Here is a 72089-nt window from a genome sequence, read left to right as displayed (position 1 = left end):
GGAAGGCTCATGCCAACAGGACATAGAAATGTATTAGGGTCACTTACAACTAAAATCTGATTAGTCAAAATGCACTTGCATCTTTAGGATGTTTTTGCCTTAATGTACAGACACAACTTAAAGCAGGAACCCTCCCTGAAATAACCTCAACATTCAAGGGTAGTGGAAGCTCCAGGTTCCCCCCTGCGTCAACGGGGGAACTTGCCATTTGTGGAAAAAAAAACAGTATTAGGTTGCACAAATCTGAAGAATGCGGGTCACTGAATAAGGTCACAGGGAGAAAGGGGCAAACTCTTTGATAAATGAGCAAAATTAAGTCATCACAACTGGGTCCACTTTCTTATATTTCTATGTAGGTACAACTGCACCACAGATTTTGGGCAATAACAGGGGCACCACTCACTACTCAAGTGTTTGTTCTGAAGATCTGAACAGGAGGAGTCCAAAATGGTGTCTAATGGAGCTGTGCTGTGGGCAATGTTGGGCTGCTGTGATTCAGTGGTCAGCAGTTCAAAAGCTTTTTTAATATCAAAACAGAAAAGTAAAAAATACCCACACAGACTCACCCTCTTTGTTGCTCAGGGAAAAGAACCAAGAGAGAAGTGTGTTCTCTAATCCTTTGCAGAGCTCCAACACTTTTACACTGACCAGAAAAACGGCCATATATAAATAGGCCTTCATGATTTTCAAGGGTTTTGAAATGCTTTCATTTAAAAATTTGAGGTTTTTGGGCAACAATTTGAAAAAGTTGCATGATTTAAATTGTTGCATGATTATGTCAAGACTTTTCCAACATGTAAAATTTTCATTCGGATATTTTAGTAAATTAAGCCAAATAGTGATTATGAGTTAGGTTGGATTTTTATTTATTAAAAAAAGGCAAGCTTTAATAAACACCCCCCAAGGTTCGTTAATGTGCACCCCTTAGTGTTAATTTAATAAGGGGTCTGGCTGCACATTGCACTAAATTGAAAACAATTCTTATATAGTACCTGCAGGACAGGAGACAAACACAAAAAACCCTGGCACCTATCTTTTGCATTTTGCACCCAGCCCTGAAAGTAGTAATTGTTTCTGAAGAATCTTGCTGAAAGTTAGCCACATGCATTTGACTCTCATAGACTTTTGGCAAATTTTTGCCATTTCCAAAATTTTCCGGGAAGCGAAACGGGTCAGATTAGTCCATCACTATTATGAATATTGTTATTAATGTCATTGCCCCTCATTGTCAGTGAATCAATTGACTGGCAAAATGAAATGGCAGTTGGGACCCCTTGTCATGTATAGCCATATAGTGAGGCAGAAAATTTGCGTTTTCTAGAAATCTTATGTAACCCCTTTTTGGCCACCCCCCTGTGCCAAAGTTTATACATTACATTTTTCTTACCAATGCAGGTTCTGAGTCCCCTTTGCTAAGTGAAAGGGTACTGGGAATTACCTCTCAGGGCAGTGCCTCCACCTAATGGGATATGGGAATACACCTGCGGGTGGCCCCATCAGGAAAACATTCAAACACACAAAGTACTGTGTAACAAATAACTTGTGAGTAAGGTAAAGTAAAATACATTTACATATTAATTTACCCACTACCCTGGGAAGTCCAGTCCTGGCCCTCCGTACCAGGCAAAGTCCCGCAACTCCTTTAGCAGACAAAGATTCTTAGTCCTTTTCCCCCAAAAGAGTACAATTGTCCCCAGGTAGCACTACCTGCCCCAAATACCTTTCCCTCTGTACAAAATATTGGCTCCCACGTGGCAGGCACACAAAAAGCCTGTTTCACAAACAAGAGATACTCTGGATCCTCCATCAGGCAAAACTCACCCGGGGGTTCACTCAGATGGGTAGGCTCCTCCAGAGCTGACACAGGCATCCACAGTGATGAAGTCCTTAGCAGCTCCCAGCTCTTCTAGCCAAGCACACAACTTGACACATCTTGCTTTAAACCTTCAGGGTATTGCTCCCAGCACCGTCCATAGCGCGAGCACGATAAACCCCCTTTACTCCTCTCAACCAGCTCCTAGCACTCACCATAGCGTGAGCACAATAGAAATCCAGATTTGGAAATCAAGAGCTTAAGACTCTCCTGGTCTAGCTCCCAGGCTTGGGGCTGCCGCACCCCAGCCTCAGAGGCCTCTTGCCTCTACATCTTGGTGGCCAGATTCTTACTCCCACTCTGAAGTAAAATCAGCAAATCCACCATGAGCACATGGCATCTCCTATATATAGAAAAGTCGTGCAGCAGTGACACCTTGTGACACCCTCCGGTATCTGCTAGCATGCTGCACAGGGACAGGCTCAGCCCCTCCCAAGACTCTAGGAGACCCTGTAGCTGCACAAACAGGATTTCCCACCATGTGGTTCAGATTTTCGGGAACAGAGGGGAATTAACCCTCTGTATACCTTCACTTATAATGAGGGATACAAGTTCTCACTGGCAGAATGGTTAGACCTTAACTAACACACATATTTACAGAGGTTATTTGTTTCATGACCACAGTGAAAGTCATCTATAAAATTCCCTTGGTTTTAGGTCTTTCACAGCCTGGTGGCAGCTTCCAGTTTAATGACAACAAGAAATAAAGGCACTAGCCTAAGACAACATCATGAAAAAGGCAAATAAAAAGACAAAATGTTCAATACTTTGCGGGCCGACGAAGCAACATCTTCTTCCAGTGAGTCTCAGTGAGTTCAATGAGGCCGTTAGAACGACAAGTCACTAAAAGGAAGCAACCCATGACATAAATTGCTGCCTCTCCTAAACCTTTTATAAGATGATTGTAACATGTTGTAGTGACCATTGAATGTAATGGACTGGCTTCTGTATTATTCACAGAGTTCAGCGAGAGTCCAATGAGCAGCTGCTGCTTCTAATTAGCACTTAAAGAATAATTCCACTAACCTCTAAACCTTAACTAGAAATTTATTTTATTCAGTAACACTATTTCAAGATAAGGCTAATTTATAGAATTTGGTGACTAATTATTTAATAGCCATAGGCATAGGAAGAGGCCTCTTTTAGCCCCTTGTCTGACAGCCAGAATATATATATATATATACATACAGACAAATACAAGAGTCCTCTGCACTCAACCCATTATCAATATATTTAAGATGGCCAATTACGTCACAGTCATCCCATATCTGGCCAGTCCTACACTCAATTTTCATCTGATTCATTAAGAATTCTATTGCTTCATTATACATTTTAATAATATCTAATAAAAGGGCAGCCAAGTTTGGGAGTTTTACTTTGAAAGCAGCAAGTAAGTTGCAGGTAAAAGTTAGTCCCTTTGTAAAATGTATAATGAAGCAATTGAATTCTTAATGAATCAGATGAAATTGAGTGTAGGACTGGCCAGATATGGGATGACTTTGACGTAGTTGTTCAGCTTAAATATATTGCAATATATGGACAAACAATCCCTGTGTTGTTTAAAGGGTAAGGCATTTTTCAGTAGCAGTAGCACAAAATGTCTCTGTCTTAAATATATTGATAATGGGTTGAGTGCAGAGGAATCTTGTATTTGTCTGTATATATATATATATATATATATATATATATATATATATATATATATATATATATATATATATATATATATACATGTGTATATATATACACAAGAGTTTTAGAGCACCCCATTTTGTGGGTTTTTTACTAGAACCCTAATTTTTCTGGTAGGGTTTCAAAGGGGAGAACCCTCATTTTTTGTGGGAAAAAAACCTCAAGGTTTATTATACCTGATGCTGCTAAAAGTCAGAATCTGAAAATACTTCATCGCACACCTGGCGAGGTCAAGTAGAAGTCAATGGAAGGCAAATACAATTGGAAGGCATCACAATGGGTTTTAGATGATAATATGAATAATTTGTGGTTTTCTGACAATAATCTGAAAAATTTGTATGATTCGAATTGTTTCATGATTTTATCGAGTCTTGTATCGAATTCAAAAAATGCATCGAATTTTAAAAAATAAGTCAAAATTGTGGATGGGAGTTTGGTCAAATTTGTTTTGATAAACTAATGAGAACATTTTGAGTTTTAGTAAATAACCCCATTTATGTTTCGGTGTTCTGTTTTAGTCTCTAGGGATGAAAAAGCCCATCCTCAATATGCAATAGCTCTGGTTTTCCCATCCATATGAAATGCAGCCGCATATTTGAAGAGGGATCTCCAGTTCTCCAGATGTGTAGCCACAGCACTTCAGGGGAATGAAGGGCAGGCAATGGAAATTTAGGGGCTTATTTCGTAGTGTCCAGTTAAGCTTTATTTGCACCCATTAGCATGCAATATATATAAGCCTTACATCTGCCCCAAATGCAGTAAAACAATGCTCTGAATTGATAGTGTGTCTCTCGGATTTTCTAGCCAAAGGAAAAGAGCAAAGCATGGTAAGATGTCAGGAAGCTTTGTTCTTAACTATGGAACACTTGGGGCTCTGGATGCACCTTGAGCATCATGCATGAATCATGAGAATGGTGTTCAAGTCAGAGGCATGTAAGGGGGTGCCTGAATCCCACCAGCATTGTTCCCTATCACAGAGCAAACACTTTGTATTCACAATTGAGCCATTCAATAGAGGTTCAAATATTTGCATCTCTGGCATGAACTACACCTGTTTGTGCCTTAACATAGATGGTGCAGTACAAGGGCATACTCAAAATATATAGGATGATTTCTGAATGAAAAAGAAGTGTACAAATTAAACTTATAATTTGGCTTGGCATCTAGCCCTTTCCAGGTGGAATTGTGTCATTTTCAAAGTTTCCATCCAGTTTACTGGGCCCAAGTGTAGTGCAGTGTGCTAATTGACTCAACCTACTGTGGGAACCTTAGAGTCAGTGCCAGCCAAGCCGACCTGGTGCCATAGGCAACCCCCTGATCCCTTCCCCATGAGTGCCTGTGCAAATAAGCACACTCATTTATGAACAAGCACACCATGCTGGCACAAGTGAAAGTTGTCGGCAGGAGGGGGAGAGGTAAATAACAACGGGAACAAGGGCCCAGGCCAAGAGTAAGTAACAGAAGAGTTACTGGCTTAGCACCTTCTTTCCTTGGCACCTGTCTTCTGCCAACTCCTAGTCCCAGCCCTGCTTGGAGTTTCAAGGTTCTCCAGCAATAGTCACAGTTGTGTCCCATTTATCAGAAGTAACAGGACTGACATTTTTGAAACCTTGTGGAAGTGCATCAGCATGTTTGGACCCAAGTACCTTAATGAATTGCATCACTATACACTCTCAATTGTTCCTATTTTTATACTCTTCTACTCAGAGATGGGACAGGCTGCCCAGGTGCCCTAGGCAACATGGTTGGTTGCGGCACCTCTGAAGTGATGGGCACCCGTGAATAGGCGTGCCAGAACTGCCGGCGTGGGAGTTCAGAAAGGACACTGGACTAGGGGTAGGAGGCAGAGAAGGTAGATGCCTGGCACTCCCCAGCTTTACACCCTAGGCATGTGCTAACTCTGCCTACTCCTATTCTGGCCCTTCTTGTTCTTACAGGTGCAGTTAGAAATGGTCCCCAATGTGCATTATAGGCAAAATGTGGTAAAAACTATGAGCTATCTTCCATAACCCTGAATTCCCTCACTTGCTAAACACCATCCAACCCCTTCTTATACCTATCTAATGTATCAGCCTGTACCCCTGATTCACTTCCCAGCTCTCCCTGTAACACCCCTTTCCCTCCTCTAATCACATTGGCTCCCTCCTGTCTGCTGGGAGGAGCTACTGGTGAATAAAGCATCCGACCCTTCCTTATACCTATCTAATGTATCAGCCTGTACCACTGATTCAGGGAGACAATTCCACATCTTCACAGCTCTCACTGTAACAAACCCCTTCCCAATATTTAGCTGGAACCTCTTTTCTTCTAATCGGAATGGGTGACCTTGTGTCAGCTGGAAAGACCTACTGGTAAATAAAGCATTAGAGAGATTATTATATGATCCCCTTATATATTTATACATAGTTATCATATCTCCCCTTAAGCGCCTCTTCTCCAGCCTGAACATCCCCAATTTGGCCAGTCTTTCCTCATAGCTAAGATTTTGCCTTTACTAGGTTAGTTGCCCTTCTCTGTACCCTCCTTGATATTTGTCTCTTCCCTCACTATCTCACTCTCCTAGAGTGTCTATAACATTATATTCTTGCCACTCACTAGCCTCATTCATGGGGTCCCTGCTCCCCGACTTATCTCACTTGAGGTTCAGGTCCCTCTAGGGCAAACTGGCTTTACTAGGCCTTGCTGTACCCAGGCTCCCTGGAAACATCCAGCTGGATCAGCAAACAAAAGTCAAAGAGGAAGCTCCACCCCTTCACACTCCAAAGTGTGACAGGAAATGGTCACAACACCTCTTGGCCAATAACTGGAATATGTAAATTACAACCAGCTACATGGACAGCTGCCCAGCAACTAGGGAGATCAGAAAGTGTAGGGATTAAGGGCTAGTCCACACGGGGAGATAGCCCTGCGTTTGCGGTCGCGGCGACAAAGCGCCGCGCCAGTCGCCGCGACCGGCGCAGGCGACAGTTTTGTATGGGCGCCTATGTAAAAACGCCTGTGCTAACCACACGAGGCGATGCGCTTTTCAACAGTCGCCTGAAAAAGCCTGGCGAGGCATTTTCAGGCGACTGTTGAAAAGCGCATCGCCTCGTGTGGTTAGCACAGGCGTTTTTACATAGGCGCCCATACAAAACTGTCGCCTGCGCCGGTCGCGGCGACTGGCGCGGCGCTTTGTCGCCGCGACCGCAAACGCAAGGCTATCTCCCCGTGTGGAATAGCCCTTAAAGCCATAGGGGCACATTAACCATATGGGTCCCTACAAGTAAATATCCCCCTGAAAGTTTTCTTTTAGGTAATTAGTGGTGCTTGCGAAGCAAAGCATCACTACTGTTATCTTGCAAACTTATTTTTATTCTTCTTCCATATGAAAGTTTGGCGCGTAACTAGTCCCGCACCGTTTGTCCTAGACCCATGAATGAGGTGTCAAATCGTGCGGCTTAATCGGGAATGGGGTGGTATGACTTTTCTAAGGGGTGGGTGGTTAATTGCCCCTTGCGGGGGCAATTAACCACCCCGAAAAGTCCCATAGATTAACATTGAGGCCAACTTTTGACGGATTCTAGCGCAGAGAGGGAATCTTGTAGAAACGTTAAATTTACCACATTTGAAGAGGTTTGCGACCTGTGTCAGATGATACCCCACACAAGGGTATAAGTTTTACCCCCGGGGCAGGAGAGGTCCCCAAGTTTGCCCCATTGACTTATAATGGGGAATTTATCGAATAATTAGTTTGTCGCAGACCCATGAATGAGGTGTCAAACCGTTCAGCTTATTCGGGAATGGGGTGTTGTGACTTTTCTGTCCTATTTTGGGACCCAAAAAAGTGAGCGGAGCCGCAAACAACCAATCAGATTTTCCCTATTGACTTCAATGAGAAAATGTAAACAGCTGTAATTCTCACAGTAATAAAGCCAGAGCTCCCAAACTTGGCACCGTGGGTCACTGGGTGACTGCAGCCAAAATTTACAAAAAGTGGGCGGAGTCTACAACAGCCAATCAAATTTCAGCCATTCAATTAAATAGGAAAATTTTAAACTGCTGCCGCTCTTAGACGGTTAATGGCAGCCTCCTCAAAGTTGGCACAGTTGGTCACTGGGGGACTGGGATTAAAATTAAGAAAAGTGGGTGGAGCCAAAACCAACCAATCAGATTTCTTTGATTGGTTATAATGGGAAAAATTAAGAAGGCTGCCATTCTCTCAGTATTGATGTCAGGGACCTTGAATATCACAAATGTGGTCGCTGGGGGTTTCCACTTCAAGTTTAGAAAAAGTGGGCGGAGCCACCAACAACCAATCAAATTTCATTCATTGATTTTCAATAGAAAAAAATAGAAATGCTGCCATTTTTACACATTAAATGACAGCATTCCCAAACTTTGGTATGTTAGTCACTGAGTGACTGTGGTTCACAATTAGGAAAAAAAGGGGTGGGGCAACAACAGCCAATCAGATTTGGGTCTGAGTTTTGCCACGGCAAGCACCACTCACATTTTCTTCAGGAAATGTACCTCTCTAGTATTCACAATACAATACAGAACCTTAATAACATCTATGAACATTACTTATTAATCATAAAGTCCAAGCTGTGCAATAGATAATCCCCAAATTGATTCAACTTTCTTATTTAGACTTTTTTTTTCTCCAAATCAGCATTTCCTTGTAAGCCGTATAAAGCTTTGATGTGCTAATGTCAAGTCTGCGGCGAAAAAGCATTAGTGAATTTATTGCAGATTTCCCTGCACATCAAACTAATCTGCATCACCTTCAGAACATCACAGCCACCAATGAATCTTAATAAACAATCCGATTGAAGATTCAGTGACCTTGGCCAATTTCTATGGGAGCTATTGATTGTGGATTATATTTCTTTGCCTTTTATATTTGAAAGTTGTATTTATCAAGCATAATCCACATGAATCATGTTCTAAAAACCTCTAATGTTTGCACAACAGAAGGGGAAAGATGGTCACTCAGCAGGATTTTTCACAGAAATAGTTATGATTTATTTAGTGCAACTACTACATTTATAATTTCATGTTAACAGGTTCAACCCAATCACTCCTGTAACAAGAGACTATAAAGAAATAGTCTATCCAAGTTTTACTGTATTCCATAAATCCCCACCTCTCTGTATTCTGGTGGGCTTCTGAGGACAGGCAGGAATCTTGTCTCAGGAGATACATTACCAGGGGCCCCTAGTGACTTTAATAGCAGGATTTATCTATAATCATCACATCCACCAATTTATCCTTTTATATTTACTTGTACAAGGGTTTAGGAGGCTGTCCAAGTCCAGCAGAATGAGCTATTACTGTATATGGATTCCTTATATGCTGGATTGTTCACTCTGACTAGTGATGGGCGAATTTGCGCGATTCGCCGCCAGCGAATAAATTCGCAAAACGCCCGTGAAAATTAGCATCAAAAACGGGTGCCGGCGTCAAAAACAGACGCCGTTTCATAAATTTTTCGCAGTTTCGCAAATTTCGCGCAAAATTTGTGAATTTTTCGGCGAAGCGAAACGGCGCAAATTCGCCCATCACTAACCCTGACTACAAAGGGTTTTTTTGAGCTGGGTTCTTTATTTAAAAAACATTGAAGATTGATATAGAATCAACATATAATGGGGCAAATTCACTAACTTGTTAGCGCTAGCGCAGTCTTCGCCACCAGTGATGGCCAAATTTGCGCCGTTTCGCTTCGCTGAAAAATTCACGAAGTTGTGCTCAGGGAGGCGAACGGTAGCGAAGTTGCGCTAGCGTTAATTCGTCAAGCAAAGCGAAGTTACGCTAGCGATGCCTAATTTGCATACGGCCCAAGTTAAAGTACAATGGACGTATATGTTGCAACAAATTCATTACACTACACAAGCCTGGGAAACATTCATAAAATAAAATAGAGTTGTTATTTTGCTCTACACATGTGCCCACTGTATAGTTTAGGTGCCATATGTTAGGAAATGTAGGGGGGAAGGAGGGTACCCCAAAAAAATGTACTATCTTTTTCAGCCTATCACCCTTAAAAAAGGAAAAAACGCCTGCGTTTTTTGGGACTTAGAAAAAATTCCAACGATTTTTGAAGCAATCCCTATCTACTCGATTGCACTTCGCCTGGTCTTAGGTGGCGAAGGCAAGTCTGGCGCAAGAGGTAACGTTCAGTAAAATACGCAAGTTAGTGAATTAGCGTAGTTACGTCCCTTCACCATAGCGCAACTTCACCTGGCGTAAGGGTGTGATGTAGCGCTAGAGTAGGTCCACTTCGCTACCGAATTTACGCCAGCACCCATTAGTAAATCGGTGAAGTAACGAAATGACATCACGCTGGCGAATTTGCGCTAGCGTTAGGCGATTCGCACTTTAGTGAATTTGTCCCAATGAGTCAATACTAGTGATGGGCGAATGAATTCGGCATGCACAAATTTGCGACGAATTTCAATGTTTCTTCGCCAGCGAATACATTCGTGTAACTGTGATGAAAAATCTTCATCTGAAAAATTCTCCTCGCGCATAAAATTATTCAGACGCCCATTGACTTGCATTTGGGCAAAATAGTCGCGTGTATAATAATTGTCACTCGCGTCAAAATGTCTGCCCTCATGGCTACACAGCAGCTTGTTTATATAAACTATAGTAGTACTTATCTGTTATCTACTGTGTATCCTGTGCTTGAATGGCTGCCCCCATGGCTACACAGCAGCTTGTTTATATAAACTATAGTAGTACTTATATGTTATCTACTGTGTATCCTGTGCTTGAATGGCTGTCCCCATGGCTACACAGCAGCTTGTTTGTATAAACTATAGTAGTACTTATCTGTTATCTACTGTGTATCCTGTGCTTGAATGGCTGCCCCCATGGCTACACAGCAGCTTGTTTATATAAACTATAGTAGTACTTATCTGTTATCTACTGTGTATCCTGTGCTTGAATGGCTGCCCCCATGGCTACACAGCAGCTTGTTTATATAAACTATAGTAGTACTTATCTGTTATCTACTGTGTATCTTGTGCCTCAATGGCTGCCCCCATGGCTACACAGCAGCTTGTTTATATAAACTATAGTAGTACTTATCTGTTATCTACTGTGTATCTTGTGCCTCAATGGCTGCCCCCATGGCTACACAGCAGCTTGTTTATATAAACTATAGTAGTACTTATCTGTTATCTACTGTGTATCCTGTGCTTGAATGGCTGCCCCCATGGCTACACAGCAGCTTGTTTATATAAACTATAGTAGTACTTATCTGTTATCTACTGTGTATCTTGTGCCTCAATGGCTGCCCCCATGGCTACACAGCAGCTTGTTTATATAAACTATAGTAGTACTTATCTGTTATCTACTGTGTATCCTGTGCTTGAATGGCTGCCCTCATGGCTACACAGCAGCTTGTTTATATAAACTATAGCAGTACTAATCTGTTATCTACTGTGTATCCTGTGCTTGAATGGCTGTCCCCATGGCTACACAGCAGCTTGTTTGTATAAACTATAGTAGTACTTATCCGTTATCTACTGTGTATCCTGTGCTTGAATGGCTGCCCCCATGGCTACACAGCAGCTTGTTTATGTATGTAAACAATACTAGTGTTCTTGAAGCAAACACATCAGTTTTACAAGTGCAAGGCAACACTGCATTTTTACTACTTTAAAACACTTGTTTAATGTTACTGTTCCTTTAATATTAGCTCACAGCCTGTAAAACACTTGAAGAAACATTGTCATTGTTCCCTATCTCATACTGTAAAGAAAACCTCAGTCAATGCTTTCAAAATGCAGCTCTGTGGGTAAGGGGGGATGATGGGGTGATTCAATTAACCTTTGTCAATCTACTGCTCAACACTTCTATTTCTTGTTTAATGTAATAGCCTGGACTTGACTCTCCTATCATCATGCATGGTACAGTATGTGCTGAATAAAACCACTGATATGGATCTTGGGGGTCAGCAGCTATAACCTTTTGAAGTGTCCTGTGTTTTCTTGAAACGTTTTCTTTTTCTGCAGTGTTGGTCTAATAAAGACAAGAACACAACTAAGTTTTACCCTGCATTCATGTTGTGGTGCATTTAAAGGCATGACCTCTGTTAATGGCTCAGTACCCTACTCGGTACATTTTATGGTACTAAAGATATTACTTTCCTAAAGGACCATGGGAAAGTAATAATAATACTGATCTCTATATCTTCTTGTATAGTTGCCCCATGATGACTCGTGGGGAAAAGGCTGAATAATGGCATAATGAGGCATAGTATAACATTTGGCAATAATGTGAATGTTCAATTCAACCATTCCTGTAAATAACAAGTGCCAACCTATCATTTCTAATTGATTTGGTAGCCATTTGGCAGGGCCGGAACTAGGGGATGTGCACATTCACGCCAATTCGCGCATGCGTAGAAGCGCAAAAGAAGTAAAAACTACCACTTTTCTTGCGCATGCGCACTTGGGCTAAGCCGGCGCCGCGTCCGCCGGCTTGCCTTGGGCGCCTGTGCGGCGCGGCGCGGCGCTGCCATTTGGCCCAATGTTTATTTTTAAAACTTGAAAAATCCAGATCATACCCCCCAGATCATCAATCAAGTTAAACATGGTTAAACCAAAACCCTCTTTAATCTACTGCAACCCTCTTCTTTTTCAGACAAGTTCTCTACCTGCCTCAAGTCTTGCATTCTTACCTCTCCATCAAGAGGAGTGTTAGTGGAGTGCTATGATTATTCTATAAAGTGTTCCTTGTAGGTAAACATTAAAAGAATGAATGCTTGTTGGAACTCCAATATAGCCACTTCTAAAAACCAGTAAAATATCCAACTCTTGAAAATATCAACTGAACCTCTGAAATGGTGGGCACAAATTTGATAGTGTTGGTAGTAGGGGATTACTGATAGAGACTAGTGATGAGCGAATTTATTTGCGAGCCATGGATACGCAGCAAAATTCCAAATTTCACCATGTGCAAATTTTTTCGCGAAACTGCAGCGAAAATTAGCCACAGAAAAATTTACTAGAAAAAGACGCCCATAAGAAAAAACGCCCATTGACTTTACTGCATTTGGAGAAAAAAGTTACCATAAGAAAAAATAGCCATTGACTTTAATGCATTTGGAGCAAGAAAAACTTGCGAATTTTTCAGAGAAGCCAAATGGGACAGATTCGTTCATCACTAATAGAGACATAATAATAGTGCTGGTTCCACATACCATATGTTACTTATTGTATAGCCACCACTCAGATATTTATTTGTAGTTGACTGTTCCAATCTAACTCTTTGATTGGTTGCAATTGGCAACTGATCTTGTGAAATTTAGAATGCCAGTTATTAAATGAGCTATTTTAGCATGATTACAAAATATTTTCAGTTTGACTTACCCCCCCAAAAAAAACAATATTGAAACCTTATAGTAGATAATTAATTCTTTATAATAGAGCCCATGTTGTTATAGGTCTATACCTACTAGAGCAGTGATTCCCAACCAGTAGCTTGTGAGCAACATGTTGCTCTCCAACCCCTTGAATGTTGCTCCCAGTGGCCTCAAAGCAGGAGCTTATTTTTGAATTCCAGGCTAGGAGGCAAGTTTTGGCTGCATAAAAACCAGGTGTACTGCCAAACAGAGCCTCAATGTAGGTTGACAATCCACATAGGGTTTACTAAATGGCCAATCATAGCCCTTATTAGGCACCCAAGGAACATTATTCATGCTAGTGTTGCTCCCCAACTCCTTTTACTTCTGAATGTTGCTCATGGGTTCTAAAGGTTGGGGATCCCTGTACTAGAGGATGATGGACTGTCTCTGGTTAAATTCCAGGCTCTTATTTTTGAGAAAATTCCTAGAAGATTTATTTGAAAATCACAGATTAACTGAAATCTCCATAAAACAGGTGTTTTGGATAAAGTGTAGTCCTGATATATAATCAACTCACCTAAAGCTGCCATTGATGTCCAAACACCACCACAAACTATGTCCACCTGTCACACATCTGACCATAATGGTTTGTATAAACAAGAGAACTGTAGCTGTGTTCAGGTTTGTATGGAATGTCACAAGGGACGAAATACTTGCAATACACATGCACAGAAAATGTTATGACCAGTTATGTCTAGTATAGGTGAATCTCAAAACAACTGGACATGCAGAGTAATCAATGAAGACGTTTCACTACTCATCCGAGCAGCTTCTTCAGTTATGGATTTGCAGTGAAATTCTGCATTTCACCATCTGCAAATTTTTTATCTCAAAACCGTGGCAAAGATCCGCCGCAAAAAAATTCACTGCAACGAAAAATTCACCGAGACAAAATTGTCACTGAGACACAAAAGTCCCCACAAGAAAAATGCTCATTGAATTTTAATGCATTTGGATCGAGAAAAAATGGTGTGCATAAAAAAATGTTGACGCCCATTGACTTCAATGCTTTTTGTGAATTCTTTTGTAGTTTGGCAAAAATTTTTAGCCAAAGTGAAATCAATTTGCTCATCACTAATGCCTACTTATCAGTGTGCATGACTTGTGAGTCACGACTTTGACTTTGAGGGTGCTATTTCAGGAATTAACTTTGCTCAGACATAGTCTTGCCCAACTTCAACCACTCTTTCTACTGAACTGTGTTTTACTGTGTTGCTGACCCTGGACGTGCCTTTGACATTGTCTTTGGACTCTCTCTATTGATACTTCACCTAGAATTACTGCCCTACCAGTTTTAACCTGCATTGCAGCCTGTCCTGACCTTTGTTCTGTCTGACCCTGTGATTCTTTACTTCGGTGAGTCGTGGTTCTTCAGCTGCTGTCAACTGCTTTTCCCAGCTCTCAAACCTTCTGTTATGAGTTCTCCAAATGTGAGGATATACTGCGTGGGGTACTGTAAGAGTGTCCTTCCTTCAGCTGTTTGGTTCCAGACAAGGTAAACCTTACACACAGGTTTTTGGTAAGGCAACCAAGTCCAATGTGCTCATTGGTAGGTCCACTGATGCATGATTAAGTTTATTACTATATGTCATCAAATGTACCCACATATAAAAATTATAGTTGGAAGAAAGAAGCTTTCTATCGCTAAACACCTTGGCAATTGACAAAAGATAGTTTACCAGTGGATGTAATGATGGTAATGAAAGTAAACTAGACAATTCTTGAAGTTATTGAGGTTGCCTCCTGCCTTGGAAACTCCTATAGAGACATTCATTGTAATTGTCATTGGCTGTTCTAGGTAAAGATACCCTCTTATGGTCACCTAGAAGGTGCAAGTCTTCATAGAACATGAACTGTGATTTAATACATTTAGAGCTGGTAAAGCCCTCTTCATTTATGTGTAGATGTATGGCCTCTATTATCCAAAAACTTCTACAAAAACTTCTAGGGGTGGTGTGGCAACCTTAGCTTTAATTGTCATGCATGAATCCTGCTTGAGGTGTATAGTTTTATTCATTGGCAATTCTTCTACCTGCAGGGTAGGGTGAAAAGTACAAAATCATATAGCCATATTTTTGCACCTGCCCTATGTGCTGTAGGTACATTATAATTAGTGATGGGCGAATTTATTCGGCAGGCGCGAATTCGCTGTGAATTTGCGTGATTCCCCACCAGCAAATAAATTCACAAAATGCCGTCGAAAATTTTTTCGCCGGCATTGGAAAAAAAGGCTGCCGGCGTCAAAAACGAGCCGCTTCGCAAATTTTTTGCCGTTTCGCGAATTTCATGGGAAATTCGCAAATTTTCCTGCAAATCGAAACGGCGCAAATTCGCCCATCACTAATTATAATATAATAATAATATAATGTAGGTTTCTTCTGTATCAATTTCATGAGTTAAAGGGTTATTACCATACCAAAATGTGTCTTTTTAAAAATATTTCTCTTACAGATATGCACACATCATTTCAATGCTTGGTGAGAGTCCATATGGAACACTGACCAATCCCATGCCAAGCGCTGCACCCATTGTTTTTTATCTATATTTACTTACTAAAGAGAGAATTTATTTTACCCTTTTTACACTTTTGCCAGTCGAAATCTTTGCAAGATTTTAATAAAAAGAATATATGTGATTTATTTTTTATTGCAAAGGCTAAGGTAACCCGTACATTTTCCAACATGGAGAAGATACAAATGACCTCTGTCTCCTCATTTATGAATTCTAAAGTGCCGTGGCCTGGAAGGACATTAAAAGTATAGTTGAGATTCTGACAAATGCTTCCATTAAAATCCAAGCAACACTCTGGATTGGGGAATACACATTCACTTCAGGAGTATTTCAGAAGTAGATTACAGTCTGACATTTCTTCTCAAGGGGTGGCCATGTCTCCAGCTATGAAACGCAATTTGCCTCCCAGTGTTTGAGCTGCCTGATTTATCACAAAAATTATACATCTAATAATTTTCCTTATTATGTTGTAGCACTCTCTGGAAACAAAATAACATCACATGAATTTCTTTTCTTTACTATTAGTGTTTTTTTTACGTTTTCAAAGAAAAAATATGAATACCGTGTGTGTGAATGGGATTTTCTTTATATATTCAATAATCCATATTGGCAGCTGTTATAAAGCTTATCTGCTTCATTATATTAATTAATAAGTGTCTGAGCTGACAAAAGGCTTTCATGCACTGTGGCCCCAGTGCTCAACGAGTCATGAAAAATGTTCTTTCTTGTGAATGGCAAAAGTAATAGTGACAAGATGCAATAACCAACCTAGTATTGCCATATAGAGCTGCTCCTCTTTAGGAGTTCTTGAATACCAAGTGCCCTTTTAAGGAGGAGGAGCTGGCCTACAGGATAAGTGTTCAGCCTTTGATGTTGGATATCATGTTAGAGATCCTGGTTTGGTTCCCTGTGGCAACTCTTTTTGACTGTGGACAAGTCACTTAATCTCCTGGTGTCCCGGCTACTTAGTGTGCCTACAATGGCTGCCTTGCTTGCTGTAAAAGTGCTTTGAATCCAATGGAAGAAAAGAGCTATATAAAAATGATTCCCTTTACCTCTTTAGGATTGCCTGGATGTCTCCTCTGTGAACCCATAGTATTTGGCTGGTGGACCCTTGTGACCCTTAAAGGGATTCTGTCATGATTTTTATGATGTAGTTTTTATTTCTAAATTACACTGCAAATAATTCACTCTACAATATAACATTTCATTACTAATTCTGTATTTTTTTTGTTGTTGTAATATTTGTATGCATCTCGGGTCATTTTGCCTGGTCATGTGCTTTTAGAAAGAGTCAGCACTTTAGGATGAAACTGCTTTCTGGCAGGCTGTTGTTTCTCCTACTCAATGTAACTGAATTTGTCTCAGTGGGACCTGGATTTTGCTATTGAGTGTTGTTCTTATATCTACCAGGCAGCTGTTATCTTGTCTTAAGGAGCTGCTATCTGGTTACCTTCCCATTGTTCTGTTGTTAGTTTATCAGAGCACATGTCACATAACTGGGGGTACCTGGGAAACTGACAATATGTCTAGTCCCATGCCAGATTTCAAAATTAATTATTAAAAAATCTGTTTCTTTTGAGAAACAGATTTCAGTGCAGAATTCTGTTGGAGCAGCACTATTAACTGATGCGTTTTTGGAAAAAAAAATTCCCAAGACAGTATCCCTTTAGGACTCATCTTGTACAAAGTGTTCTGCAGGGTACAAAGGAGCTTTCAACTGTGATAATGAGCTAATTTAGCTGTGATTATGAGCAAATTAGATTCTGACCACTGAGGACTTCCTCAAAGTCTTCTTTAGTTAAGTTAGTAACCACAGCACAGAAAGCAGTAGTCACAAACCTAGTTAGTGAAATCCATGCATCCCCATTAATGGGCCTCACTTAAAGGTAAAAGGGTACAAACAGCAGGACTACAGTCTAGGAACCAACCCCACCATTGACCTTTACTCATAACCAAGATACAAGTAAAAAAACTAAAGAATCAGGCATATATGTAAAGGTTTGTATGGGTAAGAGGCAAGAACATTTTTACAAAATGATACAACTGTGGAGGAAACACTACCAAGAGGATTGAGCTCTGGGGGTGGGATAGTACAGATAAGTAATTTATTATGGCAGCTCAGTGGGGAGTAGTGATGGGCGAATTTGCGAAACGGCGCCGGCGTCTCGTTTTTGACGCAGGTGTCCGTTTTTTTGACGCTGACGACCATTTTTAACGGCGCAAATTCGCGCCTGGCGAATAAATTCGCCCATCACTAGTGGGGAATACTTCTACCTTGCAGGGGTTCAGAGTTCAAGTCTGGCTCGGGCAAAGAGCTAGTATGTTCTCCCCATGTCTGCCTTGAGATGTGTAAATAGAAATAGTAAAATAGTAAAATATTAGAACTCCTCTATGAATGAGAAGGCAAATGCAAACACCTGGGTAATCTGAGATTTCTATACAACCTACCATCCTGTCTAAATGGAATGCCATGGGTCTCTGCATTCTTTTTCATAGCACAGACCCCTGGGTCTACCCCATAAATACAACATAGCCTGCATTCAGCATTGCTGTAATTATGGATACTGGGTAGGAGGAGGAACGCAGGTGCCCCCTACTCAATCCTTAGCTTGTGTGTCATTGACATTCAAAAATAAGAAGTGTCAGCAGGTGTGGGCCAGAATGGACCCTGTACTTAATGCCTGTCCTATTACTTATAGATCTGTTATTCAAAAAGTTCTGAAATACTGCAGTCCCACCCCTACTGTTAGCTACCCTTTGTGTTAGTCTTTAGTTGTGGCCGGGTAAGTGGGATACAGGTTAAGTTGATCTGGAAGGGTGAGTAGGATCATGGTTAGGTACAGGCTTAAAAGAGTATAGCTCGTTGTCACAGTGGGGTTGCACGGCCCTGGCAATGGAAATTGTTTGTTGGCAGTGCCAATTTAGCAAGTCCCAATTTTGTCAGTGGGACACGGTTGGAGCATTAGGTCTCTGGGAGGTGTTATATTACATTGAGATACCTTGGTTGAAGCAATCCTGCATACCCATCATGCAATCCTGCATACCCATCATGCTGAAGGGCACAAATGGCTGTGGCCTGGTATTATTGTCATGCACCTAGTTATGGTCCATTGGCAGGGACTCTAGAGCAAAACGCATTGACGTCAATAGGCGTCAAAATGATTTTGACGTACACCAATTTTCATGTGAGTGCCAATTTTAAAGTGCAACAATCTTTTTTGACGTTGCAAAGTTTTAGCCGGAAAATTGTCATCTCAGTTTTGTGAATTCATTCGCTTATGGCGAAACGCAGAAATCCGCTGCAAATTCATGTCTGGCACATTTATTCACCCATTACTATTATTAACAATTTTATTAGATACCTGTTATTTATATTGGTAATGTATTGTTATTGCTTATGTCGTGAGCTGTGGCCAATATAAATTCCAGTGTAAGCTGTAATTATTTCTAGGCCGGTAGTTTGGAAGTGGGGCAGGTATTTGGCTCTGCCCATGTCATGCCATGAAATAAGATAAACAGTGCAGTGAAGAATATTTTTTTGTTACTGGGAAAAAAATGGAATGGTTGGTATTTTTGTAGGATATAAATCAGCCCCACATCATAAGAACAAATTCTTAACTGAATGGGACAAATGTATTAAAATAAAAGTTCAGGAAATCACACCAAAAAAAAAAAAAACATGGCCAAACTAAAGTGTTCGAAAGTTTTTGAAAAAGTTTTCGAAAAAAGTATTTTTTGTGATTTTGATTTTGATTTCATGACAATGCAACCAAGTTTTTCTGATTCAAGATTTTGGAAATATGTTAGAAATTGAGACAAAAAAAACTAAAAAAACAAAAAGTGATCAGATTCAGTTGTAATTTTTATTTTCACTGTCTTGTTAAGAAAAAAACATAAGAATAGAAAATTAATCTTATATCTAAAATCAGAAATTTAACCCTCTCCTGCCCCTGCTTTCCCCCTCTTATATGCCTATTCATCCACTGCTAATGCTGTTTATGTGGATAATTGTAATTACAGGCATGGCATCCATTAACCAGAACCCCGTTATTCAGAAAGATCAGGATTACAGAAAGGCTGTCTCTCATAGAGTTAATTTTATCCAAATAATCCATCAAAAATAATTATTTTTTCTCTGTAATAATAAAACAGTCGCTTGTTCTTGATCCCAACTAAGATATAATTAATCCTTATTGGAAGCAAAACCAGCCTATTGGGTTTTTTTCATGTTTATGTGATTTTCTAGTAGACTTAAGGTATGAAGATCTAAATTACAAATATACCTATTATCCAGAAAACCACAGGTCCCAAGCATTTGGGATAATATTCCCTATTCCTATATTATACATGTACTGTATTTTAAAGCCAAAATAAACTTGATGAAAAAAGAAAATCTGATTAAATTCCTACATGAATTCTTATGAATACTTTTCATTTATGTTCTCGTCATTTTCACTCAATTCCATTGAAACAGAAGAATTGTGTACAGTGGAATAAAGTTGTGATTATAAATTTGGCTTTCCAGTGTTGCCAGATTCCTGCAGTTTGTTTATATCGGATTTTAACAACTGTTATAAAATGTTATTAATGCTGGTTATGGTGCAATATTTATCGCCTACCCTTAATCAAAGTAGTTTGTTAAAAGGGAATACAAGAATAGCACTAGATTGTCTCATTGGTGTCTTTAGAGCTTTGAGCTTTGTATTTCTGTTTTCTCAATTTATTTTTTTATCTTAGACAATTCAAATCTGTGTTCTTCTGACTGCTATTCCCTAACAATGAGATGTTGGGATTTGTAGTTTAGCAGTGTCTCCAAAGATGTCCAACTATTCATTATTACTTGAAAATGCACATTAAAGAGGAGTGACCCACTTGTTGAATAGAGAGGTTAAAGGGATCCTGTCATCGGAAAACATGTTTTTTTTCAAAACGCATCAGTTAATAGTGTTACTCCAGCAGAATTCTGCACTGAAATCTATTTCTCAAAAGAGCAAACAGATTTTTTTATATTAAATTTTGAAATCTGACATGGGGCTAGACATTTTGTCAATTTCCCAGCTGGCCCCAGTCATGTGACTTGTGCCTGCACTTTAGGAGAGAAATGCTTTCTGGCAGGCTACTGTTTTTCCTTCTCAATGTAACTGAATGTGTCTCAGTGGGACATGGGTTTTTACTATTGAGTGTTGTTCTTAGATCTACCAGGCAGCTGTTATCTTGTGTTAGGGAGTTGCTATCTGGTTACCTTCCCATTGTTCTTTTGTTTGGCTGCTGGGGGGAAAAAGAGAGGCGGGTGATATCACTCCAACTTGCAGTACAGCAGTAAAGAGTGATTGAAGTTTATCAGAGCACAAGTCACATGACTGGGGGCAGCTGAGAAACTGACAATATGTCTAGCCCCATGTCAGATTTCAAAATTGAACATAAGAAAATCTGTTTCCTCTTTTGAGAAATGGATTTCAGTGCAGAATTCTGCTGGAGCAGTACTATTAACTGATTAATTTTGAAACAATTTTTTTTCTCATGACAGTATCCCTTTAAATAGTCCCTTAATGTATATAAGAGAATAAGTGTACTAGATGAACAAATATACAATTAGACAGTTAACTAGAGTTTATTATGTATAGATAAACCATAAAAGAAACAGTGACCAATAAAGAGTAGGACTCCTCCATAATTGTTGTAAATTTTCTGTTTTTTCTTTCTGTTAACCATCTGAAACTAAGAGGATCCCTTTGCTGCTATAACTGCCCCTACTCTTCTGAGAAGGTTCCCACTAAATGTTGGGAGTTGCTTCCATTCAGCCACAAGAGCATTAGTGAGGTTGGGCCCTGATGTTGGGGATCAGGCTCACAGTTGGGTTTTCAAGTCATCTCACAGGGGTTCCATTGATTTAAGGTCAGGGTTCTGTATAGTCAGGTTCTTCCCATCTCAGGAAATCCATTCTTTGTGGACACACAAAAGAGAGAAAAAGGCTCAAATTCAGCCCAAGGGAATCCCTTTAAATGCATTTTACAAAAATGTGAGGTGTCTGTCTGTAACTCTGTACATTTGGCTCCAAGTCAGGCACTCCTCTTCTCATAGGGTTGCACTGGGGCAAACAGCCAATTGGATGGCTCTCCAGCTTGTAACCAGGCTGGATGATGTCACAGACAGAAAAACAGGGGAAGGATTTGTCTGATCCCCTACACAAGCAATGACAACAGCCCAAGACCATTATTCCTCCTCCACCACCAAACTTTACTGTTGGCATTATGCATTGAGGAAGACAGTGTTCTGCTGGAATTGCAAACCTATACTTTTCCATCAGACTACCAGAGGGTGAAATACCATTTATCCCTTCAGGGGATGCACCTCCACTTCTCCAGAACCCAATGGTGGTTCCCTTAACAACTCACCAGTCATTGCTTGCCATTGTGCTGGGTGATTTTAGGTTTGTTTGAAGCTGCTCACCCCTACAAATCCTACCCAAATCAATAGTTCCTCTGACATTGGTTCCAGAGACAGTTTGGAATTCACCATTGAGTGTTCAAACTAAGGGGCAGATTTAGAGTTCATTGGAGTTTTTTTTAAACTCCCATAAACTGCCATGACCAAAATTGATCAACTGCAATTTATTAAAAAATTAACATTTTTCAAACTTGGGTGAATGTGATTGACCCACACACTTGAATCAAATCAAATTTAATTTGAATCAAATTCGTTTTGAACTTTTTTCTCCGAAAAAAACTTGATTTTCAGGAAGGCTGCAAACAACTCCAAATTGATCCCAGGACGTCCCCTATAGGCTAAAACAGCAATTTGGCAGGTTTAAGGTGGTGATTGGTTAAATTCAAATTCTTAAAGGGCCAGTACATGATGCATTTCGAAAATCAAATTCGATTTTTTTTAAAAACTAGTTTTCAAATCAAAATTGAACTATTCCCTAGTCGAATTTCACAAAAAAAACTTGAAATTTCAAATTCGAAATTCTAATTCTCACTACAACCCTTGGAAAAACTTCCCCCAAGTGCAGTGTCGGACTGGCCCACCGGGATACCTGGAAAAGTCCCGGTGGGCCAAGGTGTCAGTGGGCCCTCATGCTGCTAAACATTTGGCCTCCTCACGGTCAGCTGGGACTGACCTCTCCAAATTATGAGCTATATTATCTTGCCTCCCAGGCCTCACATGCGGCCGGTTGGAAAGTGTTTGACGCTGACAACCTGGCATCCATAATAGAGGCACTCTATCTTACTTCTGTGGAAAGCCTACACAACGCTTTATATAGGACTCGAAAGGACCTTGGCCCTTTGTTACCTGTAATGGATGCCACTAAGAGAGCCTGGGATGCAATTGTGCAAATCACTAAAGCAGATACCAGTCTTTCTCCAGATTCACCTTTATGGGGTAATAGTAATTATCCACACTTAGCCACATTCTCAGAGGTGGGAACATGGACTAAATTTGGTCTAAAGCGGCTATTACAAGTATACGCTGATGGAACTCTTCGCACACTGCCTGACTTTCGCCAGATCCTCTCTCTGCCTGATCTGTCCGAATTCCGTTATAACCAGATTAGCCACCTCTGCTCTGCGCAATTCCCAACCCTCCTCAGCACCTGCAATACACAGGGATGGAAACTTTGATTTCTCAACCCGCCAAGATCAAGCTCCTATCCAATACATATAGGCACTTAATTTCCAATAGATATGATCCTCGACCCAGGGTGAAGTATAAGTGGGAGAGTAGTGGGGTTCATGTCGACCCAGATGATTGGGAAGAAATTATAGATAACCTATATATCCCATTAGTAAGTGTAAGAGACAAGCTCATACAGTTTAAGATAGTACATCAAACGTACCTCACCCCCTCAGAAACTATTTACTATGGGAAAAGTAGCCTCACCCAGCTGTCTGAGATGTGGTGCTCCTGTAGCTACTTTCATACATTTAATGTGGGATTGCCAAGTGATACTCAGATTTTGGAGGGCAATTTTGAACTTCATGGCTACCGAACTGGAACTTCCCCAGATACTTAACCCTGCTACTTGTCTTCTGGGTCTCCTTGACTCTGTGATATCTAGAGTAAACACTAGATGCCTGATGAGGTTGCTCCTCTTTTACGCAAAGAAGGTCGTTGCCCTGCACTGGATGGGCCCATCGCCACCATCTCTGAGTAGATGGATTGGACTGGTTAATTCACAACTGGAACTGTACAAGCTCACGTACTTAGCACGTGGATGCCCACAGAAGTTTGAGAATATTTGGAACCCTTGGCTCGAGTCGCCAGCCACCTCGACCAACTATTGATAGATACTTTTTCAGCCGTATGCCCTTCTCCCCACTTTCCCCTTCTTTTCTTTCCTTTCTAACTTGCTTTTCTTCCTTCTAATTTTCTGTTGTTAAAATTCAATAAAAATTAACCTTTAAAAAAAAAAAACATTTGGCCTATTTCATGGCCATTCCTTATTTCTATGAGAACAAAGAGGCTAAATAGATGGAATAAAGAGGATAGTAAAGAGTATGTAAAGAAAAGAGACTAGGAGAATAGAGGTTGAGTGAGGAGAGGAAGAATAAAAGTACTGAGAGTGGGTCTCTGGTCTAAGATTAATTGGTGGGCCCCTGGTCACAGGTTTTTGGGTGGGCCCCTGGTGTCCCAGTCCAACACTGCCCAAGTGTCCTGATATTTCTGACTAATAAATGTTAGGACACTTATTTATGTATTTGGGGAGTTCTCCTTGACTGGGGCCTCCTTCCTCAGGCACCCTCCACTTTCCTCCTGAAGGCCAAAAAAGAAAGAATTATGTAGTAGAAAATAACTAGAACATCCATTAGGCTATAAGGACACCAAGAAGTGATTGCTGAACCTCCAGCCTGGCCCTAGCTTTCAGAATGTATCCTGATGGTGGGCGATCACTGGCATGAAGCCTCAGACAGTATATGAAGTGACCAAACCAGCAGGGAATAGAAAGTGTTATTAACTGCTTTCAGTAGTAAATACAATTACAAATAACTATAAATCCACTGAACAATTGTTATGAATATATATTGGAAAGGTAATTAGAATTATGCAAAAAAAAAGTGTGTTTGGGAAGAGTTCCCCTTTAACAGGGCTGTTTCATTTTTATGCTATACGGATTTCTCATCATTTTTTTTTAAACAAGAAAACATAAGAAGGAAACTGTAAATATGTATTTTTCATACACAAATACATTCCTATTGATATTTTATGCAAAGGACCGACCTGACAGTAGATAAATACAAAGCATTTAATTTCCCTACTTTTATCCTCTTCTTCCTGCCCGAGATCTCGCTCTGTATTCATTTACTGGCCTATTGGGACACTGGCCCTTTTTATACACTGTGGGTTCCGCCTGTGTGCAACGTGGGCTTATATCTACTGCTTGGAGTCTGCTTATCAAGCCAAGTCTCACAGGAGTTTTCTTTACGCAGGTTACAGCTGCCACTAGTAAGGATCCTGATTCTAGATTGCATTAAATTTTCACAATGTACAGTAATAAGGCACCTGGGAAAATGTGGGAAATAGGCGGAAAATGCATAATATTTAATGAGAAATTGTGCACTAACTATAAGCACTGTTTATTCTACGTGGCATTATTGTGTGTGCAGAGTGCAAGGGATGTAATTCATTATGTCCCCCCGGAATATTTATTTTCTTTTTATCTGTGTATAGACTCCATGTTGTTTCACATTAGAACAAGTGTATAGAGTATTGTGTTTCCAGAACTATCCCACTCATTATGTATCTATAAACACAAGAGTGAATTACTCTACTGCTTCCCTTATACAGTACAGTTTGACAATATATATTCTCATTTCTTTTCATGTGTTTGCATAAGTGTCATATAACTTCCAGGTCTCAGAGCTGTGATTACAGTGTATAAAAAGGGATCATGTACCCCCTACTGTAAATAATAAGGATATTAGAAGTCACTGAGGGGTTGTTCTGTGACCATATAAAGGCACAAGGCTGCAGGCTGAGTTATACAGGGAACTCTGAGTATCACTCATGTATTATAAGGGATAATGTACCCCCTACTGTAAATGATAAGGATATTAGAAGTCACTGAGGGGGTCTCTGACCATATAAAGACACAAGGCTGCAGGCTGAGTTATACAGGGAACTCTGAGTATCACTCATGTATTATAAGGGATAATGTACCCCCTACTGTAAATGATAAGGATATTAGAAGTCACTGAGGGGTTGTTCTGTGACCATATAAAGGCACAAGGCTGCAGGCTGAGTTATAAAGGGAACTCTGAGTATCACTCATGTATTATAAGTGATAATGTACCCCCTACTGTAAATGATAAGGATATTAGAAGTCACTGAGGGTTTCTGTGACCATATAAAGACACAAGGCTGCAGGCTGAGTTATAAAGGGAACTCTGAGTATCACTCATGTATTATAAGGAATGTTAACATCTGAAAAGATCTCTGCCACCATTAAATAGATGATCCACTCTGTTATGCAACTGTGAATATACAATTCTTTCAGTGGAGACAGATCTGCAACCTGACGCATTTTGAGGTGAGTCAGACTGTAAATATCTCCCAAAGAGAAACAATATAAGTTTTGTTTTGATCTTTTCAGCTGCACCCAAATTGTTGATTTTCCCCCAGGAATGTTCTACTATTATAAGGATATTACTCCTTTTTCTGGCACTGCTTTTACCCAGTACTACGCATTTCAAGTAATATTCAGGGTTAGCTTGTTAGCAGAAATGCGCTCTATTAACCATCATAAATATTGTGGGTGCAGCTGCATCGCTACAACAGGACAAGAATTAAAGGAGATCAGGTTTGGCGGGGTCAGAAGATTTCTAAAATACATATATCAAAACTAGTTGGAAGATCCTAATATAAATCAGGCTGAATTGCATATTGGAAACACCAGGGAACATAAATAGAAAGTGTCACTTTTGTCTTTAATTAGTAAACGTTAATGATAAGTATATGTCATTGTTATATAATAAAAACCTGGAGCACTTTGAGAATCTGGGTCACATTCAATCCTTGGAGATTTTTATTACAGGTAAAGCACAAGAGAAAAATGAGTGAACAATGGGGGAGAAGAGATCCAACAAGAAGTTTCTTTCATCTTTCTCACTCGACTCTTCATTCATTATGTACTTGTTCTCTAGGAAAAATATCGACTTTCAGGGTATGCATTCATTTGCATTTTATTCCAACGATTTAAAAAAAATATATGTATGTCGACATTAAAAAAAAAAAGGAACAGTCGTGGGGCAGTCGGTAATGAGATTACAGGAAAATATTGAAGTCTAGTTTCGGCAAGTGTGACAACTCAAAAATACATTACTGTCAGTTTCAGTTTAATGATATTGTGTGAATACAATTTATCCATGGAAAATATCCCAAGAAAATATTAAATACTGGTGCTAATTTTTCACTTTATTGTGGAAATTGCAGGTTTTGGATTTGGGTTGGGACAAGGGTTGCCACCTGGCCCAATACCTAATCTCAATGTTTCTCCACTCAAGTATGGAGAGCTCAACCTGTGGGTAAAACTTTTGTAGGTAGGGTGCCACAACATCAGAGTTAGTGCTTCAAAAATGCTTTACTGCCTCCATTTTTAGAAACTGTGACATTTAGGTGAGCTGAGACCATAGCCACGGCACAGATCAACTGATTCAGCATACTTGCTTCACATTGGATAAGCTGTCCTAGTTCAACACCCACATTGGTGTACACACAGTAACACAAATTTTCTGCACTTACAGCCTTGTCCCAGAATCCTCTGTTAGACTCACACAGTCTCTTGGGAGGGTTTTTTTCTGTTCCTCTCACTACTTCTTTTTGAGCTCTGTCCAACACTTTCTCTTAGTAGGAAAACCCAGTCTCCTTCCCAGCTATTCTCAAACACACACACCTCCTTCCTGCACATGGAGGTGTCCACAGGTCATTCACCCTGCTCTAGCACAATGAGGTGTCCAGGATGAGCATTGAGGTGTAGTCCCACACCTCTTTTTATCCTCTAACTGGGCAACTGAAAACACTCAATGGAGCATGGAATGGAACGCCCACCTGCTCTCCTATGTTCACTCCAGGAACCCATTCATCTGGCTTTTACTCAAACACCTCCACACTTGCTGCATAAACATACACATTTTCCCCTGGGGTTCTAATAACTCTAATAAATTCAGATGTAATCACTACTCAAATGGGAGGATATTTATGAAAAAACTTGAACGTATAATATTCGATCGAATAGGAATGACCCGAAAATTTTATTCAAATATAAATCAAATTCAAAGTAAGTTTTCCTCCAAAAACAAACTTGAATGTCAGGAAGACAATTAACATCTTCAAATGGTTCATCAGACCTCTGCCATTGACTTTTGCATCAACTCGGCAGGTTTTGTGTGACAAATAGTCAAATTAAAACTGTTTCCAGGGTCGAGGGTGATTCATTTCCCATTCAAATTCGTGTTGGCGGTTTTAAATTTGAATTTGTGAGTTTTGACCAAAAAAAATTAAAAAATTCAAATTTACTATTCGTTCCTTAGTGTAACCCTCTGTTTCTGTCACACCGACCCACGTGGCCCTCTATTCCACACACTCCACCAGTGTAGGGGTTGTTACTGCAACAGGCATAAGGACTCGAACACAGGCAGAGATATCATAACTTTACAATGCTTTATTGATTGGCACTGTCTGCTGGGGACCTGTAAAACAGTAAGGAGAACGCTGCCAATTTCAGGTACATCACAGGCCACCAGCCCACCTCTTCTGTGGAACTAAAGCACTCAGGAACAGAACAGTGATCGTATAGTGGATTTTACATAACAGAGGAAGTTTAACATAAAGTATAAACATACCTGTAAAACAGTAAGGAGAACACTGCCAATTTCAGGTACATCACAGGCCACAGCCCACCTACATTACAACAGGCAGTTAATTCAATACACCCCCACTGACATATTACAGGAAAATGTAAAGAAAAGCAACATAGCTAATATACATAGCACATTAGTATATAACAACCTCAGCATAGTACAATAAGCAGTTTATAACTGTGAGGATTACAGCATACAGGTTTTCTCATGGCAGACATTTTAGATCCCATGTGCTCTGCCTGTCTCCATTAATCACTTTGGGAATATGCTACAAACTACTAACCTGATAAAAGCATAATGCTGCTATAGCTCGAGGTAAGACAAGTTGATTCAGCAAAAGAATAACTCTTAAAATCAACTATAAAACTTTTGAGGTGATTAGAGCAGTAACAGACATCTTACCTCTTCTGTGGAACTAAAGCACTGAGGAGGGACCAGACCAAATGGTAGGATATAGACAGGGGGTAAGGGAAAGTCCATTAAGGATTGTGGTCTGGTAAAGATTCTGTTTAGAGTGTGGCTATGATCTTTCCCACAGAAGTTAGCTGCTCTGTTAGAACTATTTATTTCTTAACTAGAACATAATTAACAGTAAAACATTCAAAGGTATATTCTGCACTTTTGGTCAGTATTTTGGTATAGTCCAAGTGATTCTTCCTGTCAGGAATTTAACCTCTTGCAGATCTGAGATATTTGGCGAACATTTATATATTTAAGTTAACTGTGTTAACCGTGTTACATTCACCCCTCCTTAATTTCGCCAAATATTTGTTACACTACCTGAATCAAAACTTTACATAGTATGTTGTGAGACTTACCAAAATTCACATCTACTCATTAAATTGGAATAATATAACATAGCGTTCTTATATTACAATAAGCTATATAGGTATCTGTGCTTACAATATAAGGTAATAGTGCCTTTTTCTCAGCCCTTTAGCAAAGGTTCATTTAAGAACTACTTAGAGGGTGTGCACTACCCTCGTACAGTAGGTAACACAAAGTGCCATTTACACAATGCTTAAATGAGGAGATACTATTTACATATGGTACTAAACCCCTTATCAATTTCTGGTTTTTATACCACTAAACTATGCATACACACACCATTTGTCTTGCCTTATTTTTGTAAAATAAGCTCTTACATATTCCTATCAAAGCGCTAGTAGAGTGATAGTTTGTTCTATCCTTTATTTGTTAAGGGCATTGCTTAGCAACTTAAGTACTTCTAGCAACTGACTTTCAGTTTGGCAGCTAGATATTATGGCATTCATTGAGCAAATAAGTCTGTCCACTGGCTTTACAATCCTACCAGACCTTGTTTGAGTTAAACCTTCTACTGGACTTTGTGGAACTCTGGGTAAATGGGAAGATTCTTTGTCACTTGAAGCGTGAGTAACATCACTTTGCCTATCTGACTGGAAAACAAAGTCACCTTGTTGGTTACTAAGCTGTGAACCCGACAAATCATTGGGTACTTGTAGGTCAAATAAAACTTCATTTCCAATGCCTTCTGTTTGTGCTGTATTTATATCATTACATGACTGTAGTGAATCTCCTCTCTCTGTATTGTTTATTGGGCTACTACTCTCTTTATTTTGCAAAAACCCAATTCAGGGTACTTTCAGTATCTCCATCCTCACCAAAAGAGTCATGATGATCTTCTGCTTCCAAACTGGACACAGTAGAAGAATTGTCTGATGAATCTTCATCAGGGATCTCTAGAGGCAGAAAATTAACTGGTAGTATTAAGTTGCGATGCACTACTTGGATCTTTCCAGTTTTTGGATCACGTATCTGAAAAATGTGTATTTTTGGATTGGCCTTGACAACTTCATACACTGTAGACTCCCAAATGTCAGCTAGTTTACGTTTTCCTCGTTCTTTTCTGTTTACAAGTAGAACATGATCACCAGTATGAATTTGAAAGCCTTTTACTTTTTGGTTGTATTTCCTGGCCTGTCTCTTTTTTTCTTGACTTGAATGTTTCTGTGCTATACTTATTGCTTCCTGCAAACATTTCTCCATAGATGCAACAAATTCATCATGGCTTGTAACTGTCTCATCCTTTAATACACTTCTGAACAAGATGTCTACAGGCAACCGTGGGGTACGTCCAAACATAAGAAAAAATGGTGGATACCCTGTGGTTTCATGCACAGTGCAATTGTATGCAAAGGTCAGTGTTTGGATCATCTGTGGCCATTTACTTTTTGCTCTCGGAGTTAAGGACCTTAACATATTTCCTAGAGTACGGTTAAAACGTTCTGCTTGACCATTTCCCATAGGATGATAGGGTGTTGTGTGAGATTTTTCTACTCCAGCAATTTGTAGAAGCTCATTGATCAGTTCACTTTCAAAATTTGATCCTCTATCTGAATGTAATCTTTCAGGAAATCCATATATACAGAAGAAATTATCCCAAAGTTTACGGGCTACTTGCTTGGCTGTCTGGTTTAAACATGGGAATGCATGAGCTATTTTTGTAAAATGGTCTGTAACAACTAGAACATCAACACTTTCATTATTTCTGTCCTCAGCGGACCAAAAATCAATACATACAAGTTCCATTGGGTGGGTAGTAAGAATGGATTCAAGAGGCGCTCTTCCTTCTGGTTCTAGAGTTTTACTGACAACACATCTCTTACATTGTCTTACATATGTTTTAATATCGTCTTCCATCTGAGTCCAGAAAAATCTTTCACGCGCTAGAAAGTTTGTTCTGTCTTGACCTTGGTGTCCAGCATCATCATGGATTCCTTTCAGAACTTCCCTTTTTAGAGAAGAAGGGACCACAAACTGGTATCTCTTAATTCCAGACCTGTTCCTTGAAACTCTGTAAAGAATTCCATTGTCCAACTTGAGCTTATCCCAGTGCTTTAGCAATCTCAAAGTCTTTTGGGATTCATAAGAACGTTCCCTACGGGATGGTCTTCTCCCTCTTTGGACAAAGTATATGGCCCTGGAAAGGTCATCATCTTCACTCTGCTTAGTTTGAAGATCCTTTAAGGAGAACTTTGGAAGTGGAATTGATACTTGCTGTATCAGAGTATTCACTTTTGGTTGTATCAGTACTGTGTGGCGTATTTGACCATATGCAGGTTGCAAGTGGTTTTGCATTACTGCTTTAACTTCTTCACTTGTCATCAAACAGGAATTAGGGACTGTATGAAGTGGCGTATGCTCCACTCCTTGGACACTCACTGAAAGTCTAAATGATTCCTGAACTGCATCCTTATCAAAAGTTTGGCAAGTTTCCAACAGATCTTGGTAGGGTTCTGCTACGATTCTGTTGTTGATTCTTGTCTTTACAAATGGTTGACGACTTAGGAGATCAGCTGGTATATTCTGTGTTCCTGGCACATATTTCAAGTCAAAATCATACGGTGAAAGTTTGGCAACCCACCTCTGCTCACAAGCATCCAACTTTGGTTTGCTCATTATGTATGTGAGGGGGTTGTTGTCAGTCCATGCAGTGAAGCGGTGTCCTTTTAACCAGTGGCTAAACTTGTCACACACTACCCACTTTAGAGCTAGGAATTCAAGGCGATGTGCTGGGTACTTTGACTGGGACTTAGTTAGAGCCTTGCTAGCAAATGAAATAGGCTGGGCCCTCTTCCCGCATTCCGACATCTGACTAAGTACTGCGCCAAGTCCATCCATAGATGCATCTGTTGACAGGATAAAAGGCTTGCTAAAGTCTGGGTGTGCTAGCATCACCGTGTTTTGGAAATCTGCTTTCAAATCATCAAAAGCCTTCTGACACTCTATAGTCCAGTCTTCAGGGCAAATTTTCCTTATAATGGTTTTTCTTTGTCCATTTCTCTTTGACATATGCCTGCCTTGTTTTGGCTCAGCTGTTAACTGGTAAAGTGGCTTAGCTGTTTTCGAAAGTCCTGGAATGAAATGAGAATAATAATTTGCTAGTCCTAAAAATGACCGTATTTTCTTTACTGATGGTGTTCTCCTATCCATCTCCATCAGGTCACTCACAGCAACATTGGTTATTGCTGAGATTTTCTCTGGGTCAGCTTTTATTCCTTCCCTTGTGATGAAATGTCCCAAAAACTTGACAGATTGCCTTAATAGTTTACATTTCTTGGGAGCTAGTTTCAGGTTATGTTCACTAAGCCGACTAAAGACCATCTCGATTCTGTCAATGGCTTCCTGTTCAGTCTTTCCAAACACCAAGAGGTCATCCAAATAACATAACAAACTTAGGTAATTTTGGTCACCGAAGATTGATGTCATCATACGGGCAAAAGTTGCAGGGCTATTGCATAATCCCTGTGCCATTCTGTTATACTCAAACAGTCCAACAGGTGTAATGCAAGCGGTGTACTTCTTGTCATCTTCGTGTATTGGAATGTTATAAAAACCTGATGTTAAGTCCATAGTGCTAAACCAGCAATTCCCACTAAGAGAAGCTAGAGCATCTGTTTGATTTGGTAAGGGATATGCATCCTTTATTGTACGAGCATTCAGCCACCTGAAATCTGTACAAATCCTGGGTTCCCCAGATGGTTTCCATGCTAAGACAAGTGGTGAGGCCCACTCGCTATTGGATTTCCGAATAATTCCCTTCTCCTCCATTTCATTCAAGACTTCTCGCATTTTTTGAAAATGTGCAGGAGGGACTCTTCGGTATGGAAGGCGAAAAGGTCGGTCATCTGTTAGTCTTATACGATGTATAAAGTCTTTGGCCTCACCACAGTCCAACTTCCCCCTGGAAAAGATCTGTTCATAATGAGTAATTAGTTCTCCCAGTTTTTGTTTCCAGAACTCTGAGACCTCACATAAATCTATATTCAACTCTTCCAAGCCAAGATTTTTCAGTACGATCCTCATATCTTCATGAGGTTTATACTCCTCAGGTATGGAACATTCTCTTTTCATAGAATTACCAGTGCAAGTATTTTCATGTACTGTGTGATATTGTAACAGCTTTGCTTTTTCCTGACAGTCCAGTTCAAAGTCTTCTAAAGCAATACAAGGGTGGACATCAGCAATTTTTGCCTTTCTCCGAATGGTTATTTGCTTATCAGATGTATTAATCACCTTCATGGGAATCCATCTGTCACCCCATAATGATGTAACTGAGCGCCCTACCAATACATTACGTGGGCAAGACTTGGAAGTAGTAGGCTCTATAATAACTGTGCTCCCAACTGATAAGCTACACTTCTCTGGGAGTTTACCCCATACTAAATGTTCCTGATGGGGTTGTAAGACAATACAAGTATTAAGCTTTACGGTGCCTACTTTCTCTGGGATCATGTCACCTTTCCATCGGCTTACATTAGCTAAAAGGTGTAAAAAGGAATTTGAATCTTCATCGCTATGCTTTTCAGGAGCCGCTAGCACTTTCCAAAAATTGTCATCTTTTTTTAGCTGATGGATAATATGTTTGATAACATTTGTACCAATAATTATATCATCAGTTTGCCCTGGCACCACTAGTATTGGCACAATCATTTTACAGTTAAACATTTCTAACAGTATTTCGTACTGAGCTCTTGGGTTTACTCTGTTGCCACCACAACCTACAAGTACAATACCACTTGGTGAACCAGAACATTGTTTTAGTAAATTAGCTTGCACTAATTTCTCCTCTACTTGTTCACTGATTGTACAGGCCATTGAGCCACTATCAATCATAGCATTTAGTTCACATTTTTCTTGAACAACAACAGTAGTATAGAACAAGTTGTCATATGGTGCGACCCTTTGTGTTCGTTGAAATACTACCAATGTCTTGTCAGTTATGGATTGAGCATGTTCCCTATAGCAATTCTCTAGGTCATGGACATCATGGGAAATTGGGGTTTGTGAATTTGTGCCCACACTACACCCCTCTACATGCAGGCTTTCTAGTTTAACTGATGTGTCAGTTTCCTTTTTGGACATTCCTGCCTCTTATGACCTGATTGCCAGCACAGGAAACATAAATTGTTCATCATACAGTGTGCTTTTGTAGAGTGTTTGCCATCTTTGCATATATCACAAGTATTGTGCCTCCTTGAATGGGTTAACCCAGCTGTTACAGGCAGCACCGGGTGCTGATAGGCCCCTTGAACTGGGATTACCTTCTCTAGCAATGTAATTAATCTCTCAACATTTGTATTATCTTCCTCTTTAATATAAGATGGAAGGTTCTCTTTTACTGGAGGTTCAGAAAAGTGGGAATCAGTTGATACATTTAAGATCTCCCCCTTCTTGCTAGCTATGGTTTTGACTGGCTTACATTCGGGCCTCAGTCTCTTGTCTCTATGATAACTATCCATCATTTCTTGAACCTCACCCACAGTCCACTTTTCAGCGGGTTTACACCTGAATACACACTGCAAATCTGGCTCTGGGCAGTGTCTAATAAACATCATTGCCACCTCGTGACCTGGGTCTTCCACACATTTCCCTTGCCTTTTTAAACACTCATTGGCAAGATCAATGACTTGATTTAAATGAATCCAGTAGTCTAGACTACTCTCACCAAGCTTTGGGAGTGTGGAATAAAAGTCTGCTAATGGGGTTGCGGAGGATATGGCTTCCCCAAAATGTTGCTTCAAGATACTGTAAATCGCTCTTGGGTCACGTTTAATATCTATAGATGGGTTATTTCTGACCCCAATTTTCACTAGTTCTTTTGCACGACCCATAAGTCTATCCATAATCTCTTTACCATGCTCAGCAAGTTGGTAACCCTTTTTAGTAAGGTAAGACTGCATAATTTCCTCCCATTCATATACAGTACATTTATCATTTTCATCTTCCCTAAATACAGGGGGTTCCTTTACTTTTGCATTGAGTATCCAATTTAATTTAGCCCACTCCTCAGTTTGCTTGTCACTCACTGGCGCAGTGTCACCAAGTCTGGTGTTTTGGGCTGCTAACCCTGTTATAATTGAGTGGCTAATCTGTTGTCCAACTTCTTTTATAAGATCGGACAAAAACTGAGGGTTTTCAGATGTACCCTGCATGTAGCTAGCTGCACCTCTGCAATAAGGGTCACTATTTTGTATTGTTCCTCCTACCTGTGCAGCGTGCTGATGTTGCAGTTCAGCTACACCATGACCAGTTAGTGCAGGTGAACCAGACCTGGTCAGTGAACTTTCAGGCTGAATTGCTGACATGCCAAAACTTAAATTTACATTACTTATTTTGTCACGTGATTGAATACCTCTTCCCCGTGGTGCAGGGGTTGATTGTAAGTGCCCTGGAGGTGTTGTGCGATGCTCAGACATATTGTCTTTCTATACCACTTACAGAGTCCTTGTAAAATAGTCTCTCAAACCTTTGAACAAAGTCCACTTATTTGTTTATCAGCTGCAGTTACCGCTGGCGAATATGAGAATCCTCACTGGTCACCGGTGCAAATCGATGAAATCCGGGTCACGGCACCAAATGTAACCCTCTGTTTCTGTCACACCGACCCACGTGGCCCTCTATTCCACACACTCCACCAGTGTAGGGGTTGTTACTGCAACAGGCATAAGGACTCGAACACAGGCAGAGATATCATAACTTTACAATGCTTTATTGATTGGCACTGTCTGCTGGGGACCTGTAAAACAGTAAGGAGAACGCTGCCAATTTCAGGTACATCACAGGCCACCAGCCCACCTCTTCTGTGGAACTAAAGCACTCAGGAACAGAACAGTGATCGTATAGTGGATTTTACATAACAGAGGAAGTTTAACATAAAGTATAAACATACCTGTAAAACAGTAAGGAGAACGCTGCCAATTTCAGGTACATCACAGGCCACAGCCCACCTACATTACAACAGGCAGTTAATTCAATACACCCCCACTGACATATTACAGGAAAATGTAAAGAAAAGCAACATAGCTAATATACATAGCACATTAGTATATAACAACCTCAGCATAGTACAATAAGCAGTTTATAACTGTGAGGATTACAGCATACAGGTTTTCTCATGGCAGACATTTTAGATCCCATGTGCTCTGCCTGTCTCCATTAATCACTTTGGGAATATGCTACAAACTACTAACCTGATAAAAGCATAATGCTGCTATAGCTGGAGGTAAGACAAGTTGATTCAGCAAAAGAATAACTCTTAAAATCAACCATAAAACTTTTGAGGTGATTAGAGCAGTAACAGACATCTTACCTCTTCTGTGGAACTAAAGCACTGAGGAGGGACCAGACCAAATGGTAGGATATAGACAGGGGGTAAGGGAAAGTCCATTAAGGATTGTGGTCTGGTAAAGATTCTGTTTAGAGTGTGGCTATGATCTTTCCCACAGAAGTTAGCTGCTCTGTTAGAACTATTTATTTCTTAACTAGAACATAATTAACAGTAAAACATTCAAAGGTATATTCTGCACTTTTGGTCAGTATTTTGGTACAGTCCAAGTGATTCTTCCTGTCAGGAATTTAACCTCTTGCAGATCTGAGATATTTGGCGAACATTTATATATTTAAGTTAACTGTGTTAACCGTGTTACATTAGAAAATCTGCCCCTTGTCTCTAAAAACTGTGCAAAATCCTCCATCAGACTAAAATGACATTTAGGGGCACATTTACTTAGCTCGAGTGAAGGATTAGAATGAAAAATACTTTGAATTTCGAAGGTTTTTTTTGGCTACTTCAACCATCGAATTGGCTACTTCGGCCTTCGACTACGACTTTGACTTCGAATCGAACGATTCAAACTAAAAATAGTTCGACTATTCGACCATTCGATAGTCGAAGAACTGTCTCTTTAAAAAAAACTTCGACTACCTATTTCGCCACATAAAACCTACCGAGCACCAATGTTAGCCTATGGGGACCTTCCCCATAGGCTTTCTAAGTAATTTCTGATCGAAGGAAAATCATTCGATCAATGGCTTAAAATCCTTCGAATCGTTCGATTCAAAGGATTTAATCATTCGATCGAACGATTTCTCCTTCGATCGTTCGATCAAACGAAATGCTGCAAATCCTTCGACTTCGATATTCGAAGTCGAAGGATTTTACTTCGATGATCGATTATCGAGGGTTAATTAACCCACCGATATTCGACCCATAGTAAATGTGCCCCTTATTTTTTTTGTTTTAATCTTTCATTTTTTTTATAAGAAAAATCTGAAAAAATTGTATTTGGAAATCTTAAATATGAAAATAATAGCAATATCAAATTTGGTTAAATCCACCCTTTATCTGCTCTGCCATTTTTACAGGGTGGAAATTTATAAAATGAATCTTTAAAACTAATTTTGTATAAAACAAAAAATAGAAAGCAGAGAAGAAAAACATTATGGGGCCGATTCACAAAGGGTCGAATATCGAGGGTTTATTAACCCTCGATATTCGACTGGGAATTAAAATCCTTCGACTTCGAATATCGAAGTCAAAGGATTTAGCGCAAATAGTGCGATCGAACGATTCGAAGGATTTAAATCCAACGATCGAAGGAATATCCTTCAATCAAAAAAACTTAGGAAAGCCTATGGGGACCTTCCCCATAGGCTAACATTGAGTTCGGTAGGTTTTAGATGGAGAACTTGTCGGTCGAAGTTCTTTTTAAAGAGACAGTACTTCGATTATCGAATGGTCGAATAGTCGAACGATTTTTAGTTTGAATCCTTCGATTCGAAGTCGTAGTCGAAGGTCGTAGTAGCCTATTCGATGGTCGAAGTAACCCAAAAAACACTTCGAAATTCGAAGTTTTGTTACTTCGAATTCTTCACTCGAAGTTAGCCCCTAACTATGTTTTACTAATTGAAAATCGTACATTTTCTGAAAGTAAACTGTCCCTGATAAAGGGAGGTGTTTACCCTTAAAACATTGTTATTTTTGGTATGGAACAATAAAGGAAATCACATTTTAAATCTTTGATGTTTCCTGAGCCCTCTTATTTTATGAAATAATGTGGTAACAATACATATATTTTTTTAATTTAATGTACTAATTAAATTCTGCTCCCACACATCAGGCAGTCAGATCTTGCATTTGAATTTGTATTGTACTGTCGTGCCTGGAATATGTCCTTAGGAAAATATTCTGAACAGTCTTTTAAAAGTCCCCCTTCCGCTATTTGCTTGGCAGAAATTTGTGCACTATTGCTAAAAGTAATATTTTGCACAGTAAACTTTTAGAGAGAAAACAAATTTGTGATATAGAACAAAATAATTAAAAATGTAGGCATCGCCAACTTTTTCTGTGTCAAGATCGTGTTCTTCTTCAGAACTAGTCTCCTGTTCTGTTTGTGACTAATGTACCTGAGCCATATAAATCGCAAGGAGAGCATATCTTGCCAAAGCCACAAAAAGTACTGTAACATTTTCCAAGTCATTAAGATGTAAATTGTGTTATGGTCTGAAAAGGAACGTCAGTTGACCTCTCGCTTAATGTTTCCTAATATGGAGCTCATATGCAAGCGTGCCAAGTAATACTTAGGGGCCGATTCACTACCTTCGAGTGAAGGATTCGAAGGCAAAAAGCTTTGAATTTCGAAGGTTTTTTTTGGGCTACTTCGACCTTCGACTACTACTACGACTTCGAATCGAAGGATTCGAAGTAAAAATCGTTCGACTATTCGACCGTCGAAGTACTATCTCTTTAAAAAAAACTTTGACCCCCTAGTTCGGCAGCTAAAAGCTACCGAAGTCAATGTTAGCCTATGGGGAAGGTCCCCATAGGCTTTCCTAAGTTTTTTTGATCGAAGGATATTCCTTCGATCGTTGGATTTAAATCCTTCTAATCATTCGATTCGAAGGATTTAATCGTTCGATCGAAGGAATAATCCTTCGATCGTACGATCGTACTATCTGCGCTAAATCCTTCGACTTCGATATTCGAAGTCTAAGGATTTTAGTTCCTAGTCGAATATCGAGGGTTAATTAACCCTCGATTTTCGACCCTTTTTTATGTTGCTATTGAGTTTTTTTCTCTAAGCTTTAACAAGATTGAGTTTATTCAAATGTGTGTCTTCTTATTAATTTGTTAGCAATCTGGAAGAAAAAAACATTTTTAATCAGAATTTAAAAATCCAATTTTAATAAAATCAAACTCAAAAATTATTAAATTGGCCTACCCATGTTTCCGAATAATAGAAAAGGTTATCTCAAGGTTTATCACAAGCAAACTCATGGATGTGATTCACTTAGAAGACACAATACTTTTCTCCTAATTCACTTCCATTTTTTTCCCATAGAGTTTCGGGCCAGATTCAATTCAGTGAGAAAAAGTTTTATCATGTGAAAAGTCATGGAAGAGATTCAATTTGAGATGCAAAAAAAATATCTAATTTTTTATCAAGTGAAAACTCTATTGAAGTCTATGGGGAAAAAATTGGAACTGTATTTGGAGAAATTTTTTTTCTTCTCAAATTGAATTTTATCCATGACTTTTCATGTGATAAACCATGAGAAACTGAATCTGGTCCATTTTTCTAAATTAAATTGTGGCTCGTCCGGGAGTTTTGACAGGATAAAGATTTTTCTCACGGAATTGAATCTGGCTCAAAGGGCCAGATTTAATTAAAAGAAAAAGGGTTTTATCACATGAAAAGTCATGGACAAGATTCAGTTTTATTCAGAAAATCTTATCTCAAAGTTTATCATATGAAAACGCTATTGAAGTCTATGGTCTATGGGAATAAAACTGGAACTAAATTTGGAGAAGTTTTTTTCTCTTCAAAATGAATCTCATCAATGACTTTCCACATTATAAACCATTAGATAACTTTTTATCATTGAATTGAATGTAGCCCAAAAGTCATTCAGTGAGATTCATCCCATCAGGATGCGTGAAGTAACATTTGGAAGAAAAAGAAGAACTGCCAAAATCTCTAACACAACTTCCCTTTTAGAAAATATTGGGTGAAGGCCAATTAGACCACTTGATGGCTTTATATATTTGCATTGTAGGGATGAATATGTTCTGTATTTATGAAAGCACCAACAAGATAATTTCACGACAATATAAATAGAATTAATTAAACATGAATTAGAATTAATTAAACAAGGAGTCATCTGCTTTTGCTCCTTGGATCACGATTTCACTGTTAGGGGCAAATGTATCAAGGGTCGAATATCGAGGGTTAATTAACCCTCGATATTAGACTGGGGAATTAAAATCCTTCGACTTCGAATATCGAAGGATTTTGCGCAAATAGTTCGATTGAACGATCGAAGGAATAATCGTTCGATCGAACGATTAAATCCTTCGAATCGAACGATTCGAAGGATTTTAATCCATCGATCGAACGATTATCCTTCGACCAAAAAAAGTTAGCCAAGCCCATGGGGACCTTCCCCATAGGCTAACATTGACTTCGGTAGCTTTTAGGTGGCGAACTAGGGGATCAAAGTTTTTTCTTAAAGAGACAGTACTTCGACTTTTGAATTTAGTTAGAATCGTTCGATTCGAAGTCGAAGTCGTAGTCAAAGGTCGAAGTAGCCCATTCGAAATTCGAAGTATTTTTTCTTCTATTCCTTCACTCGAACTTAATGTATGGGCCCCTAAATGTAACAGTTATGAATGAGAAGAGATTGATACACAAAGATCTGTAATTCCTGGATCCCAATCACTCACTACCTGACCTCATATTTCCAGCTTTCACCAATCTGTCGTTCCTGCATCTTTTTACACCCAGTTGACCTTATATTAGGATAAACTAACAAGAGGGGGCACTGTTCTGTTGCTGAGAGTCATTGCCCCCTTTGTTTAATTTTCATGGCTGATTTAATATATCTGATCCATTCGGATCTGGTTTCAAGGTTGTCTTTATCTTGCTTGCCTCTCCTGTGGAGCTCAGTACTATAAATACATATTTAGCTTGTCACATGGTTTAAATCGCACCCCAGGCTTAGACATAATGTACATAGTTGATCACATTTTCTAAGGCACCTCTAGCAGGACAAGAAAACAAGTCAGTCACATGCACAGACTAAAATTGTATATACCAAACCCCAACTCTTCCCATGGGAGGCTACATGAAAGGCAAAATCACACATACAAAAATGATTTGCAAGAAGCAACATAACAAGACGAACCTGGAGCAGACATTTGAAAGTAATATTTTATTTAGAAAGTGGGTCAAAGAATAGTTGGTGGCTAGTTAGTTGTTTATGCCGCAGTGGTAATGTAAAAAAAAAAAAGCAACAACGTTTTTGATGCTAAAGATGAAACCTAATTTCTGGGAAGATCTATGACATATTGCTGCTGTAAGTCGTTATCTTAGATATTGGTGTGTCAAACAGCAATAGGATTTCATGATGAGTAGTGATGGGCGAATTTATTCGCCAGGCGAGAATTTGCGGGATTCGCAGCCGGCGAGTAAATTTGCAAAACAGCCGCAAAAATTCGCCGGCGTCCAAAAAAATGGACGGCGTTGTTTTGTGAATTTTTCACTGTTTCGCGAATTTCACAGGAAATTCACAAATTTTCCGGCAAAGCGAAGCGGCGCAAATTAGCCCATCACCAATGATGAAGTCTAATCTTATAGGTGTGTGATGTGGGTGGTGCCAATAACTTCTTTAATTGCCTCTCATGGTGCTTTTGTCAATGTCCCTGCAGCTGTCCTCTGTGCCATTCCCCCCTCCCAATCAAACTCTAAGGTCACTTTTGAAGCTCCTTACTTGATCTCCCTATAGTTCCTACCCTTTCTAGCTTCCCTCACAATAACTGTAGAGAACAGTCAAGACAAGGCAGAGGAAGGTGGTGTGCAACAAACTGTCCTTGAATTACTGAATTTGTTTAGATTGAGTGGCAACATCACTGGTCATCCAGCCTTCCCTGCTGTACAGTAATCTTCAGCAACCATCCACACTTCAGATTCATTTTTTGGGTGACTTATATGTATTAAAGTAGGGATGCACCAAATTCCTAATTTAAAGTGTTGTGAAGTGGCCAAAAATGTGGGAGCAGTGGTGTGGCCAAATCTATGTGATCATCACCAACAGTCCGATTGGGACTGAGCAGGAGGTCTAAAGTGGTATAGCTAAGGCAGAAAATGTATGCAGTAGACTGTATTCATAGCCAAACACAATTGCAAGTAAATGCTATTGGCTGATCGTTTAGTATGGTTTCCTAGAAATGGAGCCATATTTTCTCCCAATATTCTATATCCCCAAAAGGTTTTAAAAATGATAGAAATTATTTATACAAAGGTAAATGTGTATGGAACCTTGTTCATTTGATGCAAGCAACCTCTCTTTGACCATCCAAATATACATGTAACCAATTGAGTATGAGTAAGTAAGTATCTGTCCCACTCCAGCCTTAATCTCTGCATGAGAGGCTGTGCACTTGTGTTCATGGTTCCCCCTTACTGCTATGGGTTTGTATAGCTTTAAACCCTATATCAATATAAGACTGAGCCCTTGGTACAACAAATTTGTGTCCAATTAAAACATACTGTAGCATTCTAGATACCTATAGCAATATGTTTTGATATGAATATCTGGACACACTTGCATTAATACACTTGTAAGTGTATGATAAATATGTTTCCAGTTTACATATATTCGGCTGAAAATATGTCTCACATTACCTAAAACAAATCCCACTGCTGCTTTGTGCCCTTTCTTTGCCAGCAGATTCATTCTCTGCCACTGTTCCTTGGCAGCATTGATATGGAAAACCCTACAAAGTTGAGCTTTTGCATTCCACCGGATAAAATTTGCATTTCTGACTGAGGCCAATGAATATTCTGGCTGTTTTGGCAAGGAGTCGTATGTCCCTGCAGTTCTGCTTGATTTGGGATTTTGAAAATGTTTTGTTTCTGCTTGAGATTAAACCCAATTTGTCTCAGCCTGACGTCTCCAGTTGACTCCTACAAAAATGTCTAACTTACAAAATGTCCCTTTATGTTTGACCTAGCATTAGTTGTCTTTTTGGTGCTAGGGAGGCTATTTATAAAGGCATGGAAAAAAATAAACTGAAAATTTGGGAATTTAAACTAATTTAGAAGAATTAATCTATTTAATTTGTTTTTCTACAAAAAAATTGAAAAAAATGTTTTACTCAAATAATATTATATCTTGACTGCTTCTGCTCCCCAAAAACCTCTAGCTGTAGAGAAAGAAAAGATGGCTTTCCAAAACTCATAATTTTGGTCCTTCAGTGCCTACAAACATTCTCCTCCTCGTCCCTTTAAACTCTAAGCCCAGCTGATACCACTTTTAGCTTAACTAAACTCCATAGGTTTTCTTTTCTAGCTCCCTTCCAGTTAAAGATATACTAAATCCTAGATTCAGCCAAATCCAAGTAATTTTCAGCAGGACTCAGCTCAATCCAAGAACTGGCTGTGTAGGTTATGTGATTAACTGTATACTGATTGTTACACAAAATGAGCACATATAGTAAAAATATGGAAAAAAATCTGTGCTGGAAAAGTCTCACAAAATCATGCAACAATTAGAATCGTGTGACTTTTTTTGAATTGTCACCTGAAGAAGTCTATTTGGATTATTGAATGAAAACCAGTGTCAAACAGCCTGAAACCTACAAACATCATGAAGGCAAAAGGGACCATATTCCATTTACTTTTTCATGACTTCGACAGGTTTTAGTATATTTGGATTCAGATTTTTAGCAGTTTTGGAGTATAATAAATCGTGAAAAATGTGGTTTTTTTTTTGCGATCTAAAAAGTCTAGTTTTGGACATAAAAAACTCAACTAAATTGGCCCCATAATGTTATGAGTCAGTTAACTAATAATGCCTGAAAACCTCAGGAAATAAAAATAAAATGTAATAATGACTCACCAAGATTATCTCACGTAATTTAATGGTATAAGTGATTTATTTTCTGAATTTGAGCCTTTTTTGGCAGAATCTAAGAGCTGGTTCTTTAGGTCATGTGATTAGGGGAAGCCCCCTTTCAAAGAATTTGATCTAAGGAGTAACTCTACAATATCAGAATGACTGTATACTGATGCATGATGCGATGAGTAGCTTAACTACTAATGACAAAAGACCCCAGATGCTAAAACCCTTAATATGAACTCTTGCAAACTGCGGTTGATCAGCAAAATGCACAGAAATCTAATTTGTGTTTGTGTGTTTTCCAAACAAAATAAGACATGACAATGACTCACCAAGTAGATTATCTCACCGAATTTAATTGAGCTCTAAGAGATTCATTATTTGAAGCAAAACAAATGGGGTTTCTATAATAACAGACAATAAAAGAAAAGCAGAAGATGAAAAAGAAAGAACCGGAATGCTACAAATAAAAGGCAGGGGGTTCTATAAATAAGAAAAATGGTCTGAAATCTCAAAGTGAATAAGTTATGTTTAGAAGCCAATGGCAAATATAGAATAATAATAATACAGTAACAGTAAAAATCTACTAATGAGAAATACAATGATATAAGGAATCCAATCAGGAGAGAACTGTCAGAAAATGGCCTGGGAGAGCCCTCTACACACATACTCTCACTCTCTTGCCTCAACAGAACAAAACTGAAAAACCAATAGAAAATATTTTTTCACCAGCTATCGAGGGCAATACCATTCACAGGCTAGGCTATATTCTATATACAGTATGCCTTCTGCTTGCTGTGCATTCAAAGAGCAGCCTGTGGTCACCATGTAACAGTAATGCAAAAATGCAAAAATCACAAAAAAATAGTGTTTTTTTCTTTTACAAAATCTGCCTTTTAAAAAAAAATTTCAGAATTTATTAAACCCCGAGGATGGAAAAGTCAGAATCTGAAAATCCAGCATCTCAGACCTGTCGAGGTTGCATATAAGTCAATGGGAGACGTCCGAATGATTTTTTGATGTGCGATGGGTTCCGTGCAATACCCCGAAGTTTTCGAGTGAAAATTCCAGAAAAATTGTGAAAATCAGATGAAAAATCCTAAAAAAACACGAAAATCTGATATTTTTTTTTCTGAAAGCAAATTTTTGGGAAAATTTAATGATAAACATAAAAATCCTGAGTGGATTTGATCTGAGTTTGTAGCAGAAAATATCGAGATACATTCGGACTTTGATAAATATCCTCTAAGTGTAGTTGAATACAGATTGAGGGAAGCTTAACTGGTACACACAGATACTCATACTGCCCAATACTACCAAGAATACTATCTAAAGCAAGCATAGCATTTTTAATAGATAAACATTATAAATTACAAGTTTTGATGAGAGCCCTTCCAGTCACACTCTGTTCCACCCCATATTCTGATTTTGAAGGACTTTTTTTTTTTACCCAAACTACTCAGAAGTTCAACAAAGCTTTGGGCAGGTTATAGCACTTGCCAGATCTTTTTAATATTTTCTAGTTTAACACCAGCAGGCAAAAATATGCAGTTCTAGACTGAGGTCAACCATACATGAACATCTCAGAGTACATCTGCAGAATATCAATTGTCCACATGAACGTGACATCCCTCTGTTTGTCACTTAGTGGGGTCAGAGAATGATATGATGGAGAAAGGACATGTTTTTTTTTTCTCCCTTGACATAGACAAACCAAGGTTAGGGTGAGGAGTGTCAAAAACCTTTCACTATGCATAACACTCAGAATGGCTGGTTTACTGATTCAGATGCAGTCTAAAGGATTCAATTCCTGATCATTAAGACTTGGAGAGCAACCAGTGGAAGAACTAAAGAGGTTGGTGACATAAGGAGAAGGAAGGTGGAGATAAGTAGTGTCATCCTTACTGAGGACACCTAGATTAACTTCAGTTTTATGGACAAGACAATCACTAGCATATACAGTATGATGTGTATAAAGACGTCACATACCACTGATTGGCTGCAGAGTGGAAGGTAGATACACAGGTGGTGGACCCAAACTTCTGGATTTTATAACACAATTGATACTAACTCCTTTATGACTTCTGATATACTTATATTGCACATCAAAATGTGCATTATCAATTACACATGTATAAAAATGACAGTTGAATGAAATACATTTTGAAGAAAAGAAATCCCTACTGCTTGACACAAGTGTTTGATTGGAATGGCCCTTTATCGGATGAAGTAGGTCCTAAACTGGTTATTAATTGATTCTGATATAAAATCCATCCCATGCCATGTTATTTTCACCACTGGAAATGAATGCAATTAAGATGTTTTCTTTTTATTAACTTTCCACTGATTTGAAGAACACAGTAATTAAGCCGTTTTCATGGGGAAGAAATCCTGGTTATGTAAGTGAAGCAGAATAGCCAAAAACAGGATTATTTGACATTTCATGTTTTTACGTAGCGAATTCAGAAGCCCTGGCAATCACTGTCTTCTACTTTCAAATTAACAGCCTACCATCTGTCAAGTGTTCGGATAATCACTGGGTTTAATGCCTACTATGGTTATTAGTGTGACCTGATAAAAAAAAAAGAAGAAAAGAAAGAAAACAGCCTGATATGAACTGTTGCATTTATTATCTTACTTGGAAAATGGAAGTTGGAGGGGCTATTATATGGCACTTTGGCACCTGTGCTATAGTACACTGAGTCTCTGAAGTCCTAGATTTAAAAATTGGTCCATTAATTTGATAATTGGTTACATGGTTGTCAGTTGTTAGAAAGGTAAAGACATAGCCAGAATGATCTCAAATGGTGCCTTGGGCTTTCCAAGACAGGTGTCTCTGCAAACATGTGCTAGTTGTGTCTCTGTCATAGATGTTGGATTAGTTGGGATCATATCGTTTTAGTGCTTTAAGCCTTTACCTTATTAACCAGAAATAAAGAACACATGCAAAGATCATGCGGCTTCTTAATAACATATTAACATGTTTGCACGTGGGTTATTGATATTATTTGGTTGCAGTGTCTAGAGTTTAAATGCTCAGCACTAAGTATCTGAACTTAGTAACACTATACTGATAATAATATATAGCCAGTATAGTGCTGGACAGACACAAGAAACACAGAGGAGCAGTGCTAAACTTAGAGCATCAATGGAAATTGTGTTTATGAATGGATGTGCAGTTCAATTTCAGATGGTTTACCCATAATGCACCATTTACCCCATAATTACAGTGTAATTGCATTATTACATTGTGTTTGGGGCAAATTGGATGCAAGTTGCATCTACCATTTTCAGAGAGGGGGCTACATCATGTCAGAGTGATCGTTTCAAAATGACATTTGCATTCAATTCACCGAGCACAAGCCTGGTGCAACTACTGGCGAAACTCGCTGTTGGAACCCAAGAGCTACTGCCACATCCAGGGTTCCACAGTGTCAACTGAGGCAGTTCTGTACCCCAACCAGTGATTCATGGGCAACATATTGTTTCCCAACCACTTGGCTCTTGTTCCCGGTGGCCTCAAAGCAGATACTTTCTTTTTAATTCTTGACTTGGAGGCAGGTTTGGTTGCATAAAACCAAATGTTCTGCCAAACAGAGCCTCCTTGTTACTGCCAGTCCACATAGGGGCTACCAATGGTCAAGCACAGTCCATAATTGGCACCCCAGGAACTTTTTTCATGCTTGTGTTGCTCCCCAACTTTTTTTTTACAATTGAATGTGACTCACAAGTCACATGGAACCTCCTATATGCCTCCTGTAGGCTGCCAGTCCACATAGAGGCTACCAATAGTCAAGCACAGTCCATAATTGGCACCCCAGGAACTCTTTCCATGCTTGTGTTGCTCCCCAACTCTTTTTACAAATGAATGTGACTTACAGGTCACATGGAACCTCCTATATGCCTCCTGTAGGCTGCCAGTCGACATGGAGGCTACCAATAGTCAAGCACAATCCATAATTGGCACAGAGGAACTCTTTTCATGCTTGTGTTGCTCCCCAACTCTTTTTACAATTGAATGTGTCTCACATGTGACATGGAGCCTCCTATATGCCTTCTGTAGGCTGCCAGTCTACACAGGGGCTACCAAATAGCCAATCGCAGCAATCAAATGTTTTTCATGCTGATGTTGCCCCCTAACTCTATTTACCTTTGAATGAAGGTCACAGGACACTAATTATAAACACACTCCACATGCAGCAGACTAAGCATAGATGGGAAGGGTCCTCTTTGAATGTTATTGAAAGCACATCTTTTGACCATCTAGATGATCATGGGTCAAGAGCAGAACCCTTGTGCAATGTTTCCTTATGGTATTTTGCTTATGAACAATTATAAACCATTAAAGGGGTTAAGTATGTCAGTTTTATACCTTGTAGAATACAATATATGGATGTTAGGAACCAGCACGTATAATGAAGTTCCCAGACAAAATATCAGTATTACAAAACAAAACCCAAATTTCCAGGAAGGCAATTACAAACCTGCTGAGCTCTGGGGACATAATGAGAACTGCAAAATGAACCGGAAAAAACAGCCCTGCAAATTACATTTGTCTTCGAAATTATGTTGTGCAGCACTATCATTAGATTAACATCTATATCTTGGATATTCGGTGAGAAAGGAAAAAGATTAGGTTTAAATAAGACAAAGAAACCTTGGGCCAAACACGTCTTTGCATATGGCTGGAAAGATTTGCAATGCATCTTATATGTTTCTAGCATATATTCTTCAAGGAACAGTGACACCAAAAAATGGAAATCTTCTAAAGTAATGAAACCATAATTTTCTTTTATGCCACACTGATAAAACTGGTGTGTTTGCTTCAGAAACTCTACTATAGTTTATATAAACAAGCTGCTGTGTAGCCATGGGGGCAGCCATTCAAGCACAGGATACACAGTAGATAACAGATAAGTACTACTATAGTTTATATAAACAAGCTGCTGTGTAGCCATGGGGGCAGCCATTCAAGCACAGGATACACAGTAGATAACAGATAAGTACTACTATAGTTTATATAAACAAGCTCCTGTGTAGCCATGGGGGCAGCCATTCAAGCACAGGATACACAGTAGATAACAGAAAAGTACTACTATAGTTTATATAAACAAGCTGCTGTGTAGCCATGGGGGCAGCCATTCAAGCACAGGATACACAGTAGATAACAGATAAGTACTACTATAGTTTATATAAACAAGCTGCTGTGTAGCTTGTTTATATCTTTGAATGGCTGCCCCCATGGCTACACAGCAGCTTGTTTATATAAACTATAGTAGTACTTATCTGTTATCTACTGTGTATCCTGTGCTTGAATGGCTGCCCCCATGGCTACACAGCAGCTTGTTTATATAAACTATAGTAGTACTTTTCTGTTATCTACTGTGTATCCTGTGCTTGAATGGCTGCCCCCATGGCTACACAGGAGCTTGTTTATATAAACTATAGTAGTACTTATCTATTATCTACTGTGTATCCTGTGCTTGAATGGCTGCCCCCATGGCTACACAGCAGCTTGTTTATATAAACTATAGTAGTACTTATCTACTGTGTATCCTGTGCTTGAATGGCTGCCCCCATGGCTACACAACAGCTTGTTTATATAAACTATAGTAGTACTTGTCTGTTATCTACTGTGTATCCTGTGCTTGAATGGCTGCCCCCATGGCCACACAGCAGCTTGTTTATATAAACTATATGAGTACTTATCTGTTATCTACTGTGTATCCTGTGCTTGAATGGCTGCCCCCATGGCTACACAACAGCTTGTTTATATAAACTATAGTAGTACTTATCTGTTATCTACTGTGTATCCTGTGCTTGAATGGCTGCCCCCATGGCTACACAGCAGCTTGTTTATATAAACTATATGAGTACTTATCTGTTATCTACTGTGTATCCTGTGCTTGAATGGCTGCCCCCATGGCTACACAACAGCTTGTTTATATAAACTATAGTAGAGTTTCTGAAGCAAACACACCAGTTTTACCAGTGCAGTGCAACATTGCATTATGGTACTTTAGAAGACTTCCATTTTTGGTGTTACTGTTCCTTTAAGCTATTAACCATGTGTGTTAGAAGGGCATGTGGGCATATGTTTGTCAAATAAAGAACAATGATCCTTCATTCCGCCATATCTGGAAGGTTTGGTCTAGATGGACTGTTGTTATTTTTCAACCCACATTATATCAAACAAGGTGAACTAGGGGAAGGATTTGTTTGATCCCCTACATTTTAATACTATGATACTATGTATGTTAATACATATTACAATCATAAGGTAACTTTTTCTCAGTGATTCAAATCTGGCGCAGTGTTGGCCTCATTATATATAAATATGTACTGTACTTATTTCTGCCTAAATATCACCGGCTTGTTCATTTTTCAGCTCCCCGTCTTTATTTATGGGCCTTAAACCCTGAGCCCACAGCCATAATATATTTAAAAACAACAAAAATGAAAAGCAACAAAAAAATGTTTAAGTATAAAATAAGTTGATCACCCTGTGAGAATTAAGAGCACAAAGTGCAACAGGTTGATACCAAGTGAAGGAAAGAAAATCTAAGAAGGATTAATATAGTGTGAGAAATAGCAGCAGCTGTTGTTTTGAAAGAACAACATGGATGGTTACCAGGAAGAAGAGCTGATGATTATAATTTACGAAGGAATTATTTTTGTTTACATATATATATCTAGGGGCCCCTATAAATAGGTGTTACATATATTGAATCCAAGACCATATATATATCTCCCCTAGTTCATTTCACATACAGTTAAAAACAAGACATTTGTAACCGCAGATGTTATCTATTTAGTTACTTAATAAATTGGAATAATAATTTAGAGTATATTTAGCACAAGGTATCAATTTACCTAACTACAATGGGCTGTTACATCCATAGTTAATTCAATACTAATATACAATTTCTATATTTCCACCATTCATTGGGAGCTCTCTATATGCTAAAATAACAATGGTTAAACTATTTCATGTCTTTATTTTAATACACCTGATCATATTTTGCTCTTTAGGGGAAGGAAACGAATCTACTAGTTAGTGGGTCTCAGAAATATCATCGGGCATACTGTGTATAAGGAGACTGTGTTTTATACATTTTGGATCCATTTATCGTATTCGATGGTCGAAGTATCCAAAAAATGACTTAGAATTTCGAATTTTTTTACTTGGAAAATTCCCTCGAATTTGGTCGAATTCACTTCGAATCTGCCACTAACTGAAATGAACTAGGGGAGATATATATTGTCTAGTTTTGTTTATGTGTGGATTTTAGATCATTTAAGTATTTAAAGTGATAGTACTAATAGTGATTGTATTACTGATCATGTGACTTTTACTAGCTGTCTTTTCCCGCCATTGTGTATATTTAAGGCAGTTTAATGTTCAATTTGTTACTTTGAGAAAGGCTAGGGACCCAGCTGAAACATTAGTTATATACAATAAATGCTATTATTCTTGTAAGCCATGAGAGTACTGACCTTCTTGCAGTAGTTATGGATAATTTATTGGCACTGCACCCAGGCAAATTCATCAACTTTATCAAGAGTGCTGGCAACCCTCAGACTTGTGTGTATATATATCTATCTCTATCTCTATCTCTATATATATATATATATATATATATATATATATATATATATATATATATATATATATATATATATATATATATATATATATATATATATATATATATAGATTAGTATTCAAATGGAAGATAGTATTAGCACGTGTAACCCTAACGATCCAGAAAAGACCATGAAAATCCATACCTCTTTGGAAACAGAATTCTATTTCCACCTAGGTGTTTCCATTTACACCAACAATAGAGACAAAAGAAGTCACTTCCTATAGAAACCAAATTAGGTGAGCAGACAAAGAGTAGTATATCATGTCTACTGAAAAATTTAAGTTTGGTATCCTGGTGTCAGGACCAGCCCAGGACTCAAACCCTTGTTTTTGAGGTTCTGGACACTGGCTGCATTTTCTTCATGAGCCACTGAGGTCTCTGTTTATCTGCCTGTTCACAGTATGTTTCCTCCCTGTTTTCCACCCACCTCATTTACCCTCATGTGTCTCCCATTCCTAATCACCTTCCCTTTATAAACCCCACCCTGAGGTTTGCTCAGGGCTGAGTCATTGAATGTAATTTGTTTGTTCCAGACCTGCCGACCAGAATCCTGTAACCTGAACCCTGTTACCTGAACCCTGTTACCTGAACCCTGTTACCTGAACCCTGTTACCTGAACCCTGTTACCTGAACCCTGTTACCTGAACCCTGTTACCTGAACCCTGTTACCTGAACCCTGTTACCTGAACCCCTTGTTATCTGAAACCTGGAAACCTTCATTCTTGGAAACCATGTCTTTGAATACCTTGTACTTTGTTCCTGAGTGAGTACCTTTTGTTCCTGTGTTCCCCATTGTTTCCCTCACCTTGTGGATACCTTGATTAGCCTTTTTTGCCTGTCCCTGCCTTTTTGTGTTCTGGCTGCCATTAAACCTACAATTTACTTTCATCATGTCTTTGCCTCCAATCACCTATGGCTACACCCCTGGGCTTCCACCATATCCACTCCCCATGGAGTGGCTTTCCTCGGTTACAGCGGTTCCCCGTTGTAAACCTTACACCTGGATAACAGAGTAGGCAATCAGCAACAAAATAAGAAGGACAACTCAGGAGTATTCTTCTGAAAAGTTTCCCATTTCTTGCCTTTTCACTCTATCATCTGTTGCGCAAGTATTTTTTTTTTCTCCCAGCTCTGTGATATTGTGAATCCTAACAAGATCAGAGGAATGATTCATTCCAGCCTGTATGTTACTACATTCAGAACGTCATCCTGTGAGACATTGCAATCCCGAATTGCTCTCGGCCATATATCACATTACTGCAGCCTTCACTAGAAAAACTCAGAAAATGCAAATAATTGCATTAATGTGTGGAATCAAAAGATATTGACTTTCCCATGGGCTGGCCTGCGGAACTTCTAATAAAAACATTACCTCTAACCTACATTTATTTCCATTTCCCTTCTCTTTCCTTGACTCTGTCTTTAATGCTTATAACAAGATTTTCTTTGTATTGTTATTGCATAAATTTAATTCTCCTCCTAGTAAAATGTGAATGTATTCAATTTGTAATACTAAATGATGGGAATTTAAAGGCTTCCCAAACAAAAGAAAAGAACATAAAAATGAATGACTATAATATGTTGGGGAGATTTCAACATATTCCCAACAGATAAAGTGTGGAAGACATTTCTGTTATGGGAACTTTACTAATAAATCTGTAATATGCTATTTTTTACAATACAGTTGGGATACCATTTATTATATTGACATAAAGGGGAGACAGGGGAAAAGATGGACAAATTTAGTTTTCTAGGTGGTGTCCCAGTGTATTTGTCTATATGTATTTTGTGGTCACACCCTCATTGCACCCCCGCCTAATGGTTTTAAAAAATAGTGGTGAGCACAACTTTCCCTTGTTTGTTATAGTTATACAAGAGCAGTGACCAGCTCCATGTTGTAGCTCCCACCCCTCCCAGCTATAGTCAGGTGATCCCACTGGTGTCTAATAAAAGGGCAGCCAAGTTTGGGAGTTTTACTTTGAAAGCAGCAAGTAAGTTGCAGGTAAAACTTAGTCCCTTTGTAAAATGTATAATTAAGCAATTGAATTCTTAATGAATCAGATGAAAATTAAGCGTAGGACTGGCCAGATATGGGATGACTTTGACGTAGTTGGCCAGCTTAAATATATTGCAATATATGGACAAACAATCCCTGTGTTGTTTAAAGGGTAAGGCATTTTTTAGTAGCAGTAGCACAAAATGTCTCTGTCTTAAATATATTGATAATGGGTTGAGTGCAGAGGACCTCTTGTAGTTGACTATATGTATTTTGTGGTCACACCCTCATTGCACCCCCGCCTAATGGTTTTAAAAAATAGTGGTGAGCACAACTTTCCCTTGTTTGGTGTCCCAGTGGAGGAACCCAACGAAAAAAAAACTTTGGCCAAGGAAGCACAAACAGAAGTGTATTTATACCTTATCCCTGATTGTTATTTATACCTCTAGACCAGTGATCCCCAACCAGTAGCTCGTGAGTAACATGTTGCTCCCCAACCCCTTGGATGTTGCTCCCAGTGGCTTCAAAGAAGGTGATTATATTTGAATTCCTGGTTTGGGGCAAGTTATGGTTGCACAAAAACCAGGTGTACTACTAACAGAGTCTCCTGTAGCTGCCAGTCCACATAGGGGCTACCAATAGCCAATCACAGCCCTTATTTGGCACCTCCCAGGAACATTTTCCATGCTTGTGTTGCTCCCCAACTCTTTTTACAATTGAATGTGGCTCACGGGTGAAAAAGGTTGGGAACCCCTGCTCTAGAATATCGCTAGTCAATTCAACAACTTTTAGTCCCTACTTGTTTCCATTCTATGCCCAACCCTAAATCATATTTATCCCCCATATATTCCATTTTAGCACAACCCTGAATCAGAAATGTCTTCACTCCCTTAATATGCCCCAGTTTTGCTCAATCAATTATTAAATGCTTAATTTATTAAAATTATTAAATGCTTAACCCCCCAAAATCAGTGTAAACTTTCTAAGAATCTCCTGAGCACTTTACATTAATTTATTATTTCATGTTCAATTTAAGCTACTCCATATTTGGTCATTGCAAGGTAAATACTGTTGATTCCCAGTATACAAACTTCCTTCCTTCACTCTTTGTAGTGGTTGTTTATATAGCAGAGGTCCAATATATAGGTGGATTATATGTGCTCTGGTAATTTAATTATCTACAATGGACCAGACATGGAATACCATCAATTTCCCTGGTTGTATTGTTTATCTCAAGAAATAGCAAAAACCATAGATGTGTAATGATTTATCGGCAAGTTTCGCCATGAAAATGAAGCTCGTAGACTCCAATGGGTAAACAAAATTGCTGCGCATAAAAAAAAAAATTGGCTGCGCCACCTTGCACATCAGAAAAAATAGACTTCAATGCGTTTCAGCAATTTTTTGACTTTTTGGTGAAGCAAATAGGTCAGATTCGCCCATCATTGGATGTGTTGTGGTTAACACAATACGCAAAAAAGAATGTCTAGCAGCTTTTTTAAAAGCCCAGAATGTCAGTGACCCTAAGGGGGTTATTTATCAAAGTCCGAATTTATCTCAATATTTTCTGCTACAAACTCCGATCAAATCCACTCTGGTTTTTTACGCTTATTTATTATCAAACAAGCTTAAATGGCTGCCCCCATGGCTACACATCAGCTTGTTTATATAAACTATAGTAGTAATTATCTGTTATCTACTGTGTATCCTGTGCTTGAATGGCTGCCCCCATGGCTACACATCAGCTTGTTTATATAAACTATAGTAGTAATTATCTGTTATCTACTGTGTATCCTGTGCTTGAATGACTGCCCCCATGGCTACACAGCAGCTTGTTTATATAAACTATAGTAGTACTTATCTGTTATCTACTGTGTATCCTGTGCTTGAATGGCTGCCCCCATGGCTACACAGCAGCTTGTTTATATAAACTATAGTAGTACTCATCTGTTATCTACTGTGTATCCTGTGCTTGAATGGCTGCCCCCATGGCTACACAGCAGCTTGTTTATATAAACTATAGTAGTACTTATCTGTTATCTACTGTGTATCCTGTGCTTGAATGACTGCCCCCATGGCTACACAGCAGCTTGTTTATATAAACTATAGTAGTACTTATCTGTTATCTACTGTGTATCCTGTGCTTGAATGGCTGCCCCCATGGCTACACAGCAGCTTGTTTATATAACTATAGTAGTACTTATCTGTTATCTACTGTGTATCCTGTGCTTGAATGGCTGCCCCCATAACTACACAGCAGCTTGTTTATATAAACTATAGTAGTACTTATCTGTTATCTACTGTGTATCCTGTGCTTGAATGGCTGCCCCCATGGCTACACAACAGCTTGTTTATATAAACTATAGTAGTACTTATCTGTTATCTACTGTGTATCCTGTGCTTGAATGGCTGCCCCCATGGCTACACAGCAGCTTGTTTATATAAACTATAGTAGTACTTATCTGTTATCTACTGTGTATCCTGTGCTTGAATGGCTGCCCCCATGGCTACACAGCAGCTTGTTTATATAAACTATAGTAGTACTTATCTGTTATCTACTGTGTATCCTGTGCTTGAATGGCTGCCCCCATGGCTACACAGCAGCTTGTTTATATAAACTATAGTAGAGTTTCTGAAGAAAACACACCAGTTTTGCCAGTGCAGGGCAACACTACATTTAACTGTTATTACATTAAAAACCTTGAATCAAAACATCTTAAAGCAGACAAGTTAGTTCTCGTATTTTTACATTTAAAACTATTGTTCAATTGAAGCTTTCTAGATTAATTCAACATTTTGCAGACTCGTTGCAAATGAAGGGTAAAGTGTGATTTCACTGTGTTGTTTTTTCACAGTTTCTTAAAAGATTTTCATGACTTTTTCAAATTAAATTTTTTTTAAAGATTTTAATTTAATAAATCGACTTACCCTGTCTATGTAAGTCTATGGGTCCGATTAACTAAGGTTCGAGTGAATTTTCGAAGTACAAAAAGTTCGAATTTCGAAGTAATTTTTTGGATACTATGACTTTGAATTTACTTAGACTTCAAATTCGAAGTTAAAATCGTTCGCATATTCGACCATTCGATAATCGAAGTACTGTCTCTTTAAAAAAAACTTCGACTTCAATACTTCGCCAACTTAAACCTGCCGAAGTGCTATGTTAGCCTATGGGGACCTGCCAGAGCATATTTCTACGTTTTTGGGTTTCAAAGGAAAACTAGGATCGTACGATCGCACTACGATCGGAATACAATCGTACGATGAATAAAATCCTCCGACTTCGAATGTCAGTGGATTCTATTCAATGGTCGAATTTTGAAGTATTTTCCACTTTGAAATTCAACCCTTGATAAATCTGCCCCTAAGTATTTCCTCTACCCATTTAACTCTTAGGGGGTTATTTACTAAGCTCCGAATACCCGAACTTCCCCAAAATTGTGTTATAATAGGCTTTTAAAAAAATCACAAATTTTTCAGAGTTTATTAAACCCTGAGGGCTAAAAAGCCCAAATGTAACATGGCATCTCAAACCTGTCGAGGTTGTCCCATTGATTTTTGGTTGTGTCAGGGCTTTCGGGCAATTTCATGATGTTTTTGATGCTTTCGGGTGAAAACTCTGAAAAATTCGGAGGGTTCAGGGAAAATTCACAAAAAAATAGTGAAAATCTGAGTTTTTCCCGCAAAGCAAATTTATGGGAAAATGTAATAATAAATAAGCGTTTAAAACCCGAGGGGTTTAGATCAGGGTTTGTAGCAGCCGATATTGAGATAAATTTGGACCTTGATAATTAACCACCTTAGTTTGCTGACTCTCAGGCCAAATTCACTAAGCGCCGAAGCGCCGAACGCTAGCGTTACTTCGCTAGCGTTTGTCATTTTCGTTACTGCGCAAATTCACTAACGAACGCTGGCGTAGTTTCGCTAGTGTTACTTTGCACCCTTACGCCTGGCGAAGTTTCGCTAGCGAAGTAACTACGCAAATTCACTAACGCGCGCAGTGTACTGAACGCTACCTTTTACGCTAGACTTCCTTCGCCACCTCAGACCTGGCGAAGTGCAATAGAGTAGATAGGGATTGTTTCAAAAAAAAGTCAAAAATTTTTCTAAGTCCCAAAAAACGCTGGCGTGTTTTCTACATTATGGGTGATAGGCTGAAAAAGATCGTAAATTTTTTTGGGGCTCCCCTCCTTCCCCCCTACATTTCCTGACTCATGGCAACTTATCTAGACAGTGGGCACATGTGTAGGGCAAAAGAAAATTTTTATTTGATAATTTGAAGGTTTTCTAGGCATTTGTAGTGCTGATACGTATTCCTCCATTGAAATTTGAATTTCGCGCCGTATGCAAATTAGCCTTTGCTAGCGTAACTTCGCTTTACTTAGCGAATCAACGCTAGCGCAACTTCGCAACCTTACGCTACCCCTGAATGCAAGTTCGGATTTTAGTGAATTTGCAAAGCGCTGGCGAAACTACGCCTGGCGGAGTGTGGCGAAGTGTGGCGAAGTGCGGCGAACTTACGCCTGGGGCAACTACGAATCTTAGTGAATTTGCCCCTACGTTGAGCCAAAAGCCTGATAGTACCTTAAAATCTAAAAATGTAAGTATCTGAAAAATCACAAAAAATAGAAAATTATTATAGATTACAAAAACCCTGAGAAAGTTTACATCAATTCATATTTTTGACTACATTTTTTTTAAAGCTCCTAAAGCTTCTGCTCTAAGCTCAACAATGACAACAAATATGTCTCTATGAATAAATATTTATAAAACATTATGTGTAAGCCTTTCCTTCTATGAGGCATAGTAAAACAAAAGTAGACTATTTTGTATTTGCCTTGCCTCATTTTAATACTAATATTACAGTTAAACAAGTAAAAAAGTAACATGAAAATTGTCCAAGAAAAATTCAAATATAAAATATATTTAAATTGAAATTATTTATAGCAGCAACATCATTCCGTAATGCCAGTGATTTTATAACGGATCATCTTCCAAAAACTGTTATTTTAAACAAGCGACTGCTCCTCATTCATAATTCAGCATTAATAAACAAATTATATTTGCACGGATCTAGTGCGAGTACAGGGGACTGGGCCAATAAATAAATTAAACAGGAAAATAGCATAAAAGCCAACAGTAGTGAAAAAAGTCTTGCAAAAGTACTAAATGCTATAAACAGTATATCATTTACAATTTTTCCGACCTCTGCTTTCAGAATTTCTCAGAATTCAAAAAAAATCAAAATGCAAATGACCGTAACTAACTGTCACCTGGTCAGCTGCTATTGAATTTGTAGAGTTAAAATTTAAAAAATAAATGAAATAATGTGATTTTCCCCAAACATATGTAATCAAGTTTTTTCTCCTACTAAAAGACATGGTTGTAAATAAAACTTGATTACGTTGATTTGAAGGTTATTTGAGTTTTGGAAACAGAATTCACATTAAGGTAATGACGAGCAAAGTTTTGCCTCGAAAATAATAGACTTCAATGTTAAATTATGAGGGGAGACTGACAAGGTTGGGGTTGTTTTCTCTGGAAAAAAGGCGCTTGTGAGGGGACATGATTAGACTTTACAAGTACATTAGAGGACATTATAGACAAATAGCAGGGGACCTTTTTACCCATAAAGAGAATCACGTACCAGAGGCCTCCCCTTCAGACTAGAAGAAAAGAAGTTTCATTTAAAGGAACAGAGTAGGGGGTTCATCACAGTCAGGACAGTGAGGTTGGGGAATGCACTGCCGGGTGATGTTGTGATGCTGATTCAGTTAATGACTATAACAGGGACTTGGATGATTTCTTGGACAGACATAATACAAAGGCTATTGTGATACTAAACTCTATAGTTAGTATAGATATGGGTATATAGAATTTATGTGAGGGTATGGAGGGTGTGTGTATGGGGCTGAGAGGATAAATATATATATATCTCTATATCCAACATCCTATGCTTATAAATTAGTAACATGGAGGTACAAAATGCATTAGGCGACGATCTGTGTACTTTTTATATTATGATGTAAATAAACCACTTTTTATGAGTCATTTTTGAGATGCAGGATTTTATTTTTATTACTTAGATCCCATATAGAACATGCGGTCAGCGGAAAAATATTCTATGATTGAGCTTAAAATCATGTTGAAAGCAACAAGACCAACGAAGTACTTTGATTGGCTAAGTAACTAAAAGGATGATGTGTTTTCTTTGCAATGGATGGTACATTTAACGCAAACAGAGTAAGGAAAAAATATAAATCTAACGGACAGTGCAGGGAATTCCGAACTCTTTATTTCTGCAACCATACAAGGCTACCTTCTTTTCTTGGACAAAAATAGATTTAAGCATCAGCAAACAAGGTCCAAGGCCAATAAAGTTATGGAATTCCTTTCCCATGGAGGCAATCATGGCTTAAATTGTAGATTCATTTAAGAAATAAAGAACAGAGTTTCACTATTGAGGAAGTTCAAGGTTATTGGATCTACAATGGAATCGAATTGTCTTGATGGAACATCCAGGGGAAGAGCCTTTCTCCCTCTGCATCAATGTAAATGTTTGGTTGGACCTGAGGGACTTTTGCCTTTTTTAGGGTCAGCTACTAAAATGCTGTGTTTCTTGTGCCTCTATTTATAATCTATAAAAAAAATGAATTCTGTTTCTAATGGATTTCTACAGCTTTCAGGGGAATAAAAATTGCCTATTTCTAAAACATCAAAAAGTGTTCTGTCAGAATTGAAGGAAAGTGAAATAGATGTTGATATCCGAATGGGAACGATGTTAATAGTAAAATGTCTCTGAAATTCTATTCGTTTTGTGTTTTTTCAGGGACTTTCAGAGCAAGTTTTGGACAGAACATTTGAAGGATTCTTTCACTTGGCCAAAAAGCAAAATTCTTTTAAAGAATGGCAAAAAAAGGGTTAAAGCAGGGCAAAACTGCTGCTTACAATGGGGGTCAGATTAGATCTGTGCAGCCACTGGGACAAAATGTTCTGTTATACAGATAGCTAGAATCTCAGCTGCCATAAAGCAGGACAGGACTGCTGCTTCCACTGGGGATCAGATAGGATCTGTGCAGCCACTGGGACAGAATGCTTTGTTATACAGATAGCTAGAATCTCAGCTGCCATAAAGCAGGACAGGACTGCTGCTTACAATAGGGATCAGATAGGATCTGTGCAGCCACTGGGACAGAATGTTCTGTTATACAGATAGCTAGAATCTCAGCTGCCATAAAGCAGGACAGGACTGCTGCTTACAATGGGGATCAGATAGGATCTGTGCAGCCACTGGGACAGAATGTTCTGTTATACAGATAGCTAGAATCTCAGCTGCCATAAAGCAGGACAGGACTGCTGCTTACAATGGGGATCAGATAGGATCTGTGCAGCCACTGGGACAGAATGTTCTGTTATACAGATAGCTAGAATCTCAGCCATAAAGCAGGGTAATTAATAACAATTGACCTCCATTCTCAAACAACCCATGTGGATACCCCTTCTGGGACTTCCCTGTGCCAACCTCATACCTACTAGACTCTTCAAGAAGAAGGGGATTAAGTTTGAGCTTGTAAGTTGAGTCTGGTTCTGACATCCAGGTAAGAAAGAGATCACCAGACCAGGCTTCCTGCAGTAAACTACTTGCCTCCAGTAACCAGAGGTCTTATTATGACTTTATTTCTGGAAGTGTTTATAGAATATGAATGTGAAAGTTTCATTCTCTATGTCCAAGGTGAAGCAGAGACAGATAGATAGGCAAACTTGGGAGAAACAATTAGGTTTCGCAGGATATAAAGCAGTTTATCATGATGCTCTTCTTATAATAGGAAAATCTTATTAATGAATCAGTATTATATTATTTTCCCTGGAGGGATTGATGTAAATTATTATGAAATGTAATTTATTGTATATTGTGGTGATGGGTAATAGTGAAGCTAATGACTTTGCTGAGTGAGTTTCATTACAAGAGATGCTTTGTCATTGTTCTGAAAAAAGCTAGATGTCATCAGTGCTTGGATTGGCTCCTTGCTCTAGTCCTGACAATATCCTTATGTTCTGATTGGATATTTGTTCTTTCCCCGTCAACATTCTGAGAAACTTCCCTGAGTACAGCAGATGCAGAGAATGTAGTGGTAGAGCAAAGGTTAAGCAAGCACCAAAGACCATGCACCATGGGCATCATGAAGGCTCAAGGAGTAGCACTTGAAGTATTGGGGTCTTGAGTTCAATTCCAGCCAGGGCAATATCTGTAAGCAGTGTTCTCCTGATATCTGTGGGTTTTCTCAGAGTATTTTGGTTTCTTCCCACACTTCAGATAAATCCAGGCAGATTAAAATTGATCCTTGTGTGCATGTGATATAGTTCTTAGATTGTAAGCTCCACTGAGGCAGGGACTTATGGGAAAGGTGAAAGCACTGCATTTACACGTTGAAACTAATAAATACAGGTATGGGATTCATTATCCAGAAAGCTCTGAATTATGGAAAGACCATCTCCCATAGACTCCATTTTATCTAAATAATAAAAAAATTTAAAATTAAATCCTCTGTAATAATAGATTGGTCTTGATCCCAACTAAGATACGATTAATCATTATTGGAAACAGAACCAGGCTATTGGGTTCATTTAATGATTTTCTAGTAGGCTTAAGGTATGATGATCCAAATTACAGAAAGATCTGTTATCCTGAAAACCCCAGGTCCCGAGCATTCTGGATAACAGGTCCCATACCTGTACCAGAGAATAAATAATTAGTTATAGGAGCCAGTAAGGGTGTAGATACTCTTTAACTTATTTACTGGGTCCCTGTTCCCTGACTTCACTAGGGTGGTTGGTCATCTTGCTATAGCAGCCTTATGCTCAAGGTATTCAGTTGGTTCAAGGTGGAGACTAGTGATGAGCAAAATTTTTCATCGTGTTTCACAGCGAAAATGATGCCCGTAGACTCGAATGGTTGAAAAGCTTTGTTGTGCATCAAAAAAATTTTTGTCCCCCGTACTTCAATGGATTTTGCCAAATTTTGACCTTTTTGTGAATTTTTTGCCAAGTGAAACTTGTCAGATGACCAATCACTAGTGGAGACTAAAGAAAATCAGCCATGTGCCCCTTCTCCCTACTGTATATCAACAAGGTACCTTGGGAAATTGGGGAATACCTTCCTTCCACAAGACCTAAGTTACAGACTAGGGGGTAATAAACCCTTTGGGTCCTATACACTGACCATATGTGGAAATATAAATTTACGCAGAAAGATTCATCTGTGCATACAATGAGCTGTACCCACATTGCCACCTAAAAGTCAAACACAAATTAATGAAGAAGAAATTGTTCTACAGAAAAAACTATGGGGCTGATTTTCCAACTCCACCAGTGCAGCCCATGAAGCAACCAATGAGAAATTCTAATCAGTCTGCTTCAAATTAGAACATAAGGTTCTGCGGGTAACTGCACTGGTGCAATTTAGTATCAACTGTATTAATCAGCCCCTATATCTCCAATACTGTATTAAAGAACCAGTACGGCAAAATTGCTTTTCTGAGTACCAAATAAGAGAAAAAAAAAAAAAAATTATATATTTAATTTACAATTATACAAATTTGGCAGGGGTTCCTGCAAAGAACATGGGATTGAAAGTTGCTATTGGTTCCCATATATGCTAGTTAAATAAACCTATAAAGTATATTATATGTGTAGTCCCTGCTAGAATCTATATCTAATAACTCTATTCTATCTTAAACAAAGACTATGTTGCATTGGAATGTTGCATTCAGCACCAGACTGATGATTGGAGACAAAATGCGAGCACTTCCCTGGATTTATTGCAGAGACGCACTCCTCTGAAAATGACTCGTAAATTGCAATTGGCATGCAATCCTACGCCGAGACTTCTTTCAGGCAGCTCTATCATATCAGGCTTTGTCATTGCGGAGGATTAGGAGATGGTGATGTGGAGATTACAAGAGTAATTGAGAAAGCTGCAAGAATGCGGTGAGGGGTTTTTCAAGGCTGAAACTCTTGATTTTTATATGTTTTTGTAATTTTACCTCTAAATCTGTAATAATTCATGAGCTGCATTATATCAGATGTCTACTGGGGAGAAGAAATATATGACTTCATTAGCAATTCAGAAACATTGTGTATAGTTGGGTCAACTTCCCTTTAACTATGATGACCAGGTTTATGTTTGCAGCTAAAATTTGACTTTCTGCTCCTCTCCACCCTAGAATTTTGTAGGGTACATTACTGGCTGCCCATTTGGCTGCTCACAGTAGACACCATGGTTACATATGAATCCATTACTCTTATACTAAGTGCTTACTGTACATATATAATACAGACATATATAATGGAGTGGAATATGCTTTTCTTACACAAACTTGTCTGGAACATGATGTAAAGCACAGTTTAGATACATTGCAAGAATCAATATGACGGTACTATCAATCTTCAGCCCCACTGTCTATTTCCTCTCTATAACACTTGCTTAATCCTCATGGCGAGGGTCAATGGGTCTTCTAGATCAGACTCCCTTATCATAAAAGCTTCCGCCAAGTCCCAGGGGCACCAGCCTCAGACCCTCATCTTCAGGGAGCAGCAGACCAATAGAGCTAACTGGCCTATCCAGCACTCTAATGAATCCAAAGGGCCAAAAGGATAAAAGTAAAAGCAATGTTTTTATTAATGAAAGTTCAAAAATACACATCTCCATAGGTCAAATGTGTTTAGTACACACTTCAGCCCATGACTGTTGGGCACATTGTGTACACCCAAAGGGAATTTGCTAAAGAAGTGACTTCTTATCTCCAATTCAAATAAACTCTGGAGACCCACAGCAATTCAATGTGTCTTTATTTCACACGTTTCGGATAAACATATCCTTCATCAGGTGCTTGACTTCTTATCTCCCCTACTATGTCTGCCCCTAGGAAACACCTACTGTACCTTGCATGTTGGTTCCTTGCTCCTTATTACTTTCTTGAGGTCCCTTAAAACTAAGGTGCATCAATAAAATATCCCCAGCATAAAACACCTATTGCATTAACTGGAGTGTTCAACTTTAGACAAATGTCCATTAAACAGCCGAAGTTACCCAACGGGGTGATCATGAAGTTAAGGCATGAAGCCCTACTGTGATGCCCCTATCATTTGCAAATCATTAAACTGATTGAGTGATTCATGCCAGCCAATCAGAACAGAAGCGGTCTGCACAGTGGGGCTTCATGCATCCTCCTTAGTTGCAGTGGACAGGCTTGCAAAAAGAGCTTTATTGGGGGGTTATCTTGTAAACTCTTGTTAAAGGTTAACATTCCCTTTCATTATCTAGAAATCATTTAGTTTAATCACTGCGATACGTGCTTTACCCATTATTACAAATTATGTTGTTCATCTGGCTTTTCGGAAAAATAATAAAATGGCCCCCCAAAAAGATGTTGGCTTCATTTGTGGGTACCCCTTACCTTAACACTAGTGATGGGTGAATCTGGCACATTTTACTTAACCGAAAAATCATGCAACTGACATTTTCTTGACACACGACAAACATGCGCAATAAATTTTTGATGCACGACAAATTTTTTCACAAATTTTAGTCTATGGTCATCATTTTTATTGCGAAACTTGGTGAAGGATTTCGCACATTAGTACTAAACACTAAAGACAAAAGCTGGAGTTGGAGAACAAAAGGGCCCTGACATTATAGGAAGGGTGAAAAACTCAAGTGAGGGTGGGGATATAGGGTATATACATACCTCCCAACATTTTGGCAATAAAAAAATGGACAAAAAGTTGCCACCCGCAGTGCGGCATTTTTTTGACCACACCCATTTTTGTGGCCACACCACATGTTCATTTTACAAAATTTGGCAGGTTATGAAGGTTTGAACATATTTCTATGGTTTTTGTCAGTTATTACAGTGTTGATAATGAAGGTAAATTGCTGCGAGTCTAAGTTCTCCCAAGAGACCTGCTTATCTTATATTGTTACAATTACTTATTTGCTTATCTCGAAATTGTTACAAAAGTATCTTATCTGAAGCCATTTAAGTTAGAAACTTTGTTTCTTTGTCTGCCTGTTCAGAGCAGAGAAAATCGGGACTTTCCAGTACAAATGAGGGACTGTGGGTTGAGCTGTCTAAAATTGGGACAGTTGGGATTTATGTATATATATATATATATATATATATATATATATATATATATATATATATATATATATATATATATATATGTGTGTATATATATATATATATATATATATATATGTGTGTATATATGTGTGTATATATATATATATATATATATATATATATATATATATATATATATATATATATATATATATATATATATATATATAAATTTTGGGACATCTGGAGGCTTCCAATTGTTAAACTACAGTATCTGCTTACATTCTATGGGTTTGGGTTTGAAGTTTAATAAACACCTGACGTATGGACACATCTGATGTGATATACTGAGAATAGCGAGCTAGAAACTCCTACACAATATAATAGGGTCTACTACTTTTGTGTGTGTTCTTGCTGACTCCCCCCTAATTCTTAGAACCAAGACCATTTGGGACATATACCTGTGGTTCTAAGTACCAGTGAGTTTATTTAGCCTTTCTTCCTAAATATTAGTTTTGGTGCAGATTTGTACCAATCCATCCTCTGAGCCAGCACTAGGGATGTAGCGAACCGCCGATAATGTGTTTGCGAACGCCGTTCGCGAACACCGGCAAAAAATGCGAACAGTTCGCGAACAGTTTGCAAACTTCGAACATCCGAAAATCGTTCGATTCGAACGATCGAAGGATTTTAATCGTTCGATCGAACGATTTTCGTTCGAATCGAACGAAAATCGTTCGATTTTAGCGACCGAATGGTCGAATGGTCGAACGATTTTGACGCGAACGCCTATTGGCGAACGTCGCGCGACGTTCGCGAACTTGCGGCGGACGCGAACAGCCGATGTTCGCGCGAACAAGTTCGCCGCAGAACAGTCCGCGACATCCCTAGCCAGCACCACCTCCAATCCATTCTTATTGCTTTTGCTTGTTCCGTTCTCATCCTATTCTATTGGCAGCTTTTACAATAAAGCTTTTCATGCGGAGATTGCCTGGAAATTATTATCTAATTACACTGGGATAATGGAATTCTGTGATGCTCGTAAGCGTTTCTACCCACTTCACTGATGCATTTTTGCCTAGAAATTCTCTTGCCGAGATCCGCAGGCCCAATATCATCACAAACCAGCGTTTCCCCCTTTGTAAACACACATTTGTTATCCAGTTTATTTATTCAGTTTCCTTTGTTTTTTTCCCCCGAAGGCAGAGCGTCTTCATCAGATGAAGGCAGCAATAGTTATTTGATTCTATATGCCATTATCTAAATCCCTGGGTTCCATCTTGAGCGAGTCTTTATTTGTACCAACATTCCAATGTTGTGCAATACATTTTATATAATTTATTCATATTTTAAATTAATCATGGATTGTACTTTTTATGAATATTAAAATCACAGGCTGAGAATCAGAGTTCATTTTCAGTGATGACTGGCTGACCATTGTTATGGGCTGTTGCCTTTACAAGAGACGGGACCCCTAGAATTAATGCCATTGCATGTTGCACCTAGACTCATGAAATTCTAGTACCCAATGAAGTGCCCATTAGTGCTGTTGCCTGTGCTGAACACAATATAAATACAGTGTTGTACCGTGATTGTCTATTATTTCTTGTGTGGCGACTTTTCTTTTCATGTGGCGACTTTTTTGTCTCAGCGACTGTTTTGTCCAAATGCATTAAAGTCAATGGGCATTTTATTTCTTAGTTTTCTGCAGTTTTGCGAAAAAATTTGCAGGTGGAGAAATGCAGAAATTCGCTCATAACTAGTCATGGTTTTAATGCTATTTAGAAGTACAATGTGGGAGATCATTCATATAAAAAAAATGGTAGAAATCAGCTCTATTTCGAACTATTAGGGTTAACTTTACCTTAATGTTTAGAATGTCCGAAATCGGTAAACTATACCCTGTGGAAGGGAAGAATTGCACATTGGCCCAGGGGTATTAAGTCAGTTCTAGTGTATGAAAGGGGAGGGGACACCTGCTCAGTCTGGCTTCCACCATAGTCAGAGGCCTGAGGTGGAGGTAGGCTTTGTTATCCAAGGAGAAGAGGTGGAACTAGTGAAGCTTGGGTAGCATGATCCTGTGAATGATATTTGAAATTAACAGATTAGCATTCTAAAATAATACACCCCAGGGTTTAAATACTATAAGTGAATAAGAGCAGTTTTCCAAAAATAAGTAGCGGAGTTATTATTTCCCAGGCAAGACCCACCAGTATTGGGAGCTAATAGTGTGTAGGTCACTGGTAAATAAGTCTCCCAGTATTATTTAACAGGTAGTCCCCTAGAGTTATAGATGCCTAACTTGGTCCTAAAATACAGTTAGGAGGGGGGCCTGTTTCCTTATCCTGCTTAAAGCTATGGCCCCTGAGGTTCAACCAGTGCCCAGTAGATGGCACTGTATCAAGTCCTGGGCAGCGATGTGCTCAGGGTCCATTTTGTGTTAGTCCTGGCCTGAGCAGGCAGGAGAGCTCCAGTGGAACCTACTGGAACATAGACAGCTCAGGTCTAGTAAGGATAGGCTACTCACCTTAAGAGTTCACTCTAGGAGTGACAGACAGGTTATTTAGCTGAGCAGCTTGAGGCTCCTCCGAGGATGGTGAGTGGGATTATGATCCCAGGTACTAATTGCCCAGAAATAGGGACTGGGTGTACAGACCTAAGGATGTAGAGATTCCCCTCAGGTTCCACTTAGGGAAAATGCTGAAAGCTGGGTGTACCCCGAGCAGCTGCTGTACATGTTCTCAGGGGGCCCAGAACATTTTGCCTAGAGCATTTTCTGATGGCGGCCTTGTTACATGCACTTGAGCCGAGAGAAAGGATTTCCGCGTAAAAATGCTCTATTGTTAATCAGCTGTGGTCTTGAAGCAATTCCATTCGCCCCCCCACTCATTGCATTATATTTTCCCTTTAAAAAAAGAGCTGGAAAAAAAAGTGACTCCAGAGAACTTTGTATTTTGACTGATTAGAAAATAAACACAATGACGTCCTGAAACTTTTAGCAGTTCTGCGGATTGAAACTACTTTCCTTGATCAGCAGAAATGGCGAGTGAAAGATAAATGGAAGGGTTTAGTAGACAGTCCTTGATGTACTGTACTTAGCTGAACAGCTTTTCTATAACGGGTTGAAAGTGCTGTCATTGATTAATCTCGCTCTATGGGTCAATAATTTGTTGCACGAAAAGACAAAACTAGAACAGATCATGTTTTTATTTGATTTGTATCGAGCCCCAGTTCAAACCCACAAGTTTTTAAAATGTTGGGCAAGGGAAGGCAGACGTCTGTGTCTTGATTGATATATTTACGTTAACCTTTTCCAAAGAAAAATCCCATTTAGTGGAGAAGGTTTAGAGCTGGACGTTACCTCTTCCCTATTCTGAAAAGAAGAATCACTGGCTGCGCTCACACAAGCCCAGAAATCAACAATGATGCATTTTACCTTGCGGTAAGGGATAAATATTTAAAACAAAAACAGCTTTTCCTTGTCTTATAAATAATCTCCCCGGTGCGTGCGAGTGAGAAATGTACATACATTTTTAACGTTAGTTGTTAAGGAGTCAAGGAAAGAAACTCAGGCTTGGTGAATAAACAACTCTGCTTTAATCCTTAGTGTGCGGCAGACTGGAGAAGTTATAGACCTCAAACTCACACGAGCTCCATAGATTATACATGTCTGGGCTCATGTTTATTCTTGTTTAAAGGGGTTGTTCCCCTTTGAGATAACTTTTAGTAGGATGTAGAGACCGATATTCTGAGACAATGTGCAAATGGTTTTTATTTTTTAAAGTTTTTGAGTTATTTAGCTTTTTATTCAGCAGCTCTTCAATTTGCATCATCTGGTTGCTAGTAATGATGGGTGAATTTATTCTCCAGGCGTGAATAAATTTGCGAATCCGCAGTAAAAAGTCGCCAGCAAAAATTCAAAAAACATCAAAATATCAAAGTCAAAAACAGACGCCGGTGTCAAAAAAAAAAAGATGCCAGCGGCATTTCGTAAATTCTTCGTCATTTCACAGGAAATCACTAATTTTACGGCGAAGCGAAACACCCCAAATTCGCCCATCACTAGTTGCTAGGGTCCAAATTACTCTAGCAAACACGTTGATTTGAATAAGAGACTGGAATATGAAAAGGAGAGGACCTTACTAGAAAGACGAGCAATAGTGATGGGCGAATTTGCGCCGTTTCGCGAAATGGCAAAACATTCGCGAAACGGCGCCAGTGTCTCGTTTTTGACGCCGGCGCCCGTTTCTTCCGAAAAAAAATTTTGACGCCGGCAAATTTTTGACGCCGGCAAATTTTTGCCGCGAATTTTCGTGGGCGTTTCGCGAATTTATTCACTGGCGGCGAAACGCGCAAATTCGCCGCAAATTCGCCGCAAATTCGCGCCTGGCGAATAAATTCGCCCATCACTAACGAGCAATAAAAAGTAGCAATAATAATAAGTGTGTAGCCTTACAGAGCATTTGTTTTTAGATGGGGTCAGTGACGCCCATCTGAAATCTGGAAAGTGTCAGAAGAAAAAGGAAAATAATTATAAAACTATAAAAAATGTAGGGGACCGGTAAATTAGTTCCCCAGTATTATTTAGCAGTCAGCCCCCTCGTGTTATAGACACCAAACTGGGTCCTAAAATACAGTTAGGAGGGGGAACTGTTTCCTATTTCTCACAGTGACCAGCAGATGGCACTGTGCTAAAGTATAAAAGCCTCTGAAGCCATGCTTTCAGTGTCCATCTTGTGCTGGCTCTAGCCTGTGCAGGAGGCAGAGCTTGAGTGGAACTTAGGCAGGTCAGGTCTAGTAAGGATAGGCTACTCACCTTAAGAGGTCACTCTAGGAGTGACAGTCAGGTTATTTAGTCGAGCAGTTTGAGGCTCCACCGAGGATTGTGAGTGGTATTAAGATCCCGGTTACTAATTGCCCAGAAGTAGGGACTAAGTCTACAGATCTAGGGTAGAGTTCCACTCAGGTTCCACTTAGGGAAAAGGCTGAAAGCTGAGTGTACCTCCTCAAGGCTGCATTCATTGTTCTCGTTCACAAGGGAACTTATATTGACAAAATGTGCTTTGAGTATTGCCTATTCAATGTTGATGTATGATCCTGCATGTTCTCTTTTATGTACACTGAGGATTGTATATGTAGAATAAATCTGTTCAATGGTTAAGTTAAAAAAACCACTGGTGCCCAATTATTTGCACCCTGAATACAGTTACAGTTGCACTACACCCTGCCTCCACACTGCTGCGAGGGTTTACTCCCTAAGATTTTAAGGTCTCATTTATTGGGAGTGGAGCTTATAGTAGAGTAAGGTGCACTCAATTAGCGCTACAAAAATAATCAATGAAACCAATGGAAAAGTTGCTTAGAATTGTCCATTCTATTACATACTAATAGTTTACTTAAAATTGAACCGCCCCTTTAATATAAGAAAAGAGGTCCAAAAAGGACTAATTTAATAGGGGTGCAATATATAAGGCACAACAAGAGTGCAGGGGCCCGAGGTGAAGAAATTGTCAGAGAGGCCTGGTGCACATAGCCCCCCACACAACTGCAGGGTGGGCCTCCTCTATAGTTATTTTAGGATAAAAAATGCAATCACCACCCAGTCTGCTTTGATGAATCTCCTGCAAGTGCACTTATTGATGCTAGAGAACCCTAAAGGTGACCATAAATACTGAATTTCCATAGCAGGCTGTGAATGGGCGCAGCAGACTTGCACTTTTGACTGCAACTGGCATCCAATTCATAAAAAAATGTCCAACCCCAGTTGCCCACATGTTAACAAATCCTGTCTGATTGTGGTGAGCACAAATCTGCCCTGGAATATCACTGAACTCTGTCGACTTAAAGCGGTTGTGCACCTTTACATTAACTCCTAGCATGATGCATAGCGTGAAATTCTGAGACAAATTGCAATTGGTTTTCATTGTTTATTATTAGTACTTTTTGAGTTATTTAGATTTTTATTCATAACCTCCCCCAGTTTGCAATTTCAGCTCTCTGGTTGCTAGGGTTCTAGTTACTTTAGCAACCATGCACTGATTTGAATAAGAGACTGGAATATGAATAGGAGAGGCCTGAATAGAAAGATGAGTAATAAAAATAAATGTGTCAGTGACCCTCATTTGAACGCTGGAAAGATTTAGAAAAAGAAGGCAAATAATTAAAAAAAAAAAAAAAAAAACCTATCTATTGAAAAGTTGCTTAGAATAAGTGATGCATTTTTTCACCAGCCATGGATTCACAGTGAAATTCTGCATGTTGCCATC

General features: G+C 39.0%; 1 protein-coding gene across 2 annotated transcripts; it reads right to left on the bottom strand.

Moving 5' to 3' along the window:
- Positions 1 to 33342: 33342 nt before the first annotated feature.
- LOC121393380 lies at positions 33343 to 36800 on the bottom strand. Of its 2 annotated transcripts, none has more exons than XM_041561824.1 (2): positions 36465 to 36800; positions 33343 to 35891 (listed from the first exon to the last, which is right to left on the bottom strand). In XM_041561824.1, the coding sequence occupies exon 2, from the start codon at positions 35569 to 35571 to the stop codon at positions 34201 to 34203; it is 1371 nt and encodes a 456-aa protein (XP_041417758.1). In that variant the 5' UTR covers positions 35572 to 35891; positions 36465 to 36800; the 3' UTR covers positions 33343 to 34200. The 2 variants fall into 2 exon arrangements, with proteins under 2 accessions (XP_041417758.1, XP_041417759.1); XM_041561825.1 differs by lacking the exon at positions 36465 to 36800 and adding an exon at positions 36045 to 36088 and having other exon boundaries at positions 33343 to 35971.
- Positions 36801 to 72089: the final 35289 nt, after the last annotated feature.

Source organism: Xenopus laevis, chromosome 4S (genome assembly GCF_017654675.1).
Source record: "Xenopus laevis strain J_2021 chromosome 4S, Xenopus_laevis_v10.1, whole genome shotgun sequence".
Taxonomy (NCBI): Eukaryota; Metazoa; Chordata; class Amphibia; order Anura; family Pipidae; genus Xenopus; species Xenopus laevis.
This window is presented reverse-complemented; position numbering and strand designations above follow the sequence as displayed.

Excerpts from the sequence above, each read along its gene's own strand:
- LOC121393380 (XM_041561824.1), bottom strand. The coding sequence starts at position 35,571 with ATGTCTGAGCATCGCACAACACCTCCAGGGCACTTACAATCAACCCCT.